Raw genomic sequence first — 72,089 nt, 5'->3', positions numbered from 1 at the left:
ATGAGTTTGCCTATTTGCAGAATATGCTCTTAAATGTCCACAACCATATTTCACTGGTTGTGATGATATCTTTTCAGCACCGGGCTCCTGTAGTGAGCAGACTTAAGTCACACTGGTAACAAGTAGCATGTGAGGGTGAACAGCCACTCAACCACATGCTGCTTTGGATTTCCATGGGAGCATTTAACACATTAAATGCATAATTAGAGTCCATTTGAAAACTGCTGCTCCTGATGAGGCTTGATGTCACTTGATCTTCAGCATCACCTTTAATGCTTTACACATCCTACAAACTGCACCAGTGGAGCCTATAGGCAGTCCATGGTCCTGGGACAGTCACTATCTCTTATGATGTATTGGTTCACTAGCTGATGTAAGCAGTAAAACTGCCCACTGAAAGCTTGTGTATGCTTGGATGAAGTTCAGCAGCTCTGAGTCCCTTTGTAATTCTCCATCTGTTTGAGTCACCATGTCAGATTTCCCAGGACGATATCTACATGTCCCTGTGTCTCTGCTAACCGGAGGAACAGATGGGAGCTCAGTGAAACTGACTCCCCCGACCCAGGAAGTGATGAAAAGACCAATTGGGTAAACTGTGGAACAGAATAATTTCAGTGGCGGTCATCTGCTATTTGGTGAGAGAGGTTCACCAGGGAGCTTTTACCATTGTGTTCTAACTTTATTTGCTCTTGAAACACCTAGACATTTGGCCACTATGCTTTAAATTTATATTAAGGACCTGTAACATGTAGCTTTACTTTCCACTGCAGCTTTCTTGTGTACTTTCATGGGTCAGGGCCTCTATTAGTGATGATTGATATAGAATCACAATTGGGACATGCTTTAAAATTCATGCGTCAGGTGAGGCTTGAGCTCACAACCACAGCACTTGTACTACTATATAAGTACTGGGCACTAACCATTTGCACCATTGGAGCAAGCTGCTTAGTAATCTCTCTGAATACATCAGTAAACCTCTGCATACATTTTCTGCATACATGTCCTGCTCTATAAATATAGACTAAATGGATCTGTCCAGTAGCTCATGCTTTGATTAACACTGAAAGAGTTCTTATGTTATTTCCCACAGCATTCACTCAAAAAAGAAATATATTCATTCCTGCAGTACGCTGATAAGATCCCAAAGTTGAGAGCTCTAGCTGTAGTGGTAGCAATGGGATTTATATTAATCACACTGAACTGAAATCTATAAGCTACACTTCTTTGCAGGAAAAGAAAGCTATCAGGAAGCCACTGTCCACACCATGTCATGTGATTAAAAGTAAAAACTGCCAACTTGATGTTTAATTTGATGAAGTGCCTCAGCTCTGAGTCCCTCTATAACCCATCTGCCTGTGTCATGGCGTCAGGTCATGCAGGATGACATCTGCAAGTACCCATGTCTCTGATGACCTGAGCAGCAGATGGGTACTCGGAGCAATGGACTCCTGTGACTCAGGAAGTGGATGAGAAGACAATGAGTCAGCTGCAATATGGAAGGGATGCTTGCAGCTTACCTTCTAAAATGACCCAGACCTGGTACTGACACTACCATACTGCCTACACTACTTAGATGAGATATCCATATTATGACTAATGCTCATACTGAGTGGCATAAAAACCCTGAGACTGCAGCCAAAGTATAAGATAATCAGGTTAAAATGTATCTTTATGCTGCCTAATGTGTTTGATAGGCAGAAAGGAAAGTTTTTACTACAGTGCCAATGCATGCATTCCCATACGTATCAGGAATATCTGTGATACCATTGCCTTATGCCTCAGCATAAGAGATGTAGTTATTCATTAATCCCCAAGGGGATTAATACAAGTTCTGTGCATAAAATGTAATAAAATTAATACAATTAGTGGCTGATGACTTTACACAATCAAACTACAAGAAAACTGTAATGTCAAGTGGTGTGTATTTATGTCAAAGGGCATTTTGTCACTAAAGAAGTACAATATGAGATTGATAAAAATCACTGACATTTTCAGAGATTCATTCTCTTAAAACATTTGGTTTATACTGATAAGATCCACAGTGCTTTCAATGCTAAAGGAAAGATAGGATAAGAAAGTATTAACAAATCAGTTTCAGTTTATGGGGAAACATCTCTGTACCCTCAGTAAAAGCACTCAAATCTAAGCAAGCATATGATCTTATACAATTGATTTTATGTTGGAGAAGTCTTATGAGCGACTTTCACTGATACTGAGACAACCTGATGGAACCCTCTCTGTCCTTGAGGGATGGACTGAGATTTTGGGAGACTGGAGTAACTGATGTGAGAGAAATCAATTACATTGGCCACTTGTCTCCAGAACTTAAGAGGAAAACCTACAATGTGTCAATAAAAATACAGTTTGCATTCTGGTTGTATTAACTGATGATAACCTTGTGGTTTCAACCAGTTATTGTCTTGGATTGGGAGCTTTGTCAGTAATTCAGTTAGCAAATCGATAATTCAAAGTCATTGTTGTCCTTGAATAGTTTACATATGGACCTTAGTGTTCCAATCTAATCTGTGAAGCACAAAAAGGTATATATGAGTCTAGTGTCACAGGTCTAAAGAATCACACAAATGTTATGAAGCCTCTCAAGAGCACAGTGGCAGTTCACAGGGGGTAGGGACCTTAGACATTGCAGCCAAGCAGCATGCTTGATTGATGTTGCCACTGCTCAATCACAAGTGACATCATCTTTTTATTACTAGCTCCTGAGCTCCTGAGTATTCCTATCAGCTTGATAACATTTCTAAAACAAGTTCCATTCTAATGTTTGTAGTGTTAGATGGCAGACACATGGCAATATAAAATACACATGGCAGTAGAAAATACTGACCACAGCTGTGGCTGAAACACATCTCAGTGACTGGCTATAGAAGTCAGTAGAGGATTTTGTGACTGAGGAAGTGGTATGGTATAGAAAAGTAAGATGAAGTGAAGGTGTGTGAAGGGTGGTGGGCTATAGACAGTTTTCTGTCTGCTAACTATGTCAAAGTTGAGATATTTTACTCCAAGAATGGAATAAAAATATCCATGACTTGATTTTGTAGTATGACAACATCAATGAATGGTAAAAAGGACATACATTTTGTGTCACATTAATCAATTATAAAAACAGCTCCCATTCTCATCTTCACTGACTCGCCTAGCATGTACTGAACTGTCACGGTGTTGCCATGGCAGCTTGATGTAATGTTTCTGGTAAAACTAATTTGATTTGATTGATGGAGCCAAAGATGTGTTTATTATGTGCACTGCATACATGCACTAATAAGAATGAGGACTGACCCATGCACAAACTGAAGCAATACACTGACTACGTATTTTCTCAGCACAAGTCATGAGCTCCAGCCACTGATAAAACAGCATGCATAAGTCTTTCCTTTAACCTTAACTCTTCACTCAGAAACAGTGAGACAGCAGCCTGACTGTACATCCCTCAGTGTTCCTAGTGAGAGATGCTGCCATCTTCACAGGCATCTAATAGCCAAGTTGTGTGCAGTAGTCCATTGTGGTTTCTGAGCTAGTGTTTCCCAGACACAGATTTTTGTGTGCCAACATAAAGTCTAATATTAAGCATATTTAGCAATATTTAGCATTTTAATGTAATTTTAATGTAAAACTGATTACACAAATAGGGGAAATGGCTGATGTTTGGTTTTACATTGCAATTCATGAGGCATGCCAGAGTGTGTGAAGAAGAGAGAGAACAGGGATATGCCATGCATTGAGAACCAAGAGTCTAAGCTTTCATTATTTGTATAATATCTTTAGATCATACATGTAAGATCTGTTTATCTGTTTACTCAGGGTGTACTCATTCATAGTTATAAACTGCTTTGGACAAAAGTGTCAGCTAAATGCTGTAAGTGAAGGAGTGACATAGCTGTCAATATACCAGAGCATTGTTTGTGCTAAGAATGCTCAAATGAGATAAAGAAGCATGTGTACAAATGCATGTCCTATTACATCTTTGGTAGCATCACAAGGCCCTTAAAACTCCAGCCCTAAATTTCACATCTTGAACTCCTAATCTCAGGATGGCTTCATTCACACCCTGCTCTATATGTGTCTTATACATATATGTATATATACTGGGCTATGACAAGCTGCATCACTGGAACTTCAATAAACCTGCCCTCAAGTAATTTATGCAATTTGCTGAGTGGCATCAGGTTTATCCGAACAGGGAAACCACCCTCTACAGAATTATGTGCCCAGGTCTGGGGCTGTAGAGCACTGCTGTAACCCAGAGTGGCTGCATGTGGTTCTCGCCATTCCTGATGTGTTCACTGCCCATTTCACCAATTACTGTTTTCACTGCAGTGATTTAACCCTATTGCCTGCTCTGTAGGAAATGGTAATTTCAGTAATTGGAGGCAGTAAGGATCTGCTTCACCAGAGAGTAGCTGCTAACAAAAACAACAATTCTATTACAGTCAGATAACCCAATTTTAAATTTATTACATTTATAAAAATGCTAAAATTTATAAAAATACCAAACTGGCAAGGTCATATACAAATATATTTAGCGAAAAACCCATGTAGATTTAGTTATGTTAATTAACAAGGTTTGATTGAACTTTACAAACTTCTGGTTTATTATAGTCTATAGTGCTCAATAATTTATACATGTAAATGAATTCATACATGTAAATTTATACATGTAATGAATTTATGTAAATGAAGCTGAAGGAGTGACATAGCTGTCAATATACCAGTGCATTGTTTGTACTAAGAATGCTCAAATAAGATAAAGATGGTTTCTTTTGGATAAATGTGTCAGCTAAATGCTATAAATGTAATTCAGTGGAAAGTTTATCATGCATTTCATCATAAAAAAGTCAAACATAGAACTCATTCTCCTTGGAGAGTTCAAGCTTCTATCAGACAAGTTACATTCAACCTGCATCCTTCTGTTATTGACAGTATTTGACCTCAACTGATCTTCACCTGGACCACCACAATATCAGACATTGCAACCACCCCCTCCACCTCTAAGACCATAACTTTCTATGCTTCTCTCTCTACCATCCTTCTCTTTCCATCCAGTCCTCCCAAACGTGTTCCTCCTCCTTCCATCGCAGTCGGCACTCCATAACTCCCTCTTCCCTTACTTCTACTATTTTGTCCAACCTTCCTCAGCCTGACTCTCTGTCTTCTCTCTCTTTGGATACAGTTACAAGTACTTTCATTTCTACACTCTCCTCATCAATGCATCTTCTTCTCCTCTAGACCTGCAAGGTCTTCCCCACCTGCCCCCTGGCTAACAGAAACACTCCGTTGCCACAGGACTGCAGAGATGCGATGGAGGATATCTCACCTAGATTCAGACATCAACTCATACTAGTCTCTCCTTTCCAAGTTCTCACTGGAAGTAACATCTGCAAAGTCATCCTACTATAGAGAAAATTCGAATCATCAGCATCTGACCACATAAGCTCCTCAATATTTTTTCTTTTCTCCTTAATCCTCCCCTCCCCCTCCTTCCTCATTGCTTACTCCTGAGGATTTCATCACCTTCTTTGAGGAGAAGGTTGCAGCAATCCACTAGTCCTTTTCCTCTGTTCCCACTATTCCAATCATTGTGCATTCCCCAACATCCAAGTCTCTGTCTTATTTTTCTCCTCTCTCCTCAGACAAAATTCTTCAATTCCTGACTTCCAACAATCTGACTACATGTCCGCTGGATCCAATTCCTTCTACTCTGTTCCAGACAATCTCAATAGATCTGCTTCCTTTCATCTCTGTCATCATCAATAACTCCTTATCTTCTGGTCATGTGCCAACTGCATTCAAAACCACCAGGGTGGTACCAATCCTCAGGAAGGCCACACTAGACAGCTCCAATGTTACCAATTACAGACCATTATCACATCACTCTTTCCTCTCAAAACCCCAGTTTACAATTGATTGTCTTTTTTTCCTCACTCAGAACCAGTTGCATGATCCCAATCAATCTGGCTACAAACAGGCGCATTCTACACAAATAGCCCTCATAGGAGTGACAGAGAAACTTCATGCTGCTAAAGCTGACAAACTGTCATCTGTTTTGATTCTTCTAGACCTTTTGACAGCCTTTGTCACAGTAAACCACAACATTTTCCTCTCTGTTCTCTCCAGGCTTGGTGTGACTGGCTGTGCATGGAAATTACTTCAGTCTTATCTGGAGGTACAGTCCTATCAGGTAACATGGAGAGGATCCACATCCAAACCATGTAGACTCTCCACCGTTGTTCCACAGGGCTCAGTATTAGGCCCTCTTCTCTTCTCTTTGTATACTTGTTCTGGTGATGCAATATCTTCTCATGGTTTCTCCTACCACTGCTATGCTGATGACACTCAATTAATTCTTTCTTTTCCTCCCTCTGACATGCAGCCTTTTCTCTTGCAGGAAGATACCCAGGTGCTTGAGCAGTCTCTTGTGATCTCAAAGCTAGACTACTGCAACTCACTACTTGCTGGTCTTCCTCTAAGAGCCATCAGACCTCTACAACTTGTCGAGAATGCAGCAGCACGACTGGTCTTCAATTTTCCAAAGTTCACACGTTACTCCACTGCTGTGCTCCCTTCATTGGCTTCCAGTAGCTGCATGCATCTGTTTTAAAACCTTGATGCTTGCCTACAAAGCCAGAAATGGAAAAACCCCTCCATACACAAGGTCAACGGTCAAAGCCTGATCCGAACCTCGAGTACCTCGAACCTCAAGTATGGCTTGGCTTGAAATACCATGCTTCAAGTCTCATGGAAGACAAGCATTGAGACTATTCTCTTTCCTGGCCCCCAGATGGTGGAATGATAGCAGAGTCCGGATTGCTGTCCGGATAGCAGACTCCCTTACAGTCTTCAAACTCAGACTGAAGACCCATGTATTTGTGGAATATTTAAATGACCTCTGACCCTGCTCCTATATTGACTATCTAAACTAATACTTATTGTAGGGTATTGTTTATTACACTGAAGTTGTCTAAAAAACTCTAGTATTTATTGTTTACTGCACTTATTATTGTCTAAGATAGACCTTATGTATTTTGTACTTCTAGGCATTAGCATTGATCCCTGTATTTCTACAGTATTCTAGATCATTAGTATATTGGACTCTAACCTACTCTACTGGCTAGGATGTATTCTATGAGTAAATAGCAAAACACTGGAGCTAAATAAATATTATATGCTTCACGCACATCTCTTATTTTTTATTTATTTATTTTTGCTTTGTGCTGGTCAGTGACACCTGAAAGTAATTTTTACAACAGTAGCTTATTATAAAGTGTATTAGGTGCAGTAAAGTCCAATAAACATTTCTTCTGCCTTCTATTGTTCACCATTTGTTCAACATGTTTGTTGCTCACACATTGGAAATGTATATTATTTTAGATTTGTATTAAATATTTTTTTCCAAAGTATTTTATTTAGAGTTTCTTTAGTAGCAGTCATGTAAACTACCAGAGTTTATGGGCCCTGTCTTTGTTTTCATGCAAATACTGTCCCTATCTCTTAAGCTGTAGTGCTGCATGTTATTTTCATAACCATGCAGGGTTCTTTATACTCATTTCACACCTTGTGCAATGCAAGGTGCTGCGCAACAGTGGGAGGTTAGCACACAGCTATGTAATGAGAAGGTATATGAGATGCAAAACTCAAAGTATAAAGTGTAAGTTACATATATTTGATTGGCTGTGAAGATACTATATCATCATCTCATGCTCATCTATATATTCCACTTCATCGTTTTGTACATAGCATTTCTGGACAAAAAAAAAAGAAAATTCTGAATGTTTTACAGACAGCCTTTATGGCTTTGCGATATGTAGTAAAGCTTGATGAATGACAAGGTGTCTCAGACCATAAAAACAGATTGTTAGCTGTTGTTAGAACTGCTAATGAAAAAAATGGATTAAAAAAGATTTTAAAAGGAACTGTTAAAAGTAAAAAAGAAAGTAATTACTACTTTAATAAGAAACGTACGGTAGCCTTTTTATTTTTCCACTAACCTAATTAATAGTATGAGTGGGTCAGTCATTTCATTATGATTATTACATAGGGAGAATACATTTGACAGGTTTTCTCAGAACAACGAATCAGTGAATCCCTTTCCTGCAAAGATACACTGTCTGCCTTGACTGGATAATGTACGTATTTGCAGTGTTTTCCCCTCATGTTCATATAGCTGCATGAAGGGCCTGCGATTCTAATGTGACCTTTGACAGCAGGAAGAAAAATGATGTTTCACAGAGCCTGGAGCAGGGTAGAGGACCCTGCCCCCCGCTGCCAAATCACACGCCATCTTTCCCCAGCTCCTCTGTAAGGCCTTTTTCACTGTTTGAATAATGGATTGTTTTCAGCAATAAAATGGCTATGTTTGCATTTTTCCCTCTTTTTTTGTTACTCCACTGCTCTTCCCATGTGCCTGGAAATGGAGTGCAGAAGAAGGTTGTTGCTATGGTGACACATCTACTGGCATTTTATGAGACATTTATAGCAATGAAATCCACAAGGGGATTTAGCTCCCAGTAACTTTTTTTAATTGTAAGTCTAATTATATCCCATCAGGGCTAGAGCAGTGCAGGTCTGAGGCGGGACTGTGGTTCCATCTCTGTCACGGTGGAGTAGTGTGGAGCCTTTGATGACCTCGGGGTTCCAGTATGAAATGTTTGTTTACATTAATGTAAAGATGATCATCATTATGCAAAAACATCTCTCAACTTGATGCTCTGTTAGGTTGCATTGGGTCAGGGGACAGATGGGCATCTCCCACGTTCATGCACTTCATACCCAAATTTAGAAAGTTGGGTAACTCTTTGCCTCTACCATAGCTTATAAGAATGCCCACTCCTGTCAGATTGGATGACAGAATGTCAACAAAATCTCAGCCCTAAAAGTGAGATGCACAATTCAGTCTGACAGCCTCTATAACCACTCTGGCTGTACTTTATCACTGTAATATTTTCTTTGATAATGAGGAGAGTGACACCAGTAATTCTGGCACCAGTTATTGACCATTGAAGAGAATGATACCAGTTAGTCATGATTAAACAGAAAGTGCTATATTCTGAGGTGTGTTTAGCTTTGACTAAGCGTGCAGAAGAAAGAAGTGTATCCTGTTATGTAACCTGATTTAAGAAGATGGATGGGCTTTTAACTAAACAACTAAACAAACAAACAAACAAACAAACAAACAAACAAACAAACAAACAAACAAAAAACATTTAAACCACAGAAGTATATTGGAGTGAGCTGGGGATTGCTCTTTTTGAACCTTTGCTGTGATGTTGCCAATTCTGACTACCAGAAGTGGAGGATATAAAGTGTTCTAGGTTTAATAGAATCCTGTGCTATTTCACAACAGAGTTTTGGGTGTTTATCACATTAAACTGTAGAGATGGGATTCAGACTCGAGTTCATATGGGCCTTTAGAAAGACAAACCTTACCAGTGAAGTTCATGCAGCTTTAACCAAATGGACAGACAGGCTCTGAGTGCTCCCTTTCACCATACACTGTGCTAAATGCACCACAGTATGTTTATGTTCTCCAGTATGCCACAATATTCTCTTGTTGAAATAGCAAAAGTGTGTTTAGCAATTAAAACTCTGCAGTGTGATTTTATGAAGCTTGGAGATGTTACCATGTATAGTGATATAGGGTTCCCATTTGCCTCCCGGGGGTAAACTCAACAAACATCTGTGTTCAGCTGGGCCTGAAGTGTGGTCTAAATGTTTGTAAAAGTGAGATTTACTCAGTTAAGTAAGAAAATGAACAATTCTAGAAAAACCATAATCCAATCCACAGCACATTTCTTGAATTTGCTGTGGTTTCTTCTGTTTTCTTCATTTTTGTTTCAGACAGCTTAAAAGTTACATTGCTGTCATCTTGCTGTCTCACCTTAATTAAACTGCTTCCATAAGAAACTGCTGCCTTCATTTTTAATTTTTTTATTATTATTTTTTTTTTTTACAATAGTCTTATTTTATATTCTAACTACTTCAGAAACCCATTCATTAACCAAATTGGGGTAAATTAAGTTTCATTTTAAAGCAGTTCATTATTCAAATTTAAAGTAGATTCATAATTTAAATTCTGAATAAAACTGTATCTCCCACCCTTGTGATTCAACAGATGTATATATTCAGTAAATCTGTAAATAACCTGATCCCTCTTGAATACCCACTGTCACCTTCAGTGTTAAAACAAGAAGATTCATACTGTTTATAAATGTTTATAAAAGAACAAATGGTGACAAACTAATAAATAAACAAACAGAAGATGATACTGAGTGTGTGATTACTCATTTGGGGCCAGATTGGTATGTTCATTATTCCTGCTGCTGTGCCCATATTTCCAGATGGAAGTCATCATTACAGAAGCTTCTGTCTGCTCATGAACCCTCTTTCTCACACACACACACACACACACACACACACACACACACACACACACACACACACACACACACACACTGCTCTCCTCCACTGTGTGAGCTGTCGGCTCTTTCCTACCTCATTGATTTTGTTTATTTTCTGTCTCCAGGCACTGGAAGGCCTTTTATATGCACATCGATGAAGTGATCCAAATTATTCTATTAAGTGGGTCATTGTTTCCTGTGGTCTTCTCAAAGACAAAAAGCCCTTGTGCATCACTCGTTGCCAGGTGATAGTCTCTTGCTGCTGTTCTCTTGCACACAGACTTGTGGGTGTTTTTTAAGCAGTATGGTATGATACATTGATTCAAAAACATATATATGACTCATAATGATGGATTTTATGATGAGTAGAGTTTAGGGAGGTTGCTGGATAAAGTCCAATTCTCAGTGATGAGACACGTCAGAAATGTAGTGTCTGTGTCACTTTGTCTGGAAGAATAAGGGGAATGGCTGCATGTGACTCTAAGGACTGTGCTTTTGAACTTCAGTCTCAATAAATAACTTAATGCCTGAGTCAATCCCTACTGAGTGGTGGGACTTGGAGTTCTTGAGCATGAGTAGAAGCTGTGAGGTTTCTTCTCCATAGAATGAAGAAGAACATTTCCAGTGCAGTTACTTATGCATGTCTGTGGATGCACATCTATTGAGATTAGACTAGGTATTACTTCACACACTGCAAAGACACTCTGCACTACTGCCCAGTTCATCATCAGAATCGTCAGAATGCCAAACCAAGAACACCTTAAAAACCTTCAACATCAGCACTACTGGTAAATCTATTAAGAGCTAACACCAGTGTCAAGTGATGCACGGTTTTGAGTGCCAAAAAATAGGATCATAACACGTTACATTACATTGTTACATCACTTTAAACATTATGAACCATTTAATGATAAACAAGCTGAAGAGGTCACAGCAAGGATAGATTTACATTTACCCCCAGTGCAGTCACAAGGGAGGAGGCTCAGAGGGTAGGAGAGGAGGCCTTTATGACATAACTTACAAGTCATGGGAAAATATAGTCATTCTCAGAATCTTAACCATGTAGCATGTGAGAGTCAGAAATTACACTTATTGTTCTCAAGCATTTTATTTTTTATTTTTTACTGAAGTAAAAATTTGATGGAATAAATTGACATTTTCCAGTTTAATGTAATGAAATGCCCTTTTTCATCTTAAATTCTAAATGGATCATACATGACTAGGACCCTTTGTAAGTGTGCTGAACTGATGAAGTGTGGGCCTGATGAGTTGTGTGCTTTAGTCCCAATTGGTTTATTGAGCAAAATTTAAATGCATCAGTTTGAGTCTATTTAAACATCTAAGGAAGACAGGATGGATGGTTCCAGCAGCAAGAAGTCACTGGTCCGTTATCAATTATTAATTCCTTACTTCACATAATTGCTTATCAAGTGGAGAAAGAGAGAAGGACTATACGAGAGAGACAGATAGACTATGAGTGTGTGTGAGTGTGCGTGCGTGCGTGTGTGTGTGTGTGTGTGTGTGCATGCGCGTGCACGTGTGTGTGTGTTTGTTGGCCAGAGATGTGGGCATTTGTTAACATTTAATCTAGATATTTTCTAGACAGATACCTCTGTTTGTGTATGCATGGTGGGGTGGTATGAAAGAGGCGGGAGATGTAGTGATGATATAACTGGAAACGTTTCTGGAAAAGGGATCCTCAAAAAAGTACTGAAAGAATATTCATTACTGGCATATAATTCAGGACAGGGGGAATCAAATGCATGTAACCATAAATAAAATTGTGTCTTTCACAGCTGTAAGGCTAAAATTTGATGTTCAGAGCATGAGCAGTTCTGCAGCAACTTTTGGTACCTTTGCTTATCTTTTCAAAACTTCTTGGAGCAATTGCTGATGGCAAACAGGTGTGAAGAGTGTGACAACATCAGAGCTGTCTCTCTAGTCATAATGTCCATTAAAATAATAAATATCCAATAATATAATTTAATAGTAAATAATATCCATCCACTGCCTTATGGAACTAAGCTTATTTGTGTCATGCTTTCCACTTGGACTCAGTTCAACACAGTACACACAAGCCACTAGTTTGTTCCAGGTCACCTGATAATTGAACTCACCTGTGTCTAGTTATCCCTCATGTGTTCTACTATATAAGCTCTGTTCATCCAGCTGTTCATTTTGAAATCTTGTCTGCCTGCCTTACGATTGTGAGCATTTGTAGTCTTTTTTTTGCTATCCTTGTAATTCTGCTATTCTCTAATGCCTCTTTTCAGATTTTTCTTTTGCCTGCTCCTTGTTGGATTTGCTCATAACCTGTTTGCTGGATATAACCTCTGCTTGTGTTTTTGAATACAGCTTTGGATTGCCCCTTTTCATTAGTAAATCTATTTACCTGGAAAATCTATTGACTCCATCTCTGCTCATGAAACCTGACAATGCAGTGCTTGAAATTCCTTTGTGAAATAAGACAGAAAACTACCAGCATATTTCTGACCTTATTCGGCAAGTGGCAAATGGAATGAACACATCTCAAGACAGGATTTAGCAGTGGAAAATGAGAATGACCCACCAGTGTGTGCAGGTACACAGTTATGACAAGACAAGTGCAATTCTTTTGACAGTGCATTCTAATTTTCTTATTAGCCATTACTAGGCAAGGCAGAGGGATCACTTCATCTGATGTATTTTTATACTTCTTCATTTAACAGCTACATCGGTCTGCGTATTCACTTTGAGTCTTTATCACTTTACAATGAAATCAAATAGAAAAAAAATTATCTTGTGTATGTGGGGTCATTTGATGTGTTATGTATAGGTTTAAGTATAGTGCAGTTTAGCTCAAATATTTTTATGGACAAAAATATTGCAAATATGTATTTGTCTTGTGCAGCACTGATCAAAGAAGGCCCAAGATCATGTCAAAATGTTAATAAATGTAATGCCCCAGTCAGCACCCAGCCAAGCACACCACATACTCATCACTGTTTGCTGAGTAAACATACTGCAACTTTACTGTATATTCACTATATTAATCATCACAAAAAATCTAACAAAAATGGTTCCTTTGAAAATAATCATTTTAAAAATGGGAACTTGACTTCACCTCTACAGATGAACAATAACGAACATAGACAATGGCATGCAATTTCAAGTGTCAGACACAAGTCCCTTATATAAGATTAAAATATATTTATATATCTTATATTTTAACAAAAATATTTTATAGAGAAGTTAGATTGCTTGCTGACTGGAACAGCGTTCTTTTTTTTATTGCTTTTATCTGTTTCAGTTGAGTTGATTGTTCAGTTGAGTCTAAATAAGACACTTGTCTTAACTTGCATGAAGTGCTAGGCAGCCTCTGATTTACTGATTCACAGGCCCAGTACTGTGAAAGTTTTTGCATTTCTCTCCTTTGCTGAGAGTGTACCAAATGAGCTGAGATTGGACTGTTAAGGCCAAGAAAGCACAGCAAAGTACAGGACAGATTTAAAAATAAACATTTAACAGAATACCTGGAAAACAAGATTTGGTATGATATGTCCGAAAGTTGAAAGTTGGAAGACATTATCATTACCTGGACAACTGCAGCATGGATTAATCATTCAGACATTAGAGCTTATGGGACAACCACTCCCAGTAGCAGTGTTGCAGTATGTGATGATGTGCTGTTAACGGCTCACCGCTATTTAGTACCCTTCCAGCTGCTCTGAAGTGGAATTTACAGCATACAGACCTGTAGATGGCTTGATGTCCTGTATTGATATTCGATGGACAGCTACTGATGCTAGATCTGGTCCCATCAAACACCTTGTCCAGTTGTAGGGTTCACCACAGATGCCACCAATAAACTATCATGAGAAACTGAATACAATCAGGTGTTTTTCCACATCCAATTAGACATAGAAAACTGAGTTTTCTCACCAGGGACTATGTAGTATGTACAAATATGATCTAAGCAGTGGCAAAATGCTCCTGATATATAAAATTCAAATAATATCTTAGATGGATGGATGGATTTTATTGATCCCAGAGAGGAAATATACAGGAGCAAATGTTGAAGGGAGACTTCATGCATAATAGATTATCACATAAATACCCATAATTATATATGGTGCAAAACAGCCTAGGGCAAAAACATTCCAGAAACTGCTTGAGACACCCCAGGTAAAAGCCACCAGAGTGAACACAGTATGAATTAAACATGCATGCATGATTATGTGCAGTGTGAATTAAATGTGCAAATGTGTTAACCTAAATAATGTAAACCAGATACTAGATTGTTTTATTTTCATTTAGTATTTTACATTCTCATTTACAGCATTTGGAATTTAGATGATGCCCTTTTCCAGAGTGACTTACAGAAATTGTCTCTATCAAATACATATCCTCATGTTATAATAAATAGATCAGTGTTAAGAATACTATTCAAGCTGAAGCCCTGGCCAGAGTGGAAGAAAGACAGTAAACAAGTAAAAGTAGGTTTTTGTTAAATACATAAGTACATATTTAAGTGCTTAGTGACTGTGAAGAGGTGATTCTTTAGTCTTCATTTGAAAATAGACAGTACAGGTAATGGAAGTTCATTCTTAAATACATATATCCTAACTGTAACTTAAAAACCATATTTGATAGAAATATTCTAAGAACAGACTCAATTCTCCCCTGTCACAGGGTGAGGGCTGTCATGGGTTTCCCTCAATTCACATGGAGCCAATCACCACATCTTTTCGAGCTGTAGGTCATGCAACATCAGGGGGAGTCATAACACACTTTGAGGATATCCACCCCTCCTGTGACATATGAGCTCACAGATGCACAGCTCAGTAGTTAACATACTTGACTTGTCATACTTGTCACTTTGGATAAAAGTGTCAGCTAAAAGCCATAAATGTAAACAATTGGTCAGTGTCACTGTAATTGACAAGGAGAGAAAGCCCCCCCTTCCTTGAGTGCATGGCCAATTTGTGCTCATACAGGCTCCAGGCTATAGATGGCTTTGACATCACTGGGATCATACTTGGAATCTCCTGATGATAGTATGAAAGCTTTTCTGATTCACTGAAATTCTAAGTACTAATAAGTTCTCCTGAAAATATCTGCCTTGAGATTAGCTCACTACTTCTGGATGCTAATTTTATTATAACATTATTCTCAATGCTAGACAGCCTCTCAGGCATTTTGTAGTTATCTACACCACTCTACATTGTCCTGGACATATCTGCATTTTTATTTATTTTTATTGCTTCCTATAAATGATTGGATATTTATAAAGGTGTATTGTTCTATTATAATATTACAATAATTTTAAAGTTGTACATTCAACAAAATGAATTTTCTATTATTGAAAATTTAGATTCTGAACCATTAAGTGGCAATTCCAGACCTATTGGGGGTTAAAACACACACATCTAATCTTCAAAGCTATGAAGGTGCAGAATATATAGCAGTGAAACGATTTAAAACAAAGACTAATAAGTTCAGTTTTTTTCTAGTAGCCTCCGTTATGCTGCGGCTTTACACATGGCACACATGACACAATTCACAACTGGGTGTCAACTGTGTTTTTTTCATGCTCATACTCAAAATTTGTTTGATTTGTTTTATGCCACAGATAGCATAGTACATGAACGTAAACATGCAACTCGTCCCTGTGTTTATTGGTGAATATACCTGCAAAAGAGAATGTGGCGATCTTCACTATCTGTTTAAACCTAACTGTTTAAACCTACTGATTGATTATTGGGGCATGGTCATCCCCCCCATGGTAGCAGACACAGTATGGAAAAATGGTTCTGAAGAAGTGTGACTACAGACAATGGTGTTCATTCAGTGAGGCGACTGGCACTAGGACCTGGCGGAGCCTTCTTTTCAGAGGTTGCAGCTGAGTCTAGGACAGCTGAGAGAAGGCAAACTGGAGAAAGAGGGAGTGAGAGAAAGAGAGTAAGAGAACGAGCGAGCGAGAGAGAGAGAGAGAGAGAGAGAGAGAGAGAGAGAGAGAGAGAGAGAGAGAGAGAGAGAGAGAGAGAGAGAAATCGAAGGAGACTAGAAGAACACAGCTGCTGCTGTGGTCTATGTAGGAACAGCCCTGTGCTGGAAATGGAGGGGTTTAGATGTGGGAACTAAGCGAGTAGAACTGTGAAGTGAACTACATGTGGAGGTGTTTGCCTAGCAAGGAGCAGGATTAAAAGGTGAGTTTAATAATGGTCCGTGGTTGTATGTAAGGGAGCTTTTCGTAGAGGAAGCAAAATGTGTTTCTGTGTATTCTGGTGACACCCAAATACTTCTCTAAAGGAATGTGGACATGTGTTATCACTAAACTTGAGGCAAATACTTCTCTCTTGCATGTGTGCAATACTTCTCACTTGTATGTGTGCGTGTGTGTGTGTCTTCCAGTTACTTCAAGGGTGTTTTCCTTTAGTCTGGGAGGAAGGTTTATCAGGGGAAAAGTAAGAGCCCTGAGGGAGTTTTCCTGGAAGAGGGCACGTTTTCAGAAATCTGTATTTGAACAGAGCACAGCATTTTGTGAATTTGGAAAGAAGTTTCTTTCTGAAGGAGGAGTTCCCTTTTTTAGGACAGCCTTGTACTGAACAGACATTCTACAGAGAACTGGCAATCTCAGCAGACGTAGATAGATAAGCATGTTGTGTTTGTGTGTGTGTGTGTGTGTGTGTGTGTGTGTGTGTGTGTGTGTTTGTTCTTAAAAGCAGTAATCTAATTTTGAGAGGCAGACAAAGCACACAGCAGCAGTGGAGAGAGAGGCTCAGTGTGGTGTGACAGCTGAGACTGTTTGTTTCCCAACATCTTCTGACTGTGCATACACTGGCACATGCGTGTCTGTGTGAGTGTCTGTGTTCGCCTCATCATGCAATGACTTTGGTGTGTATGTGCGTGTGTGTGCTTCGGTGCAAGCTCAAAGTATGATCACATATGTTTGCATGAGTTTAAAGATGATTTGAATTATATGTGCGCATGCCTGTAAGCATTAATTATTTGCAAGAGCAAATCTACTATTCAGGCGCTGGTGTTTGTATATATGTGTGTGTGTGTGTGTGTGTGTGAGCATGCATACATGCGAGTTCCTCTTCACTGCCTTCCGTTATGTCCTTGAACTTATTTGAGGAATGGAAGAATGTTGTGCTGAGGGAAGTAGTGTGAGTGAATGTATGTGTGCACACCAGTGTGTTTTGTGTACAGGTTTTGTGTTTGTGTGGCATGCCATCAGGAGTCTAGCCACTTTATGCTGGGATTGTTAGAAGGTATCTGCTGGGGCAGAGACTTATTACTTTCCAGCTCTGCCCAAGACCTTGGAGCTTACTACTGACCCACCAACCATTCAGTATTTATTCTTCATAGGGTCATCTTTCTTTAAGGTCTAGAGATGTTTGTTTTTGTCAAGATTTGTTGTGTGTTTGGGTTTGTGTGTGTGTAGATTTATGTTCTGGTTTTTACGGAGAGCTACCTATGTGATAGAAAGAAAAATCAAAACTTGGTATTGAAGCACTTGCTATTTCTGACAGGCTAATGATTCCCCCTACAAGGTACAACACTGTAACTAAACCCTGTGATGACATGTGAGATGGCTGAGTGATGATGTCATGCCTTTGTTTCTCAAATGTGTAGAGCTTTATGCAGTTATCACTGGGACAAGCCCATTATATAACTGACATTGAGGGAGATGATGTAAGCGCAATCTGTTTTTCTCTTGCTATTAAAAGTGAGGTCATATTTGGATATCATGCACAAGTGTAGAGTTTTGGGAAACATGAGCATTAATTAAAGCATGAGCTTTATAGTCATCTTAAGGATTTTCCCAGGAATTCACTTTTTAATATTGAGTTGAGTCATTTAAAATCAAATATCCTTGTATAACTATCTTCTTTATCACTATAGTCTCATCACCCAGACCAGTGTAAATGCTATACATCTACTAATTTTAAAGTATGCAGAAAACCAGGCCAAAGGAATCTCTGCCAGCGACTGCATAGGACTATTCCAGTTGGACCTGGATGCACTTATATGTCTCCTCTCACCTGTCGAATTGTGCTGTCCAGAGTCGCAGACCTTTAATATGCCTGAATCTGAAAGCTTGTTTTCAAGACTGCACTGTGAGATTGTGTTCTGCACCGCGGGACTTTAGGGAGTCAGGAGGCAGCTCACTCGCATGACTCTGGGGCTTTCCGCTGATCTCAGCTTACAGCTGTTTTATTGATGACGCCTTTGGTGGTCTTGACCAAGCTAAAGAGCTTCCAGTTAATATCACTGAAAGTTCTAAAGTAAACTAGTACAATTAATGTAATCAAAGATTTTATCTAACCCTCTGAGAGAGGAGCTAACCATGGCACCTTATTCCAAAGCAATAATAACATCCCATCTATTAAATCCAATGAACGTCTTGTCCTGTTTTCACACTTTCAACTTTCTGCTCACTCCACTGAAACACAGAATAGATTGCATCATCGTGTTCCAAAGAACCAGCAGTGGTCATTTACCAAATATGTACATATTTAAATAAACCTCTCTCACATATATTTAGCATTGCCCCCCCCCCCCCCCCCCCAGCTCCGTGTTGCTTGTGCAACTCAACGTTCACCCATCTAGCCACTCTGTTGCGTCCCATGCGTGGGTCCGCTCCTTGGCACATTGAAGGGAAAAAATACCTTTGTGTATGATGTCAGCATATCGGCAGGACCGGCGCTGACAGCAGCAACGCAGGGGCCTGTGAGGCCAACTGAGGAGGGGAGGGGAAGGGAAGGGAGGTCCCTGTATGTCATGCACTAGCCAGCAGCATGGACAGATGGGTGCGGGTGCCCCTTAACGTGACTCTCCACCACTTGGTCAAGTGCTTTGCATGTGCTGCACTGGGTCGAATGTTTGGATATGCTGTTTCCTGCATGGAGAGGTTTAGATGTTGCACAAACTTGTTAAGAGTGTAATGAGTATGTCATGGCTCAGATTTTTCTTCTGTGGTAAACACAGGCAAGCTTATACACACCCAGGAGTGAGGACAAAATACATATGTACGCGCACACACACAATACTTGCAGATCATAACAGTGGCAGCATCTGACTTCCTGCCCTCCCTCAACAGTTCAACTGAACTAAATAAGAACGCTAAGTGTGTTTCATCACATGCTGCTAGCCATTTTTTGTGTGTATTTGTCTGTATTTTACATCACAGTGTTTCTCTGTAACATGGCCTTCACTTTCACATGGGCATTTATTTTTGGGGATGGCCCCCCAAAACTGGAACAGCTGATCAGTGTGTTTAGCTGAAAGGAAGGTCACTTTCTCCTGGTTGTCTCTTCACGGTGAGATGGAGTTAAGTGTGCATGCTGCTGTTCTGAAATAATGGTAATAAAAGTTTGTAGCGGGACCACAGAGCAAATGAGACAGATAGAGAGAGAGACAGGCTGTTAGAAGGTCCGACTCACCTCCAGTTCAAGCTCCACACAGGATGAATGATGTCTTCACATGAGCTCAGCACTGCTGCTTTCCTGCTAGAGCATTATTGCTGTGCCCACTGCCTGCACCTTAACACTAAGCCTCCCAGCTGAGTTGCGCATGTGTTGGGTAGACTGAGGAGGGCTGAGTAATAGCCACCCCCCTTCAAAACAGCTCCCCATCAGTATCCTGTAATATTACCTGTCACATGAGAGGGGGATGCAGAGATTCCGAGGGCAGGAATCTGAGAGGACCTTATTGTTAAAGGAACAACACATTAGGACTGCAGGATTGTGGGAGATTTTGAACAAAGCACCAACCAGTGTATATGAAGGAACAAGATGGAGTTATGGAGCACAGAAGATGACATAACAGGATGAGCAAAGTGGGGTTACACAGGAATGAAAGTGGGGTTATGGAGGAAACCCCATCCTCCTGGCCTGTTTACAGGGGAGCAAGGTGGTTTTGGAGGTAGGGGGTACAGGGTTACTCGTCGAGCAAGGAGAAGTTATGAAGAAAGCAGGATGGGTTATGGAGGACAGGGCATGACCATATATCTGCTCTCTTTGGTTCTGCACATTGCTCCTCCCCTCTTGCACCTCCTGCACTCCATGCAGGATATGAGATTGCTAGGCTGCTTCTCTGAGCCTGTTTCATTGTGGCCTTATCGGTCCTCACTGCTGGACCTCTGACAAGACCTATCAAACTGCCCCTCCATCAGCATCCACTGCAGAACGACTCTCATGAGCAGGGCCCAGTCATCCACCATGACCACCCGCCAGATGATGGAGAGAGTGGCACCAAACTGGCACACTTCTAGCACGCAAACTGGTGTATTCTTACAAACTGCTCATCTTGTATGGCTCAGAGGCAAAATCTAAGGCAGATGTTCAACGCGTAGTTAAGAGTATAGAGTATAATGTCATATTGCAGTGTGAGAGTTGAAGACAGAGCAGGTGGAGGGAATAGCTGTTGCCATGGCATTCCCAGCAGGAGGGAGCTTGGGGGCTGAGGACAGGCTGGCTGTGTTGATGCCTACTAGAGGAGCCGTAGGACCCTCATTCATCAAAAAGATGATTGATCTATACACAGTTTGGGCCACTCGTTACCTCATAAATGCAAATATGTGGAAAAGAGGGGATTGATTTTTCATGAGCCCTACTGCACCCAGATTTATTAAAAAAAGAGGGCAGAGGAGATAACTGTTGCACATATATACGAACAATATACACATATTATATGATTATACCTATTATATATGCATATATAATACCTAACAAAGAGCATACTCAGTTTATGCATAAGTCTGTTGTTATACAGGCATATTCATGCATAAACAATACAGATGCATTTATTTATATCAATATTTATTTTTTAGTAGCATTTTTTTATTCTTAAATCAATACATTATTGATATTACCACCGCTAAGTAACACTTGGCTTCTGGGGCCAGGTCTATACCTGGTCAGTCATAAGAAAGGCCAGTAAAGGCCTCTACCACTTGCATGATCACAGAGTAACGGTCCCAATTGTGTGGTCTGCCATTTAAAATTGACTGTAAAAGCTTTGGCAACCTGTTAGATATGGCCATAGTGTAGGTGCACCCAGGAAAGTGGAGACTGAGTATCACATAAGAGTTTACATGCCAATACAGAGGGACTCCTTTACTACTTAAGCTGTTGCACTCCTGTACACCTGCACTTATACACTCCTGTACTCCTACACTTATATACTCCTGTACTCCTTGCACTTATACATTCTTGTACTCCTGATCTCCTGTACTTATACACTCCTGCTCATATACACTCCTGCACTTGTGAATTCCTGTACGTATACACTCCTGCACTCCTTCACTTCTGTAATTATATACTCGTGTACTCCTGCACATCTGTACTCTTGCACTTGTGCAACTGTGTGGCTCTGTACTCCTGCAGATATACACTTCTGAAATTCTCTACCTCCACACTTAGGTACACCCTATACTTGAATTTACACAGTCATATACATATGAAATTTGCTTATGCAGTCCTATACTTATGACCCTATTATGTCTTATATATATTTTACATCTTACATATTATTAAATAAATATTATGTAACTATAAGATGTATATTATATCCTATACTTATAAGGTATGTCATATTACATGCTATCTTGTAGTTTTGGAAAATAGCACAGAATCAGTTTATATTATGTTATACATGAAACCAAAATAGAACTTTCAGACAATAAGTAGGCTATGCAGGCTATATCATATGTATACAGTACAGTATACATATCTTGAAAATGTATATATACCGCATACTATCAGAGGCATTATTATTAGAAGAGACAGGCTACTCTATGGAATATGAATATACTTTTTATAGCTAAAGATGTGGCTATATTACAGGAATTCCTGCTTTTTAATTAAAATGAACCAAACTCCATGTTGCTCCATAACAAGGCCTATGCTATTCTTATGTTAGCTCTAACCCAGATTTGGTGTTCTGTCTTTACAACACAGCTGTTGACTAAAGTTGCATTGTAAGATCATACTCTTTATATTTTCGTTTTGTATTTCCAATTAGCTTGCAGTGTAACACTGCAAAACATTTTGGTCTTTGTGTAATTTTTTTTTAAAACTGTTGCGCATGAATTTTAAAAGCTTGTGGGTGCTTATCTCAATGCATTAATCTGAACATTTTTGTCATGAAGTTCAAAAGTCATGGGGCATCCAGCTGTAATGGTAAAGTGTGTCTGAAACATTCCACACTCATTTGGCTGTAGTACAATGCCTTGTGAATTAAATCATTTATGATATTATAAATAAGTGCATAGTGAATAGTGACTGATTTTGGACTTAGTATCATATAATGTAGTCTGGGAAACTGCAGTGTTGTTACAATGGCTAATTCCCTAAATTGTTTTTATAAGGAATAGTGATGAGTGAATGAGGGTGATCATATCCATTGTTGACCGCAGAAAACAGACGGCTGGTGTTTCTTCAGACTTTCACTCCTTGATATTGAGAAAGGCATAGATGTAACAATCTGAAAAATACCTTTTTTGCTCTTATTTGAGCCAGATGTTTTTACTTGAGCCAAAAGGTGTTTATGCTATTTTGTTGGATTTTACCAGTGATTTTAAACATCTTATTATAAATGTCAAGTCAAATTTATTTATATAGTGCTTTTTTCAACAGTTGTTGTCACAAAGCAGAGCCCAAGCCCCCAGTGAGCAAGCCAAGGGTGCCAGTATCAAGGAAAAATTTCCTAGAACATGAGGAAGAAACCTTGAGAGGAACCAAGACTCAAAGAGGAGGCCCATCCTCCTTTGGCCAAGTAATATGTTTGCTATTATTTTCATTTTTATAGATCTGCATTCAAGTCAGTAGGACCCTGATCTCGTATAACTGGAAATAACTGCTGGTATTGTAAAGATGTCCCCTGGGTGTACAGACTTGCCTATAAGGACTTTGGTATGATCCAGTTATTTTCTATGTAGGAGCAGAAGTGAAGGTACAATGCAGGGCTGAATTCTAAACATCCCTTTCGTGACTTACAGTATAGTACATGCCACAGAAAATGCTCTTATCCTGGGTGCAGTATAATGCACTTCATGGGGAGTAGGGAATCATTTGGGATTGAACCCATGTGGTGTGTGCAGCTAAAGGGAGTGAGCAGGGATTCTTTGCTCTGGAACTGGTGTGATTCTTAGCCAGGTCACCTTCACCAAGCTCAGGAGATGGAGCAGAATAGCCAGAGAATCAGCCAAATGAGTGTAGTCAGCCTCCAATAGCAGTGACTGTAGTGGATGAGGAGAGATGGCCAGTGTTAGTGTTGATCTTATTAACCTAGCATTATTTGTGTGCATGTTTGTGTGTTTGTGTGTCTGTGTTTTGAGTAGCGGCAAGGGTATGGTGTTGGGGGCAGTGTGAAATAAAGAGAATCAATCGATTAAATGACCTGATGGCTGTTCTGCACTTGTGATCGTCAAGTGCACTTTGTGACATTAACAGCTAGTGACAAGCACTCTGAGCAGCACAGAAAAAAGAAAAACATATTACACTGGAGGTAAGAAAGATGTTTACTGAGCTTTAATCCTAACCCAAACCTAACATGGGGAGGGTGATATTGTCAAAAGCCCATTAGAAAATGACCCTGCACCTTCCTGTCATTGCTCATACAACACCCTGACACTGTTGGCTGCACGAATGGGTCACATACTTTGATGCAGAGATGTGATGCCTGATTGGTTGGCCGAATGTGTATGCCCTAGTGTGCCCTAACACTGTTGTCATGGGAACACAGGAAATGGAAACTAAACAAGACTATATTTCAGGGCCCGAGTAGGGGGTGAGTATATCCGTTTCCTTACCATGGCCGACATTCAGAGAGAATTCTCTTATTTGTTTTCTCTTGTATAGTTTTAATATTTCATTTTACAGATAAGCTCAGTAAGAAATTACCTGTCCAACACAATTCAGTAGTTTTGCTTAGTGAAGCTCTTAAACTGGATGTTTTAATTTTTCTTATGTAATGTTAATTTGTTTTTTAACTTTATGCAACTGAACCACTTCAGTCTCATTTTCACTATTTTGACATGACTTAATAAACATTTTGTACTTTGGAGTATAAACAAATGAATCAAAAATTGGTTTAAATGTGTATATTAACATGAGTTCAGAAAACATCAGTAAGAGAACACTGAAAATGTACTCGTGACCGCTCTGAGAGACTGCGTTGAAATAGTACTCACACACACTAAGACTTTCAATAATCGTCTAACCTTTTTTTAAGTCCATACATACCCTTAATCTTTTAATACACTGCACATAAATAAGAACACAAAATCTGACACTGCTCAAAAATATATCACTTGCCAACAGGCTTAATTCACAAAATCTCTAGGGTTAACTCTTGAAGTGTGTGAATGAAAGCATCCAACTTGCCTCTTTCAAATGAACACTTCAAAAGTACACTTCAGATTTATTTAACCCTATTGATTTTCTTGCACGATTACCTGCAAACCTAATTCAAGATTAGTAAAAGACTCTGTCATGTTGAAGGGCAGGTTGCAACTTGACTGGCCCTTGTTTCTCCAAGTGTATGTTCCCTCATTTAGGAGTCAAATGGCTGTGTGGTTTGTTTAACAGTTGTGCACTCTAAAATCATCTTACACCCTGTTCTAACTTCTAGCCCATCATCTATTAACTTCATTACTTTCTTGACATTAAACTTTATTAACACAATGTAAATGTTTTTGGCTTCAAATATTGGAAATTGCAATTCTTCTTGCCCGAGCATGTATTGTCACAGAGGACATCGTATAACGTGCCTGTTAAAGGATCGATACATAATGGCATGTAGCTAACAGGGCAATGTCAGGGCAGCAAAATCTGGGGTTTTTAGATGTTTTAATACCAGCAGCAGGTCACTGTGCATGCACTTCAGACTTATGGTTAACACCCTTCAACAGAGAGATGGTTGTCTTAGAAAGAGATGCACCTTGTCTGTCTGTAGAATCACAATGCAAACTGATCGTTATCAATCAGATTTCATATAAAAAAGATAGCGGTGTCATAATAAATGAAAATAGCATGAATGAAGATGAGAGTAATATAGAAACATTCCTTCAGACTCCCTGCTCAGACAGTCCAGTTTGGGAACGGCATGTAGAGCAGATGCACTGTGTTGGCCCAGGCCAACAAGCAACATGTTTGCTCTTCTCCACATCGATCCCAGTACTGGTAAGATTAGGCCACATTTGTTCAGCCCAGCAAGTGTCATTATTTATTACATGGCTTCATTACAAATAAATATTCATTGAGATGGTTGGGAAATTAATCAGTCTGGAAACACTGGGCCAGATGTGTAATTATGCATCTTGATGCCATGCTATAAAAACTGTCTGGCTCAACCACTGAAGCGCAGCTTGTTATGAACTCCTGCTGAATCCCTAAGATTGTGCCTTCAGGTAAAATAAGTCTGAGACTAAAGTTGGTGTGGGAGAAGGAAAGAGCAGTGTGGAGTGAGAGGGGTAGATAAGTAGAGTGAGAGAGGGGAAGAGCAGTGTGGAGTGAGAGAGGGGAGATAAGTGTGGAGTGGGGGGGAGTGTGAAGTGAGTGGGAAGAGTGGAATGAGTGGGGAAAGGAGTGTGGAGTGAAAGAAGGGGGAGATAAATGTGGAGTGAGAGAGGCAGAGCAGTGTGGAGTGAGTGGGGAGAGGAGTGTGTAGTGGGGGGAGAATGGAGTGAAGGGGAAATGACAGAAGGGGAGAGGATTGCGGAGTGAGGGGGAGAGGGGAGGAGTGTGGAGTTAGAGAGGGGGAGATAAATGAGAGGGGGAGATAAATGTGGAGTGAAACAGGGGGAGATAAATGTGGAGTGAGAGGGGGAGAGGAGTGTGGAGTGAGGGGGAAGAGCAGTAAAGGATTAATCCACAGCCTTCGGAGAACTTCACTGCCAGCTCCGATGGGCTTTTGCTGGAGTAGTTTGTCGTCATAGCAACGGTAAAATTAGATGGCCCTTTTCTGTCATATATAATGTTTTGTGGCAGTAGCGCCATGGAAACCCAAGCAGTAAAGCTCAGCACCATATGTGTGTCTGTTCTCTGAGCTGCTGCATGAGCAGTATGGGCATGCAGCCTCCTCAGTGACTCTGTATTTAGCTGGGTTCATATAACATCAAACCTGGGTGCTGAAGGGTCATAGCACTTAAATAGAGCTTAGATTTTTTCTTTCAGTTTGACTTGTGGAAGGCCTGTGAAGCAACTAATGAGATAAATAAGGTGTGTTTAATCAGGGAAAGTAATGTAGTCTATTACTAGAGTCCAACATCCTGCAACAGTGATAAACAGGATGTTAGAGTAAAATCAAGGTGTTGGAGTTTGACCATTTACATAAAGTCGTTGTCAGGCTATTAGAGTATGACCATCATCAGGCTTATCAGTGTGCTATAGACACTGGGAATTTCCATGACTAGAGTCCAGCTGCCATCTTACATACACAGTATATTACCATTTTATTATCTTTTCTTTCCAATAAATAAAGACAAGGAAATAGATTTAGAGAGAAATTCCCAGTACATGACCTCAAATCTTCTATTATTTCCTCTGAAAGCTGTAATCAGTCATTTTATAGAGTTTTACGTGATCATGTTTGGTGATTAATAAGTGAGACCTTAAATTACTCATTTACCAAGACCTTCTATCACTGCATATCATGGGACTAAACAGAATGGTCTGGTTGGTGCTGTTTATAAACAATAAATCATAATGACAGTATCTGCTATCAGAAAGACCCTTAGAATCTCCAAGAACCCTGAACATCTTAACAAACAGCCAACTCCCCATCTGTTGTGCATACATGGCTACACAATATTCCAGCCCCTACCACTGACATCCTCAAAGCACACTTATTCTCACAAACCTCACTTCAACTGTGTGGCATGGGTACCATGATGATCTGTGTTTTGTGTAAATATGTTTCTTCGTCCTAAATGATTGAAGATGTCGTCCTTCTGTTGCCTTGGATATAGATGCTGTGAGGATGAGCCATACCACTGATCTCTGTGAGTCAAGCTGCTCTGAAGCTGGCAGCTGTCAGTCACTCACATTATATACATTTATTGCTGAGTGACATCTGACAGTGAGTGTCTTAAGTCCTTAGGCATGCTTGATCAAGTGCAGCAATTATAAAGGCAAGTAACATTAGATTTGATGGAATTGCGTTTACTTTAACCTGAACTTGAAACTTGAACTTTAGGAATATTAGTGTTTTTTTTTCTTCCAAGAAATAACCTAACAGAGCAAACCATTTATTTTCCCTGACAAGTGATTATAAGTAGGCTTTATACAACATCATTGCTGTTTAGTTAAGACTTTATATTATAGTAATACACAAACCTCTGTGTGTGTGTGTGTGTGTGTGTGTGGGCGGGCATTCATGTTCCTTCTGTTAGAGTGTGAGTTACACCTGATTATAGCTGGGGTGAAGGTAAGGGCTCTGGGAGGAGATTACCCATGCTGGCTTGCGCACTGTGTGATACGTTCTTATTTAGATAAGTATCTGTGGATAGGTCAGGTTGATTTCCACTATAATCCTATCCTCAGACAAGCCAACCCCATAGCCCTTATATTCTCTCTCTCTCTCACACACACACACACACACACACACACACACACACACACACACACACACTCATATACTCACACATGCACACACTTTTAGAGGTATTTCTGTAGAATGTAGTGATGCAATTAGCTGACAATCAGTGAACTATGTTTAGCAAAAAACTATTTAAAGATAAATATTTAGGATGACCACAGGCTGACCTAATCTCCTGGAAATGGAATGGTGACATTGCCTGATTCAACGGAAACATCTGGAGTCACATGGATGATTGCGCATTCCAGAATAAGCATTTATGCATTGAAGCCTGAATTGAGCACCCCACAGCGACCTAAGGCCTGCAGTATAAAGCACGCTGCTCAATCTCAAATGGGCAGTGTAAAAAGGGATCTGAATGTGGTATTTCTACTGTTTTGCCACAGAAAATAAATATGGGATACAAAGTATGAAAATATAACCTAAGACTGATTTGAGTGCCAAGTTTGGTTTGACTAATATATATATATATATATATATATATATATATATATATATATATATATATATATATATATATATATATATATATATACTTTTAAATGAAAATTTATTAGATGAACATAGTTATACAGTATGTATATATCTAGGTTATTTGCTCCGAACTGTAACACTCTTTTTTCCTCTCACTCTCTTCACATGTAGGAGTGGCAAGCTGTGTGGGCGTGGCAGGCTGCGTGAGAGTAGCCGGCTGTGTGGGTTTGGCCACCATGCCTCCCGGTAAGAGAGCGGAGGGTCCAAGCAGCGGCAGCGTGGCGCAGGGTCTGAGTCAGCTTTACCAGGACTCAGCAGCAGGGGACCTGTCCCTTTCCCTGTCTGCCTCACTCTCCCGGGCTGAGGATGAGGAGCTGACTAGCCTCAGCTGGCTACATGAGAGCACAGACCTTCTAACTAGCTTGGGCCACCCGGGCCTCCGAAGTGTGAGCCCCCTACAGGATACCGAACGCTACTGTGAACCTTCCTTGCCCTCCTCCTCCTTGCAGAAGCCTAGTGAGCCCTGTGGGGTGATGATGGGGCCCAGCTGCAAGCCACCCTACTCCTTCAGTTGCCTCATTTTCATGGCTATCGAGGATGCCCCATCCAAGCGGCTTCCTGTTAAAGACATTTATGGCTGGATCCTGGAACACTTCCCCTACTTTGCTAGTGCCCCTACTGGCTGGAAGAATTCAGTGCGTCACAACTTGTCACTCAACAAGTGCTTTAAGAAGGTCGATAAGGATCGTAGTCAGGTGGGGACAACATGTACTTTAGCACTTTTGTAATTCTCTCAAAAGAGTCACATCAATATTTCATCACTCCATGTTTCAGTTTCATGTTTGTCTTCAGGGTTGTGTGTGTGTGTGTGTGTGTGTGTGTGTGTGTGTGTGTGTGTGTGTGTGTGTATGTATGTGTGTGATTTTTAACTTTATTTGGTTTGAATATGGTGTATGCTGATTTTTTAAAATACTATTTGCTACTTTCATGAGGTACTGTTTCATGTACAGCTACACTGTAGCTCCTCTCTGGCTCTGCATACATAACTATGTACAGTTTAGAGAGAAAGATGGAAGTATGAAAGCATTCAGGCTGTGTTTGTTTCTGTGGTGTAGTGATGTGGAAATGACCCAACAGAAATCTGCACAGAATGAGTGGAGTGGCTAAGAGCTATAAGAGACAGGCAGTAAACATTGCAGTGGGAGAGAGATCTATGTGAGACATGTAGTAAACATTGCAGTGAGGGAGAGCTGTATGTGAGACAGGCAGTAAATATGCAGAATGATTATGGGACAGGGGAGGTGAAAGGATAGGGACTCTAATACTGCCTTTTATTGTCTTGAAGCTAATCAGACATTAAAGTCATGTCATGTAAATAGTTCAGAGAAAAGTCAGTGTCAATGGTGTTAAAAAAAACACTGGGCAACACAATGTAAAAGTTTTGGCTCCACAAATAGTACTTAAAAATTGCACTTTTTACATTATTTTAGAATTATTTTAGAAGCTTTCTATCAGTCATGTTTTTTTAAGTGACAGAGCAATTACATTTTACAATAAATATATATTAGGCTACTTATTCATAAATAAGGCTGCTATTGCAATTAAAATATGTACAAACTTTTTACTTAAAAAGTATCTATTTTTGGACTCAAACATCTCTCTTCAGTGTCCAGTAATAGTCTGCCAGCAAAGAGGAGCTCCACTTTCCTTGGTACTGCTTTTCCATACTATACATAATATACAAGTAAGGGAGGGGCGGGGGATGCATGTAAGTATGTATTTTTATAAGTGTGTATGACTGTGTGTGTGTGTGTGTGTGTGTGTGCCCCTTCACTCTCACATTCCACCCTGTCATCTGGTCTCTTATTGTGCTGAGAGTTTACTGTGTATACCTATTCCCATGGCAACCAGGCTGCCGTTGACTTGAAAAGTAATCTGTTACTCCAGCAACAGCAAGACTGATTTCATAGAGGTGTTTTTGTTGTTGGTGGTTGTGGTGTAAGTGGTGTAAGGTGAGTGTACGCATGCATTATGGAAATGCTCCAAGTGAGATTTGTCCGATGTTCTGTATGATGGGTAACCTCAAACCTTAAAGCTTGCTTGCTACTGATTTATATTATAGATCAGTGCTGCCTGCTCAGAATATCAGGTATCATAATCAAAATTACTAGCATGGATGTGCATTTGTGGGCTAATTCACTGGTCTGGTCATTCTTGTAAAGATGTTATGGACTGTAACTGAATTAAATGGTTAGATGTTAAGTAAATACAATAATTACATAATACATAAAACAAATAATTTATCTGTATATTTTGAAAACAATAACATAATTCATGACATAATTAATTGAATATATTCATTAATGTATAATGATACTTTTAATGTAATGGATCAATTCAACACAGCGTAGTGTACACTAGTGAGCACTATTATATATTTCACATTAAGACTATGAATGAATTTAAATATATTTAATAAATATCATAAGACCCCAAGCCTATGGTACTCAAAAGATGTCTATATCACATTCATTATTGTTCACTATGCCTTGTGGAAAACTGTTAAAGAACATATCCTGATCTGAATTTATATTAAGTATGCAGAATTAGTTAATGATACAACACTGAGCATATTTTTATAGGTTGCACTAACATGAATTATTGTATTCTATATGATATGTATTGATGACTTTATATTAAGTACATGAAATCAATACATGAAGGTTTATTTTATATTTTAAAAAGCCTTGTGAAATGGCCAGTTAAATGTTTTTCAGGTCCTATGGTAAACTAACAAGCACATGACACTTTTAGACACTAAGACCAGTTTTGTTTTTAGATCTAATATTTGAAGAGAACATAAGTTTATATTGTTTATACAGAAACATATTAGGGTATATTAAGTATTATATTAACCAAAATATTTGGTTAAATCTGTAGTCTTTAAGACTAAAGTGTAACAGTGAGTGGTAAGGAGGCGGACACGTGCGGAGAAGAGGGAGATTTATTCAGGGCAAATGCAGAATCAGAGTCGTTAAGGCAGTCCAGGGTCAAAGAGCCGACACGGAGAGTACGTGCATACATGATAACAAAACACACAAAGGCAAACAGGGAAATCAGGCTATAACAAGATGGTAGGCAAAGCTCAGATAAACACAAAGGCACGGCGTACAAAGGAACATGACCATACAAAATAAACATTCAATGAACAGCCAAGACCAGGGCACACGACAGGGTTTAAATACATGAACTTAACAAGGTAGAAATAAGGGACAGGTGTAAGCAATGAAACGAGGGGCGGAGAAAACGAAACTAAGGCATGGAACTAAAAAAACAAACAAACACAAGCCAGGGAAAACATGGAACACGGAACATGGGAGGGACTGATGACATAAAGAGAGTTGTTACTTAGCTACAACTACCATGTCCCTATTTATTTGAAGAGAACATATGTTGTTTCTATTTCATGGAGAGATAGAAATTGCTTGTTTGTAGTGATTGCCTCTAAAGGTTGTGCAACAAAATATTAGGTTAATGTAGTCTGTAAGACTGAAGGGAATGGACTTAGCTACAACTACCAGGATGTTTTGAACAGAGTTCCTTCATCAGCTGTACCAGCAAAGTGCTTCTGAATTTGTAGGAGGAGGACCTAGGTTATATTTGAAAAAGTAGATGTTTCATGAATCATAACATTCATTCCAGGGGGTTCTAAAGTTCCAAGAGTGTAGAGCATATCTTTTTCTTTGAGTTTCCTAATTTCATTGCTGCCATAGCAACAACTGGCAATGAAAACAGATATGCCATTAATGTCCATTAGTATTAAAATGCCTTGCCACTGGAAATGACAAACCCTTAACTCTGATGTTCAACAAATTGCTCAGAAAGCCTTCTCCAGTGTAAAGCTGTACATTGCAGTAATACATGATGAGGAAATCATCCATCACTTTTTGAGCAATAGTGGGCTTCATGGAAGAAGTTCCAGGAGGACTCCACCATTGGGGGGGAAAAAAAGCCAGAGTTGAATTTGATAAAACACATACTGACAAGTCAAAATGCTTCTGATAGAATGTCCTCTGAACAGATCAGTTTTTGAGGATGCTTTGCTGCATCTTGAACAGGGTGCCTTGAATCAAGGCACAATGAAGTCTCAACACAGTCAAAGCACTCTTGAATAAGTCATACTGCCGAGTGTCAGAAAGGTCTGTCTTTGTCGCAGGTCATGGGTCCTCTAACAGGATAACGATCCAAAACAACACACAGATAAAAACACCCAAGAATGTCTAAGAACAAAACATTGTGCTATTCTAAAGTGGCCTTCTATGAGGCCTGATCTGAATCCTATCGAACAACTATGGCAAGACCTGAAACATACAGTCTGGACAAGGCCCCCATCAATCCAGCTGGATCAGTTTGCTCAGTGGGTCAAACTATGTATTGATGGGTGCAATGTATTGTTAAGTCTCATGGAGAAATAGAAATTGCTTGTATTTGGCACCTTTTTCATTGATGGTGGTTGTTTATCCGCTATTACTTTCGCAAAGATTGTGCTTAACTGAGTGAGAGCATGATTGAAGAGTGGAAAGGTGGTTGGTTCAGATGACATACCTGTGGAGGCATAGAGATGTTTAGGAGAGATGGTAGTAGAGTTCTTAACCATATTGTTTAACATAATCTTAGAAAGAGAGGATGCCTGAAGAGTGGAGAAGTCGTTTCGTGGTATACATTTGCAAGAATAAGGGTAATGTGCAAAGCTGTTGTAACTACAGTGACATAAAGTTGATCAGTTACAGCATAAAGCTATGGGAAAGGGTGGAGAGGAGATCTGAAGATTAGTGAGCAGATTAAATGGAGAGGTGAGGATTAGTGAGCATATTAAGAAAGGAGGTGAGGATTAGTGAGCAGCGGTATGGTTTCATGCCATGTAAGAGCACTATAGATGTGATGTTTGCTCTGAGAATTTTGGTGAAGAAGTATAAAGATGGGCAGAAGGAGTTCAAGCATATAACAGGGTGCCAAGAGAGGAGGTGTGGTATTGTATGAGAAAATCTGCAGTAGCAGCGAAGTATGTAAGAGTGGTGCAGGATATGTATGAAAGCAGTGTGACAATGGTAAGACACACAGGAGTGATGGGTGGTTTCAAGGTAGAGGTGGGATTACATCAAGAATTGGCGCTGAGCCCTTTCTTGTTTGCAGTGGTGATGTACTGTTTAACCGATTAGCTCAGGCAGGACTCCCTATGGACTATAATGTGTGCAGACGACATTGTGATCTTTAGTGAGAGCAGGGAGCAGATTGAACAGATTCTGGAGAGGTATATTATTGTGTGTGTGTGTGTGTGTGTGTGTGTGTGTGTGTGTGTGTGTGTGTGTGTGTGTGTGTGTGTATATATATATATATATATATATATATATATATATTTAATCAACAGCAGATGAGGGCTGAAGTTATAGATGTAGAAATCCCAACTGACAGCAACATCAGGAACAAGGAACACGAAAAGCTTGAGAAATACCAAGACAGGAAAGAAGAGCTAGAAAACATGTGGAAGGTGGAACACTTGCAACACTAAGGGCTGTGATCTCCTGATATATATATATATATATATATATATATATATATATATATATATTTATTTCTTTTGTGTGTGTGTGTGTGTGTGTGTGTGTGTGTGTGTGTGTGTGTGTGTGTATATATATATATATATTTAATCAACAGCAGATGAGGGCTGAAGTTATAGATGTAGAAATCCCAACTGACAGCAACATCAGGAACAAGGAACACGAAAAGCTTGAGAAATACCAAGACAGGAAAGAAGAGCTAGAAAACATGTGGAAGGTGGAACACTTGCAACACTAAGGGCTGTGATCTCCTGATATATATATATATATATATATATATATATATATATATATATATATATATATATTTATTTCTTTTGTGTGTGTGTGTGTGTGTGTGTGTGTGTGTGTGTGTGTGTGTGTGTGTGAGTGATGACATTTTACAACATACAATTAGTTCTTTTGTTCTTTCTATGCCTTTGCTATCTATTCCAGTGACTTGAGGTCTGACTCTACTGTTGCTCTATTGAAAATGCTTGCAGCCAAGCATCAACTTAAATAGTTCTCTTGCAATTTTTACACAGTTTTGCTCAGTTTCATTCAGTGATTTAGGTGTACAAGAAATTGGCTTGTTACACTGAATCTATGGATGCTACGTAGCTATTCTTGGAAGCATCAACTTGGGAGCCCTAGAATATTTTGTTTGGCCTTAGTGTGTATGGACAAAACCTGGCTCTTGTGTGATAATCTTGTGTAATTTGAGTCCCATACAATCTCAATGCTTGTTAGCATAAACTGTGAGAGCAGAACAATCATTTCAGATAGTCCAAGAATGAATCTGGAAATGTATGTCAATAATATGGTCTTCACCAATTTGTTGGCTCAGTGACCTTTTGGATTATATCTCTTTCATCTAGCTCATCTGAGTTGGCTGCAGAGTGTAAGGGATATGTCATGGAGAGTATGCCACTGGTATGACTGAGGGTTTGGGGCAAGTGCTACCCAAGTCTTGGAATATATCAGCAAACTCATCTATAATGCTGCAAGATGTTTGGAGTTGTACATTAATGACAGGTACCAGTTTGATCAAGTTCAAGTCCAGGCATGCTCTCATGCTCAGTACTGGGGGAGCATTTGTGGAATTTGTGGAAACAACATCAAAGTCCAATAGTGCTGTATCTGGACCTGCGTGTCATCTTACATGAACCATTCATGGAAACTGCATGCCCACCATAACCTGAGATCTTATTAGATGGCAGATCAAGGACTGCACTTTCAAACATCTGGTAGAATGTGCTGGTGGGTATTGCATTGGCTTGAGTACCTGTGTCTATTTTGAATCTGAATTTGTTCCTCTTTTGACCTACTTCCAGCTCTACAAATGCTTGCTCTCTGGATGTGTTTGCATTCTGTTTTATGATGGAATCAATGAATAGCTTGTCAACATTCCCTCAACAACTGTCCTTGGTGTCTGTGTGTGTGTTTTTTTTCTCAGGGTTGTTGCTGTCTCTCCATTCTGCACACTTTGGCAAAATGGTTAAATTTCTTGCATTTTTTTTTTTTTTTTTTTTTGGCACCAGCATCTCCAAGTTGGGCATTCCTTGCCACTACTATGCTCTCTCCCACTGGAGCTGTATCCTTCATTTGGCCTAGCCATACCAGTCTTTTTACTGCATGTACACCATGCTGGATCTGCATTGGTGTGATTCCCCCCCCCCCCCCCCCTCCCTCAAGGAAATAATGGAATTAGTCATTCTGTTATCACCACTGCAGTTGGGCATCTCCTTTACATTTATGGAATTCAGCTGATGGCTTTATCCAAAGCAACTTATAATTGTGACTGAGTACAACTTGAGCAATTGAGAGTTATGGACTTTGCCTATAGGCCCAACTGTGGCAACTTGGCAGTGGTGGGGCTTGAACCAGCAACCTTCTGATTACAAATAAACCATCGGGGAGATTGTGGCAAAACAATTCTATCTCTGACCAACTCATTGCTATTTGAGTAGTTACAGTCTTTCATAAGTAATATAAGTTCAGTAACAAACTGCGCTCTACATTTTCTCATTTCACTTGCTCTCTGCGTTTTCTCATGGAGCAAAAATGGGGTTTGCTTTAGGCATGATATAAGCTTCAGTATGGTCATAGTAAGTCTTTAAAACCTCCATTTGGTCTGCTGTTACTGCCAATGTATTGAAGAGGTCCTTGCCTTTCTCCTCTATTCACAGCATGATATAGGTGCTTTTCTCAGCCTCAGATTTCATGTAATGGATGGGTGAACTTGAGTTCCACATTTTGGCAGACTTTTCACCAAACATTAGGTAAGCTGGACAAATTCTTATCCATCCTGGGTGTGAGGAGTCCCAGTGACTCTATCTCTTCAATTGGACTTGAGTATTTCCTTATTTCTGTGTCACTCTGTATAGTGTCTATAAATGAATACTTGCCTAGTTATGGTAAGGTTGAAGTCATCTGTTTTTTTTTTTAGTTAGCAGCTTCCTTTTACACATTCTGTACTCACAACACAGTGCAGATCATGATGATATATATATATATATATATATATATATATATATATATATATATATATATATATATTAAATCATGAATATCCACTGACTGTGGACTCAAGATGACCCAGAATATAACAGGAGTGTGCATGTTTCTTAGTGAACTCTCCGCTTATATATATTATAATGGCCAAAGTATACATTAAAGAGCCTCTTAAGGGCAGTTTCTAAATGCAATGGATTTATATAATGCATTGCATTTAGAAAGCTTCATTATGATAGAGATAATATAATTATGTCCTTGGTCTCAAACTTAATGCTCTTCGTATAGCTGTCAAACATATGAAAAAGTTAACCTAGCAAGCACAAAGTTAAAGGTAGTTAGTTAGTTACCCATAGCATAAACTGCAAATTGAACAAAATTATTTTTAATGTTAGCTACCTAATTACTTCACAAATTAAACATTTAATTTATATTTTTCACTTATGTGTTATTGAAATGGCCTGTTTTGGACACTTGGCTTTTAAGCTAGCTATGAAAAACTAAAAAGAACAATTAGCTAGCTAGCTAGTTATGTTTTTTTTTCTTTCTAAAAATACATCTAAATAACAGTAATGTTAGTTAAATTTCCAAGCTATATTATTAGTATAAAACAACATAAGGAATCAAGTTGAGCAAACCTCTATATTTGGAAATCAATTTCCTTTTCCTTTGTGAATATTAATCATATTGATAATGAGTGAATAAATGGGATAACATGAAACCCAGTCATGTGGCAAGAGTTATTCACATTGCCACAAGATAAACTTTATTGCGTTGTGTTGAAAGCATTTCGGTCAACTTATATTGAGCCATGTGTAAGAAATAAATTGATAAACAGCTAAACTTAAGATAAGTGCCACAGACATTCAAACACAGGTGAAATGTCATTTATCTAGAGGTGAAATATTCAATAATGCTTCATGAATCTATGTACTTGAGCAACATGAAAAGTACATAGTTTAATATGGATATTTATTACATATCAATATTTATTCATTCATCCCTATTTAATCCCTATAATGTGGAATTTAAAATTATTCAGGAGTGTTACTATACCATTCATGCCTGCATCATCCACAATCCATGTATTTATCCTTAAGTATTTCTAAATAAAGTTCTGTTAAGTGCCAGGTTTCATGACTGTTGGCATATGTGGTTGGACTACTCCTGTATGATCTGGAGGCTGCTTGCACCCTAGTTCATCCTCCTCCTGCATGATGTCCACCAAAACATCCCCATGCCCCATGTCAGTACCGCTACTTCCATCCACCCCGACTCCTGGCCTGTTACCCTGGAGACCAGAACAGCCCAGCTGTAGCTCTTCTTCCTTCCTCCCCTACAGAATGAGAGGGCTATAGTGATGTTTAGTAACAGGGGTCTTTCCATGGTGATCAATGAGAGGCTGTTGCCTTGAGGATTAGCAAGTGGGGTGTTGTCATGGTGATTAGCGAAGGAGGTGTTAGTGTTGTCATTATCAAGGGGGTGCTGTCCTACTGCAGGCTGTGGGCACATGCCAACATGCTGCAGAAGCAGGCTGTAGGGACGGGATTTGTTGGCATTGGTGCCCAGGCACGGTGGGTCTCACTGAGGGCATATGGGGCCTGGCAGGGGAGCGACTGTGCTCAGTGGGAATGTGAATGAAGACCTCATGAGCGTCAGTATCGGCACACACCCACAGTAGACAACACTACGCTGACACTGGGTTTCTTACGCACTCTGTCTTCCAGTCTTTGTGCTTTTTTCTCTTTTCCTCTTTCTCTTTGTCCCCTATATATGCACACAAACAAAATACACACCATCATTCAGTAGAGTTTTTCACTCTACAACTTATCTTAAACTAATAAAATACAAGTCTCTAATTACTATCTGTGTTATTAAAGCTCACTGTTGCACCATCATGGCCCTTATTTTATCATGCACATGACCGTTAAAATCAAAAGAGTAGGATATCGAATTACATGCCTTGTTTGAGAAGCTTTTTCTGGGGGCCTCCTGAAATCTCTTCATGGATTGTCAGTAGAATAATTATATGAGGAGGAGCTTCTTTGATCTAAATATACACCCAAGTGTTGCCCCATAGAGACAAAAAGTTAAAAAGGCTCCATTGTCTTTGACCGACAGCACCGATCACAGTGGCAAATATTAGATCAGTAGTGGAAAGATATGACCGTTCTAATCCTCTTCAATTTCATTTAATTTCCTGTCAGCTTTAGTGAGAGTCTGGCTGGGCCTGAGGAAACATTTAGGGAATGCTAGTGGAATGTTCTGGAATGTACTGTTTACCATGGACTGGAGTGAACTGCAACTCTAGTGATTTTTTTTAAATTGTTATGCTGAATGGAGGAATGAGGCCTCAAATTTTGCATGCTTCTCCATCCCAGTGCTGGCAAAACCAGGCATGACACATTTTTGTCTTTTCACTATTCTGATACCGTGCTTGTGATGACGTGGTGGAGACTGTGATTCTACAAAATCAAGTTATCACAACTTTACCCTCTGTGCAGGACCCTGAGGGTTTGATCTCTCTCTCTCTTTGTGTGTCTCTCTCTGTCCCCTCACAGAGCATAGGTAAAGGTTCTCTGTGGTCTATAGATCCTGAATACAGGCACAATTTGATCCAGGCTTTGAAGAAGACCCCATATCAGCCATATGCTCAGTGGCCCATCTCCACCCGCTCCTGCCCCCAGCAATACAGCAGGTAATTGCCTTCATTGGGATTAATGAATTATTGCCTTTACAACAGTCAGAAAGCTAATAGTAAATGAGCAATTTAAAAATAAAACCTGATTTTGATTGCATCACTTACACTGCTATGATACATTGATACAGCTCAGTTTTCAATGCATGACACAGAAAGAAAAACTAAAAAAGCAAATAACGAGAGCTGTCGATCTGTAAAGTGTCAGTTTTCATGGTCCATCCTGTTCCATGTCTGCTCAGGGTGAGATTTAGCTCAGGAATGAGGTGCGAATTTTCACTTCTACAGAACTTGGTTTTGGGTCAGCTTCTACACATTCCTTCACACTCCAGATTCCAGGAGCAGATTAACCTGACTCTGTGTGTGTGTGTTGGGCATAAGACTAGAGAAAATGCACTTTGCCTTCCATAAACCATTCATTCTCTCACACTTCTGTTGTCTTGGTGACCAGAATGCTTCCATGGCAACACAAGGGCTGAGCCAGGTGCTGAGGAGCACAAAGCTGTTTGTCTGGCCAGTGTAAAAAAAACAAAAACAAGACAGGACAGACAGTTTGTGATAAAACACACTATTGCCTTAGCAACATTAAACTCCATAGCAACAGCAGGTGGCTGTGGGCCTTCTCGCATCTTCTGCAAAGTGATTTTTTTAAAGCAGAGGGAACTAAAATATATCTAATCTCTGGCTTGTGTGTGTGTGTGTGTGTGTGTGTGTGTGTGTGTGTGTGTGTGTTTATAAACAACTCACTCATCTTTGTCTTTTTTGTGAGGGTGTGAAGGGAGGGTTGAGGATAGCTCACCTGCCCAATACACCACTGTGTTCCAAATCACTCCCTCACTACTGGCTGACATCACAGTTCACAAACACACAAGTGGGTGTTCTACGGTTTCCATCCATCCGTGTACTCATTTAACTGCTGATTTGCATGTTCATCTTGTCTTAAGTATTCATTAACTTTGCTCCTGAATAGAGCTTCTTGCCTCTTCTATAATGTGAGACTAATGGGTGGACAAAGATGATGGAGTGCCAGATGTGCTGTGTCAGGATGTGAGAGAGTGCTAGGCACTGCCAAGGGTGTGGTTGTAACAGTTAAAAATAGCAATTTCAGACCCAGAGGAGTTATGACGACAATAATTAGTAATCATTGTGGAATGTCCACACTCACGGACTCAGACTGTATCTTATGTCTCTCTGTGTCTCTCTCTCTCTTTCATTCGTCCTCTCCAGTCGTCCTTTATGGCCAGGAAGTCAACTATTCCGGAAAAATGTCGGAGTGATTCTGCAAGGTAATCCCTGTCTCTTACCATGCGTAAACTCTGTTTCTGCTTTCGTCTTTTTTTTTGTTTTGTTTCTTGTTTTTGCTTTTAATGACTTTGGAATCAAAATACCCAAATAAGGAAACCTGGCTGAGATTGGAGGAAAACCTCAGTGGCTTTCATATACACTTTTGAAATGATTATTTCACTGCAATGAATCTGCATGGCCTTCTTTATTGCATTTATTGCTTGGGCAACATTACCTTTGCTTTCTGCTTTCTCCCTTCACCTTTTGTTTCTCTCTCTGTTTTTGCTTCTCTCTCTCTCCCTCCTTGGTGGTCCAGCCGCTAAAATGGCCATTCAGTACCAATCATGGTGCTCTCTCCTACCACACAGATCTGCTCAGTGGGAGAAATGAGACACATTAGTGGTCTGAGAGCTTCCTTTCTCCCATTACTCCTGCTAATGGAGTAATGGCCATAGAAGAGCTTAAGAAGATTGCCTGAAAAAGACTCCACTCAGTCTATTTGGCTTGTAAGTGTGAGTGGGTGTCTACATGAAATGAGAGCTATGTGTGTGTGGGAGTGCTGTAGAGACTTATCTATTCAAGCAGTGATCATTATGGCAAACATCAATCAAGATACTCGGTCCTACAAAAGAGCTCAAAGATGTATCAATATTTACCACATTGTAATCCAAGAGTTGGACTGCTGACTTCCTTATACTGCTGTCAACGAACAATTAAAATTGATTATATAGTCGAATTGTAAAAATAAAATTAAAATAAAATAAAAAAAATTACTATTCCATGGTGACGGGAAAGTAGCTCTACCTTGGCTGTCTGCCTCGTGAGTTCTCGCCTGGGCCTGGGTCACGGCACTGAATGCACTACCGTACAGGAGTCACACCATGTCACTTATTGACTGAACATGAAGTGTAGGTCAAGATGAAACAAATGACTAATTCTACAACAGCAATGTGGTAACGATATCAGAGAGTTCATAACTTGGCTGCAGAGAGTGATTTGCATTCGTGCAATTTTGGTCAATAGACTCCAAAATTGTGAAACATCGCCATAAAGCTGTATGCAAGCTGCATAAGCTATAGTTAACCCACCATTGCAGCACGAGGAACCTTAGGGCACGTCTGGAAAATATGCAACCAAATGTTATGGTCTAATGTCTCCTAGCATTATGTTAACTCAGTGTTTTGGGAGTTCTAGCATCAAGAATGTAAGTAGCCTAATTTTCTGTTTTTAATAGCACATTATTGGAAAGTGTCCCTGAGGGTAAAAGTCTTTGTTGTCACATTTCTTATGATTGATTTGATATCACTGGATTATAATTTTAATATTCCATGTCAAGGAAACATTAAAAATAAGTTTATGTTGAATTAAATATATCTGTACAAGTGGTTATGTCTCTGGCGGTACTGGTTTGTGCTCTTATGGATATAGTGCGCAAAAACAGATATTCGAAGAGTTTGAATCTATTTGTTTTAGAAGGAATAATTGAATGTCATTTTTGGCCCGTTTGGGTACTTCGTTACTTCCTATTTGCATAATATTGATGGTTGTTTGAAGAGGAACATTTGTAAAATCACCTAACGCAAAAAAGGGGAACAGAGTCACTCCCCTGAGTTGTCTCTGGGCAGATGCGTGTGCATGCAGATGTGTTCATTGGATGAACAACAGCAGAATGTTGTGCTCTGCATGTTGGGTACATGAGGCCTTTTACTCTTTTCTGGAGACCATGATGCAGTTTTTTTCTAAATAATGCTGTACAAACATGCACAAATTGATTGATTGATTTCATTAAATACAGTATCCACACTATGGATATTCACTGTGATGTAGCAGAGATCATGGTGATATGATGTAGCTGATGGTGCAGCAGTTTAGGTGGTGGTGTTGAGACATAGCTGATGGTGCTCTGGTATAGCTCATGGCTCTGTGATGTAGCTGATGGTGGTGTGATGGAGCTCATAGTTCTGTGATGTAGCTGATGGTGGTGTGATGGAGCTGATGGAGCATGCCTTTGTTGTGTGTAGTCCCACAGAGAGTGATCCAGCATAGCTCCCTACTGACCGGTCAGGGGCTTTCCTCAGTTATCAGACCTCTACCTATGAATCTTCTGGGGAAGACCACATCAGCAAGGTTAGTCTAATGTGACTGAAATGATAATTCACAGACAGTAAACACACAGACTCATGCGCATACACACAGAGATACACGTATAAACGCATCAAATAACACCTAATTTTCTGTTTCCAGTTCAAAACTTTCTCCACACAAAATACTATAGTCCAGCATTAATAATTATATGTGAAAATTTGCTAATGTTCATTAAACACAGATGTAACCAAATTTTATTCAAAAACAGCTTAAATATGGTGGGAGACAAGCTTTCTTGTCTGTTTTTGTCCACATTTACTTTCAAACAAATGTTTTTGCTTCAAATGGAGACTACTTCAAACATCTCTGATATTTTTAACATTTTATGTAATATCTTATACTAAACCAAGACAACACTGCAGTAGATCAGTCACTTTATAGTGAGGTAAGTGTAGCTCTTGGTAAAGATCCTGAAGTCTGCATTCACTACACTTCAGTCCTGACACAGTAATGTCATGTGAGATGTCTCTTGAGCATTAACACACATGTGAGTTAGATGACACATATGTGAATCATGTCTTAAAGTGGAATAACCCACATATGTCCTTAGAGTGTGTGTGTGTATTATCAGATCAGCTCTGGATGATGCCCAAGGGAGAGACAGCTCACCTGGCGATGACCCTCAGGAGGAGACCAGTTTCTTCAATTTCCAACGAGACCCTTCTTCCCGTTCCCTTCATATAGACAGTCCTGCCTGTAGCCAAGGGTTGAAGGTCAGCTACAGGATCACAGAGGTCAAAGAGGAGCCTAGAGACTTCCCCCTGGATGCCACCATACCCCCTTCCCAGCTTCATGGAAGAAGAACCAACTGCACTAAAGGCCTTCTGCTAAAACCCGGAGACATGCTCCCTCTGAAGAAGAGACGCGCTGAGAAGCTTCTGGCCAGCGGTGATGAGGACGAGGAGATGAAGGAGGCAGCAGGATCTCTACTTCACCTAGCCGGTGTACAAGCCTCTCAGAGCAAAACCAGTCAGCACACATCCAGAGTCCAGAGGGAGGGAGGGAAGGACTAACATAGAAGCGGCTTGACAATACGTCCCACTCTTTCTTTTTTTGGAATTTCAGGTGAATTCATATGTGGCAATATCGATTTAAAAAAAATCTTTGTTTTCCATAAATTCAGGCGCTGTTTTCTAACAGATGATTCTCACTCTTCGGTTCATTTCTCGTGTGCATGTTAAAGGGATACAAGCCATAATGAGAATCATTAACATGTGAGGATTACATTTTTCAATACATCATGTAGGTAATGGGGATGTCAAAAAATCTTCCAGTAGTAACAAGGAATGCTGAACTAAGGGTCTTTTCACACTTGTTGCAAACATAAGTTTTATTTCAGAAATTTGGTTCAGCCTAGTGATTCCCAGTACCTGCACTAGGGACTTCATGTTTTGCATTTGCACTTGCGCAAATCTGACACACTGGTCCGACTCCTCAGTGATTATCAACTCCTTCTTGACCTGGCTGAGGAGTGTGAATGCAGTGTTTCCAAATGCCAGTCGATATTTTTTTTTAACTTCCTGCACACCTGTATTCATGTATTCTCTTTTCCTGATTTCTTGGTTCAGGTGTGATTCTTGGGTATTTTTTAAGAACCCAGTAGCCTAATTACCAACAGAGTATTGACGTCGAAAGTGGAAGGGTGAATTACAAGAGGACAATCTGAAAAGGTTTGACCTTACAACATGGTACAATATGAGCTGACTGGACTATAATCACCTATGAGAGACACTTGATGTTGCTCTCTCAAATTGCTTTTCCAGAATGACATTGAGATCAGGTGTCTATAATAGAGACTCATTTAACATGTTCTTTACACTTTGACATGACGGGCATATGCAGTGTCACATGGTTCCTCCTCTGCAAACAGGGCAGCATGAAAGTTTACTTTTTTTTCTTCCAGAAATAGATGCTGTTTTGAAGCTTGTGTGAAAACATCCTAAGATGTTCTTCCTGCTGCTCATACTCTGGGGAGTGCCAAAGACGATTCTTATCAATACGAGTGCAGCTAATCCATACGTGTTTAGTTAGTACAGTTACTCTCAAAACAGATGACCTACCCACTTTACAACATACCTGTGTATGTTGTCTTCATGCCCGTCTAAACTCTGAATGACAAAATGGCCTCCATGCTCCTTTAAAGCTGCGGTGGTGGCATGTATTTGCATTAGCGGTGCTCCTTGGTGGTGATGGTTTAGTGCCTGTCTGAGTGTCAATCTGTTTCCTCATATGAAGCAGTAAGCTTGTGGCACTAGTTTCATGAACCATCAGCATGTGCCCCAAGTCACAGAAATAATTATTTTAACAGCCAAGTTCAACAAACATCTGAGCAGTGTCAAAACTGTGAGGTCCACTCTGCACTAGTATTGCATCCAAGGTGCCATTACTTGGATCTATTTTTTCTTCAGGGGTGCACAGCCACTTGTGAGAGCCAGTATGTTTTATATATATAAGATGCTAAGTAGGAGCCTCAAGCTCCTAGGCCTCTGGTAGAGGACCTGACCTTGAGGGATAAAGACCTCCCAGAGGAGAGCGAGTGGGGAATTCTTTTTTTTAAATATCTATATAAACCAACCCCTCTGCTCAGAGTCTATCATGTTTGTGTATTTATAATGTAAAAATTACTGCAATTGTAGAGACTGGGCTAATCTGTCCTCCTTATGAGCTGTACCTGGTACTCAGAGGCCATGCTGTGTACTCCTGAAATGTCTTGTTTTCTCATTTTTCTTAACATGAAAATAAAAAAAGAACACATGCTCAGAACTCAGAAACATTTAGTTAGTAAGCAGGTAATGTTTTCTTAATGTCTGTAAAAAATATTCTATGTCCAATAGTTGACAAAAATGTAAAATCAAATGCAATATACTGATTCTTTCTGTCAAGCCAAATGTATATGTCTGCAGCAAATTGATGACTAAAGCACACTTAACCTACATTGTATGGAGCAATGGTACAAAAACCTGCCTGATGTATAACAATATCAAAAAGTACAAGTACATTTTTTTACTTGATTTATTTTTTGTGTTGTTTTCTAAAGTAAGATTACGTCCTAAACAATTTTGTTCTATTATGACAACACTGTAAAAAAGAATTTAAATGTATTATTACTATTTTATTTTATTATTATTTTTAAATAAAGGTGGTTGAGCCTTACAGGTTTTCTCAGTTATAATGCATGGGCACTTGTAAATAAGAAAACAGTATTTTTCCCCTTCTTCTTGAAAGATAGTGTATAACGATGTATTTAGCATGAAGCATGACATATTTTCATATGAGAGTCAAACGTAAAGAGACACTTGTTGTTTACAGCATACATCTGACAAATTAGATTTTGTAAAATATAGTTCTTTACTTTTAATTTAGGTCATATCATTTCCTGGCAGACAACTCTTCAAAGGGAAGATACTTATGGATATTTCACTTAGAAACTTAGGCTTTTTGGAGTTTCAGGTGACACTAATATTATCAAAAGTTTGAAAGTATGACTGTGTTTGTTGTGGTTTCTTAGTTCATTAGTGTAATTGTCAAAATGTCAGGAATCAGTGTTGAGTGACTGATCACTGTACACCCTTTAACCTTCAGTCTGCATTGGATATGTGCGTGGATATCTTTCTTATTATTAATAATAATTTTTTATCAACTCCTTTTTGTAGTGATGAATTCCCAACATGAGCTCCAATGGTTTGAAAAACAGTAAAATTACATTTATTGTATCTGAGTCTATTCATTGTTTTTCAGAGAAATGTTATCCTACCTATGTCTAATTTTATCCTATTTTATTCTGTTCACATTTTCATTGTGTTTGTGGTTTTCCTGAAGAGTGTGGTCATTTTTGAAAGGGCTTGCTTAAAGAAGACACCTGGTAGTTTGCTTTGAGCCTTAGTTCAGTTTTGAGCTTGCAATGCTAATGCTAATGTTGAGCTTGTAATGCTACTGGCTGTGTGCCATTCTCATCTGCAGTACAGCTTTCATTTATTTCTGCTTCTGTTACATGTGCATTATGCAACATTTTTAAGTATGGTTCCACTCTGGCAGTGCTCTGTGTTCATGGTCCACTTTGATGTACCTAAATCTGTGAGTGTTGCCTCTGTCTCAGAGCGCAGGTGCATTTTAGCTGTATTACACCCATTAAACATTCACACAGACTTTTTTTTCCCTGTTTGCTTATACTCACACTCTAAAGATGATAAGTGCTGGTATGACTCAATGCATAAGTGACATCATGTGGAAGAGATCTGGAGCTGGGCACCATTGACTACTGTGAGGCTGGATTATTAGTTAGCCTGCTGTTGCAGGTAATTTAAGATTGTCTGAGCTAAACTAATATAACTTTGTTCATGTCAACTCAGAGCTACCTTTTAACTGTGCCCCAAGAAAAGGTAGCCATCACACAAATCCAGCTTGGCAATATACTATCCAGGCAAACTGTGATGTAATACTGATGGTCCAATAAAGTGACCATGCCTTACAGCTTGATCTCCTTTAGGAATTGATTTACTGATAGAGTTTAGTTATGTTATGTCCCTTTATTTCCACAGGAACTGAAACCTCTTTCATCCTGACTCAGTACCCAGTGCATTATATTGTTCTTTGTGCTTATGTGCTGAAGTATGAAACATGCTGCACGTGTCAGTAAAAGTGGAACATAAATCATACAAATGTGTATCGAGCAGAGCAGAAATAACGAGGTTTGGGAAGCCTGTACTGTCAGCTGCCTTTCTACTTTGTTCATGCTTTTCGTTTTGAATGTCACTGCCAGTCAGATGCATTTATCAAGTTACTGTCAAAGAAGAAGCAATTGCTTTTGAGATGTCAAACACTTGTTTTGACATGGCTTGCAATTTCAGACACTTGGAAGAAATCCCATACAGAAAAACATTATACTGCCTCATTCCTTAATGTACCATCATTTTGCCAAAGAACACTTATAACTGTTTCACTTGTATGTGTATATAATCTCACTATTCTGTGACAAAAAATATGTCCTTGTATTTTTTTCTTTCTGAGACTTACAATAATGTTTATTTAATGTATTGTCTTCCAGTTACAATCATTAAAAATACCAGTTTTGAAAGTGAGAAAATTGGCTTATTCAGAATTATGTCATCTGCTGTAATATACCCGAGGCCTGACAAATAGATTCTCCAGATTATCCAACAGTTTATATGAAGTTAGACAGATGCTTGCAACACTCTGCTGCTTGCAGTAAAGATCCTGCTCAGTAAGTATGATGGTACCTAAACCAAGCACTCCCCACTCCTGTGTGTGCTTATTTCAACAAATAAATAAAAATAAAGATGTTCACCTACCTACAGGCCACATTTGATCTTTATTTTAAAAAGAATAAAATGCATCCTTAATCTGCGGCACCCCCTATAGATAACTCCAAACATGTGACATCAGGCATATGTGGGAAAGGCTTTAAAAATACAAACAGAACAAAACAAAACGACAATCTCTGAGAATGTCCAGCCCAATGTGATTCATTTGTACACTGAAAGGTCTGCCACTAGTTCTAAGAAAGAACTTTTTTCTTAGTGGGGCCTACACTAGATTTACATATAGGATAAACCAGCAAGCCTAATCCAAACTGCCAATAAAATGATCTATTATTTTTGCAGCTAAAGCAACTTGGCCACATGCAGCTGCAATATGCCAGTGATGACATGTTTCAGAAAATGATTATAGATTAAAAGAGACTATTGCAAAATGTCAGGCCTTTGATTAGTCATCTGCGACTAAAGTGTAATGATTAAAGGCATAAAAAGGAACATGTCATTCTATTTGTGAAGAAGTAGGGTAAACTGGAGTTTCCTCACACAGAAGTCACTCCACAGTGGAGGGATTGCAGAGAGTCACCCATTAAACTGCCAGCCCTAATGATGCTCCCACCTGCCTGTACACACTCTTGTGCAACTGAAGCCGGCTCTGTTGCTATGCAACTACGGGAGGGATAAGCACATTTATGTGTTTCCTCCATATTGTGTACTTCACTTTTTCTGTGGCAATACTGACTCCAATTTTAGAGTCGGTTTTCATTTCCAGGAACCTGGGAATATGTATGTACAATCTGGGCATTCAATACACACACTACCGTGGGACCCAGAACTGTACTGTTAAAACCAAATCAATAAAAAATTGAACTGAGCATAACATCGCATAACAAACAAACTCTGTCTACTGTAAATAACCATGCAAGGAAATTGTGATTAAGAGATTAAATAGTTAAAGTATATCAAATAAAGAATCCCAAAGAATAAACCTAGTTTTATTGTATGTCAGACTAAAAGCTGTAGGAGATTCAAATGTGAATAAAACCAGTGCAGTTAAAAAGTGAGATTAAATTGTTTAATAAATGCATATGATTGGACACATTGAACACAAACTCAAGTGATTGAATATTTTTCCTGTATTGCTATTATTTTCTATATCTACTGTCATAATGGAGATGAGGTTGGCTGGCATAATAAGAGAAGTGAGGAATACAAGTAACATGGGAGCAGGTGCTACAGGGATATTAAAGAAAAAGAACAGCTAATGTAGCTTAGCATTATGACATGCATTTGTGTGTTAATGTATAATGGGAAATGGTCACTTTAAGTATGATAATGCCCCCAAATCAGCTCCGGCAAGAAAGGAAAGCTACTTTAGAGCAAAATATATTCGCAGATATTAACAAATGCATATTCCAGTTCAGACTGAATACCCCAGTACATACAGTTTGCCCCAAATACTCATTCCTTTCTCCTCTCAGTTCCAAATATCTTATAGTATGCCCAATATATCCCAGGGATCTCCTGTGTACAGTCTGGAAGCTGGCTCTATGTTCATATGACATGTAATAATTATGTTACTGCTATTCAGGAGGAAAGCCCTTTATCTTATTTTTTTCCGAACTATTCTTTGGTCTATTACAATTGTAAGTAGTTTCGGTTTATTGCTCATTTTCTGTTACCCTCCCTGCCATCATGCCTTTCATGAGCTGATACCTGGAAATGTTTAAATTATAGTTTAATACATTCTAATTTAGACTTCAAGCAGTCTCCTTCCACATCGAACAAAATGTTATTTATTTACACTAAACTATAGATGATAAGATACAAGCAATTTGTATGCGTTCGGGATTTAAGCACTGCTGCAGAGATCGGGCGGACATGCTGTTATCGAGCGGTATAGCGGCTGCCCTCACGAGGTGGATCGCAGTTACTACGAATAAACGTGTGTTAGGATTTAGATTGTACATTGGTTATTAATCATAATTCCTGCTCAGTATTTTACGCTCTTTTAATACACTTGCTGTTGTTCATAGGATAATATTCTACCTAGTCATCCTAAGAATTTAACCCTAGATAAAACTTACTTTATAAAAACTACATTAAGCCTGATTTTAAAACTTGTCTGCCTCATAATACATGACCTACAAACAGTGCAAATGTTAAGAGCTTTAAATGCAACGGTCACCCTCCGCTTTGGTTTTTGCAATGATTGCGCACACTGTGTATTTTAGAACTACATGAGCCGGGGCTTAAGGACATTCGGTAACAGAGCTACCACTTTGTTCAGTGACTTTTGCTCACAAGATAAACGTTACCTGATCAAAATATTCAGCTCTGGCCATACTGATCCCAGACCTGCTGGTACAGCATACCGTAGAATAGCATGTTTGTGTAGACCAGCGTCCTCTTAAACTCACGCGATATTTCCCGTAAAGCCCGGCTGACCCTGCCCTATGTCTCGCGCATTCGCAGCTCCATCACTCGGTATATAAAGGAGGACGACGACGGGAGAAGGACGGCTGGGAAGGTGCAGCCCGGGGACTGTGATATAGACCGTAAACAGCTGTGTTTTATTTCCGAACCTATGCCGGCGACTTTTAAATAACCGTGTATTATATTTTAGATATTTTTTATTTTAATTATTTTTTTTTCCCGCTTGATTTTCGTGTGGTTTCACACTACGCTAATAATGGCGAGCTCGGCTAACTCGAATATAGTGGTAAGGACCAATCTCAGACAAGACTGTAGTGAGACTAACTCAGCAACAAAGAGCCAGAGGGCAGATATTGAAAATAAATTATCAAAACATTACAGATAGCCGGAAGCAGTATTTTAAAATCAAACCCTTTCTTGGCGTTCCCATTAATAAAATGCTGGCCATACGAAATCGGCCATTTTAACTTCTTTCTGCAAGCAGGTATGCTTGTATTCTAGCTAACCTATCAGTTGAGAAAGTGAACGGCTCATATCCTTCGTTGAACTAACCAGAATCTGGTAAAAGCTCTAGCTGTCTAATCTCGTGGTCGCTAGAGTGGATTATGGCTAATGTAGCTGTTACTAGCTAGCTATATGTTATGGAGGTTGTAATTGAGTTGAATTTAGTGTCGAACGGCATATCGCGCTGTGTCATTGTTCTAGCTAGATAGAGGAAATAAAATATCAGAATGCTAACGCTTTTTAAATTTGTCTGAGTCGATGTTACAGTTGTCGCTGAAGCACCTTCATCCAAAACGCACTTCTGACATCTTACAGTTAACCAAAACAAGAGAACAGAGACTTTTTGTGATTTGTTGCAAGTTACAGAACTGAAGTTTGCGCCATATTAGGCAGGCAGGCAGGCACCTTCTCCGTTTGGCTAGCAGTGTAGCTAGCCGTATCTTTTTTCCTTTTTACTGCAGTGCCATCACGTTATACACATTTACCCATATTTAAAGCGTTAACGCACAGGTTACATGCACAAATGTGATATGACGATCCATTCTCACGAAAAACAAATGTCCGAATTGGAAGTTTGCTAGCTTGCGTGACGGCTGAAGCTGTTTCGTAACGATTCCAATCACTCCTTTCTGCGTTTCTGACCCTCCTCCTTTCCGACGGCTGGTTTTATACAGCCATATCGACTCTCTAATATAGACTTCCCGGGATGGGAAGGTGTTACTCAACGCTACGTCATTGGCTCTACATATAAACACCAGACTGTGCTTTAAATAGTGCGCGCCTGGGCCCAGAGAGGGAGGTCCACACTACGGACAGCCTGGACAGTGGCCTCGGTCGCTATGTGGGGCGACCATTTTTGTGTTATTACAAAACAGATGGATGCTATTCGCAGTGCGGTCATGCGAGATATTTGACTGCCTTCCGGAACGAGAGTATGCTTTAACGCATTCAGTGGTTTTGTGTGCAGCTGGATGCGAAACTTGTGCATGGTCTATTTATAGCTAGAACGTCTTTTGGTCAGGTCGCTGCTGATGTATCTTAATGTAGGCTTCTGCTAAGATCACCGATGGCGCCAGCCATTTTAAAAAAGAACCCTAGCAGTGCAAATCTCCAGTTCCCCATAATGTAACTTTCCTAAATGTTGCAGTAGTTTCCTTTGCTTATTCAGAAGTGTCTGTTGCAGTGCAAGTTAAACACTTTTTTTTATTTTTCCAGTCATAGACCATACTTGTTTTATTCACTTTGTAAATATAGCCTCTAACATTAGAACTAATGAATTTATGCTCATGGAAGGTTGCAAACTAAATGGTAGAGTTCAATCATTTAGTTTGCAACTTTCCATTGGCATAAACTTATTTAGCTCTTTTGTGTTGCCTCCTTTATAGCCTAAACTCTATAGAAATGTAATGGAAGATGTGATCAACGAAGTTCGAGAGCTCTTCCTGGATGAGGGCGTGGACGAGCAGGTTCTCATGGAGCTTAAAACGGTAAATGAGTGAAATTTCCTCCTGTTTTGTAAACCCTGTTCAGTTATGTGAGCATACATCTGCCTGTCAGCCTCTAAAGCCCCTAACCTGCCCTGGGTGGTGTGATGCAGCTCTGGGAGAGTAAGCTCATGCAGTCGAAGGCAGTGGATGGCTTCCACACGGAGGAGCAGCAGGCCCTGCAGGTGCAACAGACCCAGCAGGTGACACAGACGCAGCAACCCAGTCAGTCTCAGCAGGTCCTCATGCCCCCAGCGCAGCAAGGTCAGCCCAGCCAGCTCACACGTCCCCTCATCTGCTCCCCTGCAAACACACGACGACGTGTCTTGAATAAAGAATTGAGCATAGATGTCCTATAGACTTTTTTAGTAATTTTGAGCAAGGTCAAATGGGCATATTAATATCAGTTAGTGATTTAGTATCATTTAACTTAAAAAGAATATACAGAAATAAAAAATGTAATTAACCCATAATGCTTTAAATCTCTTTTTGATGCATGTCTGACACATTTACAACTTGTCAGATGTCATCTATTGTATGTAAAAAAAAAAAAAAAAAAAAAAAGTGTAACCATTTATTTTGTAATCATTGGTTTCCTTTCACTCTCAGTAACTGGGCTCAGATGCAGCCCAGTCTGATCAGCTCTTTGATCTAAGTATGTAAGTATGTTTAATTTGATCTTTATTGTTTCAGCCCCACAGCAGCAGGTGATTGTGCAGGATCCCAAAATCTTGCAGCACATGAGTGCTACAGGCATGGTGAGTATGTCATTACCACATCGCTCTAAGGAGGCCTCTAACTCAAGCAACAGTAGAACAGTAGTGAGTTCTCAAAGGGCTCTGAGCACAGAGAACATGGTGCAGTGCTGGTGCATTGAGCTTTTCTAATGTGTAATGTGGTGATGATGCTCTGGAGCTTCTAACAAGGTGACATTGGATTGTTTTTCAGGCTGAGCTGAAAGCTGTGGTGTTTTTGTATTTGACTCATCAGAACTTATGTAGCTCCAAATATCACTTTGAGGGCTAGCATTAGCGAGATGTGTTGCTGTACTCTTCAGCGTGATGCGTCGTCTTCCGCTTTTCATTTGAAAACTGCAGAGCGAGTTTTTGCTTCTCTGCTTGTAGCCAATGTGCATTGTGTTGTACACCTTCCTTTGTATGTAATGTTTTAAGAGTGCAGCAGCCACCGCGGCGACCTTGGCACTGCCCACTGGCATGGCAGGAGTGGGACCCTACCCGCAGCTCATCACCTCACAGGGTGAGCGCCTGTGTTGATACACTTCCTTAAATGTACATAATGCTTCTATAACTCACCTGGTATAGCAAGGCAGGAACTGCACCAAAATCATGGTTTTGATTCCCAAGTTAGCACACTTACTGTCATTACTGATGTAAATTTCTTTATGTAAGACCACCTGCCCAGTGCTGTGAATTTACAGCTGTGCTGTGGTGATGTGCATGTGCTTTATTGCAGTGGTGTGCAGTCTCGTCTGCTTGTCCTTTTAAAGATCCTGCTTTGTGTAACATGGCAGATCTAAAAATAAGCTTTCAGGTACCTTAGTGTGGGGTAATTGCTTGTAAGGTATGGTAGGCAGCTTCTGGTGCGTGACATGCTAAATGTGGCTGGTTGGCATTCAGGTCAGATCCTGCAAGTGGTCCGAGCGGCTAATGGAGCTCAGTACATCATCCAACCCCAGCAACCAATCATGGTGCAGCAGCAGGTTCTACCCCAGATGCAGCCAGGTGGAGTGCAGGCCCCAGTTATTCAGCAGGTACACCAAACAGCACCTCAAGTTCCATTTATTCAGCAGCTATATACACACACACACACACACACACACACCGTGTCCACTGGTCCTGGTACTTAAGTAGGTACACAAACACACATTTATTTGGAATTCATTTATTCTGGGCCTTCATTTTACCTATATTGCATGCTTGTGTAGCAAGACCTACAACAGACAGTACTGAGTTACACAAGGAAACACTGCTTGGATTGTGTGTTTGTAACTGAATAGAGACCATCACCCTTAGGTCCTCTCTTTAGGCAAAACTGATGGCACAGTCTATACTTCTATTTAATGGTTATTGTATTCCTGCGGAGACTCTAGCTTTGCATATATTTTGCAGTGTTTGTACTTTAAATGCCTTTGTGCACTGAATCAATTATCTACGACCATGCAAGTTACTGCAGCTAAAGTAGTTGTAACCAAGCTTAATAAAGCGTGATTTGTTGGCAATAAAATGCAGTTGGTGACAACTGCCGGTGACACACACTTCTACTCTACACAGCTCAGTCAACTGATCCAGACCCCCAGGAAACACAGCAAATGAGTGTATACACTGCTTGGACAGTACTTTTTATCCTGCCTCTTTGTAAGAGACTGGATGGTTTCTGCTGGGGAAATTTCTTTCCCACATGTCCTGTTTTAGAAGGGCTTTTAATGTGTTGCTGTTGCAGAATGGTATAGGAGTGGCAGGCCTGTGAGAATGTGCTGTGGTTTGCTGCATGTAGGTGCTGACTCCTCTCCAGGGAGCACTTCCTCAGCAGACTGGGGTGATCATCCAGCCGCAGCAGATTGTCCTCACAGGGAACAAAGTGCAGCAGAACCCTCAGGTCAGCAACACCCACCCTGCACACCGCATATCCAGTGTGCGGGTCTCTGCTCACCACCAGCTCGAACCCTAGTTTACTGTGTGTAGCATAAGAAATGGACACGGCTGCAGATTTTCCCTTTTGGGTTTTAAGTTGGCTCTCTGAAACGTGCACGTACATGCTTTAAGTCGTGTGTGTGTGTGTGTGTGTGTGTGTGAAGGTTCCAGTGCTTTGGGAATGTGTATGAGTAAGATACATTTGCTTTGAGACCTGTGGTATAATCTATTCTATAAACAGAAAAGTATCATTTTCTGTGCCTGAGAGGGTATGCACGTTTTCTCGCTAGTGTTTCTGGTAAAACAGAAACCTGGAATAAACCGAACCTGGCACATCTATCCTCATGGCTACAACTGTACTGAGGCCTATTTTTGGTGCAGGTAATGCAGGCAGCCATGGCGGCACAGACGCAGGCTGGTCCGGGAGGGGCACAGGTGCAGGCCCAGGCTCAAGCCCACTCGCAGGCCCAAGGCCAGGTGCCGGCGCAGGTGCAGGGCCAGACGCAGGCCCCGGCCCAGCAGCCTGTGCAGCAGCAGCAGCCTCCCGTGATGCTGCAGGTGGATGGAGCCGGAGACACGTCCACAGAGGAAGATGACGAAGACGAGGATGAGTATGATGAGGATGAAGATGAAGACAAAGACAAAGACGGCGGGGAGGATGGCCAGGTGGAGGAGGTGTGTGTTGCACCGTGTGTAGATGTGGGATGCAGCTGCTCTTTTGTAATGGGCCGTGGAGGTTTGGGAAGCTACTACAGTGACTTGTCCCCAGGAATCAACAGGCTTATGGTGTTTTAAACAAGACCAGATGAGTGCCATATCTTGAAATGTTATCACTAGGCAATTCATTGACCTGTTATGACTAAAAATCTTCATAGGCATGCAAGAGGGGAAGTTCATATTTCTTTTTGATGGTGTCTCTACTTACAGGAGCCCCTGAACAGTGGAGATGATGTGAGTGATGAGGAGGACCAGGAGCTGTTTGACACAGAAAATGTGGTGGTGTGTCAGTATGATAAGGTACGTGACTTTGTGCTGAAACTTTATAGTCTTCATTCAGCTTTGTCAGTGAGTCTGGTCTTCAGTTAGTTTGGCCCATTTGAGGATATGGACTCTGCTAGAAACCATTATGCAGAATTTATGGGGATTCAGTTGTTTTTAAGTACTACTTTTGGAGATTGTCTGTGTAATCTCTGATTTGACACCATTGTTCATCAGAGGATGCAAACTAGGCTAGGTAAAAAGGTCTGACAGGAAATGTCTCCTGCTGGAGAATTCTGAAACCAAGTGAATCACATTTGAAAACTTTCCAGATAGTTCTTTAAAGCTAGTTGTCTTCATTTGTAAAGATGATGTGTTCTTCCTGATCATTTCTGTAAGGTTAAATTTTTCTCATTTATCATGAGGGATTTGAACTCATGTTCCAGTGTAGTTTTCTCATGAATGTTTTTACTTCAGATTCACAGAAGTAAGAACAAGTGGAAATTCCATCTGAAGGATGGGATTATGAACCTGAATGGACGTGACTATGTCTTTTCCAAAGCCATTGGGGATGCAGAATGGTAAAGAAACAGACCCCAAAACAAACTGTCCAATCTCCATGCAAGACACTTCAAGACCCTGGACTGTATGCGCTTTAGGAAAAGCACATGGTTAGCGATGAGGAGAGATGTCCCACTACTGTCGCGTGATGCCTTGAGCTGTGTGGAAACTCCAGGCCCCACCCCCCTGTACAGTGATAGCGAGTGCCACCTGTTTGACCAGCAGAATGGTGACTGCCCGTTTGGTCTGGTTCATCTCGGGACAGAAGTCCCTAATTCCTCGTAACAGTGAACCGTTTAAAACAGAATGCCCAACTTGAACAAAAAAAATATCAAGTAGAGGCTGTACCGAGCATATCTGTAGTGCCTCGAACTAGCTGTGAAGTCCTCAGACCCCAGCGTGTACTCTGTAGATTCCTGTGTGCTGCACCTGTGTGCATTGTTGGTTGTAATCTCATTAGTTCTGAGACTAGATCTGGGTTTCTAAGCCAATCCTGCGATGCAGGGATTAGTTAACCATGTTGTTTGTTCTGGAATCCCCCCCACTGTTCTACAGCACCGTTGCCATCATGAGTTAGCCTATGGTTCTTCATCAAAAATGGAATAAAAATGAAACACTAAACAGCAGACAACAGGAGCAACAACTGTGCTAGTGCACCAGCACTACCATTTTGTGTCCCTTCCATCTGATTAAAGCAAACCTATTTAAATTTTTCAATATGTTCCTTTTAAGTCAGTGAATAGATTTAGACAAGTGTAACATTTTCAAGTTTTTGTGTGTGTTTGTCTAATACAGTATTTTTCAGCTGGTTAAAGGTTTGCACTGTTGGCGTGATGTAGTTACTATAGCATGCTTAGTTCCAGTGGCTTTAACTCACGTGTGTGTGCGCACATGTGTGTTCGTGCACCATGGAGTCAGACCATGTCTGTCAAGTACCCGGACAACCGTGCTGCTTATATTGCATTGCAGTTGAGGTTGTTTTTGGTTTTTTTGAGGATTTCGTTATTTGTATTTATTCCCGAATGCTCAGGCACCATCATACATCGGGGATAAAGCTGCATCACACTGTGCTCTTATGGAAAAAGAAGTGGTCCTTTTCTTTCCACAGTCTGCTTTAGAAGGTTTATGTTTTGTCCCATTATGACTCTTCTCTATGAGCACACCGACATTTGTTTGGATCTTTTTTTTTTCTCTCCCCTTTTAAAATCTGTCCTCGTGTCACACGTGCCGTATTGCAATCAGAGATATTCCTGTCTTTCATCTGAAGCTGCCATCTTCTGTTGGCTAGTGCTGAGGATACTGGAAAGTCTCAAGACCATTCTAAATGTACATTATAATCAGATTGTGGTCCGATGGATGGAACAGCTTGTCACTTTCAGGTGAGGGTTTGTTTGTTTTTTGTTTTTTTTGTGTGTCGCATTTTAGTATAATTATTTCCTGCTTGTCATTTTATTGTTTGTGCCTTTCAATATAATTTCTGCTATCAGGTATTTGCAAAAATGGTAGCCTTTTTAGAGTAAATTCTAAAGACTGTATGCTTGGCTTTGTTTTTATGATTGTTAATAAATCATGAGCAGGAACTGGTGTCTGGGGCAACAATTTGAGAACTGTATTTATCTACTACTGTTTTAGCGATCATCTTGCTCTTCATAAATCACTACTGTGAGTTGGAAGATGTGTTGGAATACCAGAGATCTTTTAGTATTTGTTGATCAGATTCATGGCTACTTTTTTTCCTTTGTATATGACTTTTAATTAAAGGATTATGAAAACTATTGGATTTTAAACAGTTTGGATAATCTTGAAAAATAATCCAGGAAACTGTCATCTAGAAGCAGCCTCAAGGAGGATCCTGCAATAATTGAAGGATACTCCAAAAGCAAAACAAAATCCAAACTTAAAAAGGAACTAGGTAAACAATATTTTCCACAGTCTCGTGGGGTTCAGGAACCTGGTAATTCTTGGACATATTGGGCATTTAATTTTGCTTGAGCACTTGTCCTCTGAAGAAATTACATTTTTACAGCATCTTGGTGATCAGAATAATGTTCTTTTTTGCAAAACTGTTCTTTACACAAAAGCACGTCATAAAATGAAAATATGCTCAACACTAAATGGCATCCAAAAACAAACCCTGCAATTTGCCTCTATTCAGCCTATTAGTGCTTGAAAGTTTGTGAACCCTTTTAGAAGTTTCTATCTGTCTGCATAAATGTGACCTAAAACTTCACCAGTTTGTCACACAAGCCCTAATAGTAGATGCTAAACTAATGAGAGAAAAATGGCTTCAACTTAGTTATGTTGGTGGGCTTCCTCCCATGAACTGCTTGCTTTAGGTCCTTTCACAACATTTCTATTAGGATTAAGATCAGGACTTTGACTTGGCCATTCCAAAACCTTAACCTTAGTCTTTAACCATTCTTTGGTAGAACAAATTGTTTGCTTAGGGTCATTGTCTTTGGTGCATGACCCATGTTCTTTTGAGGTTCAGCTCACGGACAGATGGCCTGACCTTTCCTTTAAAATTTGTTGGTATAATTCAGAATTCATTGTTCCATCAAAGATGGCAAGATGGGCCTGTTTTACTGTATCGGGGCCAGGACAACATATGCTACCAACACCATGTTTCACAGAAGGAGAGGTTTTTATGCTGGAATGCAACATTTTCCTTTCTCTAAACACTTCTCATTTAAACCAAAAATATTTATTTTGGTCTCATCTGTCCACAAAACATTGTTCAAATAGTCTTCTGGCTTATCCATCTTTAGCAGACTACAGAGGGGCAGGAATTTTCCTATTTGGAGAGCAGCATCTTTCATCTTTCCTTGCAGCTCTGCCATGAACACCACTGTTGTTCAGTGATTTCCTGTTGGTGAACCCAAGAACATTAACTGTAGCCAATGTGGAAAAAGGCCTTTAATTGCTTAGAAGTTACTTTGGGTTCCTTTGTGACCTCATGGACTATTACACATCTTGCTTTTGGCTTGATCTTTGTTGGTTGACCATTCCTGAGGAGGGTAATAATGGTTATCAAATTCCTCAATGTGTATAATTTGAATGTGGATTGGTGACTCTTTAAGATACGTTTTTGTAACCATTTTCCAGACTGATGAGCATCAACAATGCTGTTTCTGAGGGCCACAGAAATATCCTTTGTTCTTGCCATACACTTTCACAAATGTGTCATGATCAGACTTTGTTAGAGCCTTGTTCTTTAAGTAAAAGGGTGCTCACTCACACCTGATTGTCATCCCATTGACTGACGACACCTGACTCAAATTTCATTTTCAAATTATCTGCTAATCCTAATGTTTTATAGTCTTAATATTTTTCTCTCATTTGATTTGGTTCTCTTCACCTACTTTTAGTACTTGTGTGCCAAACTGATCAAATCTTAGGTTAAATTTATGCAGAAATATAGAAACTTCTAAAGGGTTCACAAATGTTCAAGCAACACTATATATGCTTTTGATGTACAGATCACAGATGTTGTGGTTTTCCTCCTAAAGTAATTTTACCAGTGGTAACTAACCACACTTTTGCTTTTTCCAACTTGTAATGCTTGTTGGAAATCCATTAAAAAAAAAAGATATTACTGAAAGGAAATTCAGACATTTTTGGATTGAGAACTGTGCTTTTTGTGACATACTGAAAGCTGATTACTGATTTCAGTCATGCACAGGAGGTTTCACATGGTTGTAAATGGTATTTCTTTTTATGAGGAAACTTTCAGTAGCTTTCCCTTAGTGTTTCTAGTGTTCAAACAGGTATCCAATAGAGCTTTGTTATTTTCTGTGAGGACTGCTCTGAAGGACTGTGTGACAAGTAAGTAGAGAAAGCAATGGCATGTGTACACAAGGCTTATGCTAATGGAGATGAAGTGTTTTAATTTCAGGATTATTCACAGTAGCTTCAGTTGTCTTCTAATTTTGTACCCATCAATTCTTCCACAGGTTTAATCTTGCTGAAAAAATATACTACCCAATGAACAGTAATCAGTGCATCTGCTGTATGATATCCATGCTGCTAACAACTGCAGTTTAAATTAAAGATCAACTCTGGCCCTAGCAGAGCTGATGATGCTTTGATAGTGGGAGCCACTTGTGAGCTTGCCCAGTCTGAATCCTAGAAGTACTTTGCTGTCGCATTTGCTTCTTGAATTTCTGTTAATGGCTACTCTTCAGATGTCTGTCTTTTAGATCATAAGTATGTTTCTTTTCTTTTACAACTTTTTTTTCCCCAATGCTTAATTTATTTGCTGTGATTGCAAATGAAGCCAGCTGCATGCTCATCTTCACTTTGTGATGGTCGTGGAGGGGGAACTGCAGCTGAGTTCCCTAAAATTAGATTCGTCCTCCCCTTTGTTAGTGTGTCAGGTTGTTTTATGCTCACTTGAGATGGTATTTTAAAATTCTCTTCTTTCCCTTTTGTCCTTAGGTTTGTTTTTTAAAATTATTTATAATGGATATATATTTTAGGATAAGTATTGTAAAAAGTATGTGGAAAAAAAACAAGTCTGTTGAAGTCTATCAACACTGAATAGCCATAAGAATATTGGGCAGTGCATTTTTTGTCTGCACACAATGTGAAAAGTGGCCAACAGCAGAAACACAACACAAATTAGAACTTATAAATATTAAACTTGCTGAGACACACTGCCCATCCATCTGTGTGAAATGTTAATTTGCCAAAACTAATTGCAGTCTATTTCACTTAATTTGTTGCAAATTATATTTAGATTGTAGTGAATCTGGATTGAGGGGGTTTTGTGTTTGGCAGGTTAATGTTTATATGTTAATAAACTCCACTCACCTGTTCTTGGTCCTGGAATGCCCTCTTTTCATGTGGTTTTGGACCTCTTCACTGATCAGTGTAGTGTCTTGAGTTTGTTTCATGGGCAGCTAATCACCAGTATTGTACATGTCTTGACTGAACCAGTTCTCTGACTCTGAGATCACTTAAGATGCTTGACTCTTATCCTGTGTGACATTATTGAGTCCTCATGAGCTAAAAGATACCATTCTGAATCACCAGTGCTCCTGTAGCTAACATGGTAGAGCAAGGTTCTAGCAATACCTAGCAAGGTCACAGGATTCAATTCCCAGGGAGCACAAGTACAGTCATACATAAATATGTGTGACTCGCTCTGGATAAGAATGTCTGCTACTGCTGTAAGTGTATTTTCATTTTGATGGTTTGGGCCAAAGTAAAACCCTAAACGGCTTTGGTTGGCTTGATTTGATGACTCTTGCATAATACAGTGCCTAAATGAAGCAACATGTTGAAAAACATAAACGCCTACTTTACTCCCCCACACCACAATATTTTAGGACACCTGTAGCCCAACACACCACCACGCTAGCCAACTACTTCTCCGTTGCCCTAAATGGACGTTGCCTTGCAGAATGGGTCATACACACCTCGGGACAAGACTAGGACCTCTAGAAATTTGGACTAGACATTTAATTGCTTATTTTTTCATTTTTTTTTAAATGTATTTTTCTCCTAAAATTGTCATTATTGTGGTGGCCATTGTCGGCCAGAGGAGGACGGGCCCCCTTCTTGGTTCCTCTCAAGGTTTCTTCCTCGTGCTCTAGGGAGTTTTTCCTTGGCACTGTCACCCTTGTCTTACTCACTGGGGGCTTGGACTTGGACATTTATAAAGCTTTCTGACATCTGTTGTAAAAAGTGCTATATAAATACATTTTGATTTGTTTTTGATTGACACCAGTCGTAATTGGACAAATGAACCACATTAAACAAAATTGAAATGTTTGGTGCTTTGCTGTTAAATACTTTGCAGCAGATCACTGCCTGAATGCCCAAACTTCACCCATTGTTGGGTATGCTACACCTGGCAATATTTTGTTTTTAAATAACATTTACATTTTTCTGAGTGAAACTGTATTATCAGTACCTAAAATGGCAAAAATCTTAATCAGTAATCATATTGAACCTGAAAATATGTGCATAGTTACACCCAGTTTAAGGACTCTTCCATTCTCACCACTCACGTTTAGACTAGAGAATGTGTACCCTAGCTATATGGACCTTTAATTCTTAATGTTCTTAAGTAACATTATTAAAAGATAGATCAATATGAATTGGGTATCAAGCCCTTTTCTGTTCTTTGAAGCTTTTGTAGGAAGACTTCCTTGTAGTGACTTGGTGCTGTACCTTTTGTGTGTGTGTGTGTGTGTGTGTGTGTGTGTGTGTGTGTGTGTGTGTGTGTGTGTTTACTCAGTATAACCATTATAATGAAAATCAGGAAAACCTAACTAGACTGTTCATAAAAATCCAACAAATTAAGCACATGGGAAAAAAGTAGAAATCAGACTGTAGTAATGGCAACTGAAAATGGTTTTAATTACAGTAAGCCACCATTAGGTGGCTCCAAGGACTGTCGGAGCGAGAATAGATATGAGTTTACTAGTTGCCTCTAATAGTTAATAATCTTTATTTATTAATTTTTTAAGTACATGAAAAATTTATATATCTATTAGCACTGGCATAGATGTGTGTGTGTGTGTGTGTGTGTGTATACCTGATTTTGAAGGCTACATTCAGATAGCATTGACAAATTACTTATTCATGTGTTGTCTTGATTCAGGAGCAAGATGACCTTTTTGGCATTGGGCAGGCAGGGAGAGGTGAGATGAAACAGAACGCTGTTCTGTTCTGGCTCTGTTCCCACCCTCCTCCTCCCATGTCCCCCAGGCCAGGTCTGGTTGAGTGCTTTCTCAAATCGTGGCAGAGGATAATTATGTTGCCAATAAACTTTCAAAAGACAGGTGCGATGAGAGATGGAGAGCTCGCTGTGTCCTCTGTGTAGTGCTCATAGGAAGATGGCTGTTCTGACTGCTGGACCAATGGCATTGTCTTTGGTGCAGTGAATACAAACTGCAATGGTGTATGAAGGTATAATTGAAGCCACTTGGATTGTGTGATGTGTTGTGGGTGAGTGAGTGAGTTGGATCTGTTTATACTCTTCCATATTGTTGGAAGTACAGCATTTTTAGAGACGTGGGGTGGCAAGATGAAGGAATTTGGGGTTTCCTCCACAACTTATAATGCAAGTGGTGGGACTTAAATATTAGTGTCAATAATATACAAATAATGAACACAAAATTAGAATCCCTGCATACAGTTCACACACACACACACACACCATAGTGGCAGTGACTCAACAAAGGCTTGTATAGGGTCTGGTTTTAAACCTGATCAAGCAGAACAATTGCTAAAGGTGAAGAGTGGATGCTTCTCTCTACAGGCACTGCATTTGAGTTAATTCTAATGGTGGTCAGTGAGATTGATCTCAGGGATAGTGGTGGCCAGGTTACCGGTATTGTTTCACTTTGAATAGTTCCTGGCTGATACTTGTAGCTTGACAGTGATCATACCCTTGGTGGTACATAGTAGCCTGATTTCAGTATTAACCTAAAGTAACATTCTTCTAGAAACTAACTGTATTAGGTACACAAAACACAGCAAATCCTTGTCAATGTTGATATTTGGCTGCAAATGTAATAAATGTGATATTAATCTAGCAAATATAGCTCATTCTTGCCCTCTAGTGCTGCAGTTTTGCTATTGCAAATCTTGCAGAATATTTTCATTGTGTGATCTGAAGATTACTTATAAAACCAGCAGAGGTGACAAAGCCCCTTTATGCTGATATGAGATCAAATTTGGAATTTCTCTTTGAATAATTGACATCTGGGTTTTAATATGGAATCTAACAGCTGGAAAAATATAAAGTAGAGGTAAGAGTCAGGGTATGATTTCCACACTACTTTATTCTCTCATACCTTTCATACCCTGAATATGAAAAGGCAGAGAGCATCTGAACCTTTAGGTGAAAAAAATGCATACTGAATATTCTATAGTATCTGCCTCATGTCTAGGATATTATCTTTTTGGATAAGTTTTTCATACAGGTTTGAACTATGTATTAATGCAGCTAGCTGGAGGGAGAAAATTCACTCGTTTGGCACCGAAGAAAAAACTTATCTCTTTAGAATAAAGTTTTGTGTTTGACAGCTTAAATGTCAAGTGTGCATTTGGCTTGTCTAATAGAGCTTTAGTACATGAGCTCGGAGTCTTTGGGTTCCCTCCAGGCTGGTAATGAACACCCTTTTCTGCGCAGAAAAGCTGTGACATACTGCTGAATTTGAACATCGCTCTGAGATGAACACAGCACTGAATAGCTGAAGCAGATGGGCTGTGGAGATCCACATATGCATGAACTACCCCTGCACAGCAAACAGCATGTGCCACCTAATTGTAGCCTGAGCCACAGTAACCTTAAGATAGTTCATCAGTGCTGGTATTTCCTCATTATGGCCATCTGAGTTCTCATACTTACAAGTCTATGCACTGTCAGTCTCTAGCCCCAAGATTACCTCGAACAGTTCTCTGTATCTTCATTTCAGTGGATAAGCGAAGGAAATGTTCCTTTAAAGCTTTAAAGGCTTTTCTCTTGCCTGCTAAAATCACACTGAGCCATCTACTTTCTTCTTGCTTCATGGATTCAGTGTGGTATTACCCCAGCTGGGAGCTCCAGCAGTTATTTTTTCCCAGCCTGTGATACCCGATGAGCTGCAGGGATGAGTAGACATGAGTATACATGTGTGAGTAGAGGCTATGAAGATCGATGGAGAATCTGTAATCGTGTTCAAAGCTTGAAAGATTGGCAGTCATGCTGCAACCTCGTACACAAATGCTTTGAACTTGAGGGAATACCTCATGGAAAGTATATTGTCCTCTGGTTTGAAAAATAGAAAAGAAAATCGTTATTTCTACTGACAGGTTTAGTAGGAAAGCATCTTTGAATTGGCATGTATTTTGATCATCACATTCTGCTTGAAGGTGGACCACACGGGATGGGTCTTTTTTGACCCCTTTTGACCCTGAAATGTTTTTCTGATTAGTCAGAACATCAGATTTCCTTTAAACCTGATTGTAAGTTCTACCCCAGATACTAATCCTGTACACTATTATCAGACAGGGTTTTTCCCTCAATGTTCCATGTTGTTGGCCAATGATACCAGACTGCATAAAATGGATATGCATTCCTTTTAGTAAGATAAGGTATTTCACGTTGTGACCAAAATGACTGAAGACCAGAACACATATAAGAATCCAATTACTATAGGAATTGGCAAGAAGATTTTTCAGGTTTTGTGCACTTCGCTGTCAGTGTCCTGGTCTCCTATCACAGCTAGTCTCCCCTCCCACACTGACACACCTCTCTTTGAAGAACTGCTAACAACAGTGACCAATGTTTATGCCACTCTTTTAGTTCCCTGTTTCATCGAGGCACTGTGTATGCAAACACCTCTGCTTTGCAGTTGTTCCTCATGCCCGCTACTCATGACATCATGTTTTTGTTTTGGCAAATGTGCACAGGTGGATGATTTCAGTGCAGAGGGGTGTTCAGAGAGATGAGGGGTGTGGGCTGCTTTTAGATATGAATGAATGAATGAAAACTGTCAAGCTAAAATGATCAGAGCTGACCCCCCCCCCCCTCCAAAAAAAAAAAAAAAAAAGTGAGCTGTAAAGCCAGTAATGTGAAAGTGGCCTGAGTTGTACTGCTGATTTGTTGTTTAGCCTGGGCAGGAGTGTAGCAAACACGGCCATGCTGCTGTTACATAGGCCCAATGGTCATGGTGGAAAACATTCAGACCTGTCGATATTCTTGTAATAAATGCATTTTTCTTTTCTTTTTCTTTTTTTTTTTTGGGGGGGGGGTCACTTTAAAATAGGTTGTAGACTAAAACACTTCTTACTTTCAAAATAGTATCAAATTGGTTGTGAATGTCATTAGTTTGCTACATGTCAGTCCAGATCTATTTTAGATGTCCAGTTCACTCAGAACTGAATGTATTTTTGTATTCTGTATGTACTGTGATGTTTATCATTTGCTTTTTTTAAAGCCTAAGTATCTTGGCATATTTTTGTTATTTTTATGTTGCCCCAACTTATGGTCTGCACTCAGTTGAATTGAACTCATTAAATAGGAAAAAAAAAAAAAAGGGAAATTTAAAGAAAAGTTTATAGAATAGGATGACTTGCTACTAGTATTTTTATTGGATTACATTTCACAGATCAAATGCATTTATAATGGATATTGAGCACTGAAGTTTAATCTTATTTATGAAATAAAGGCAAGCCCATACCAACCCTCTCGCCTTTCCGAAATATTAAACCCACTCTGACTCAGGAAATCAATGAGCACCATTCTGTTGGTCTTCTGCAGTCTGACAACAACACACACTGATCATGACAGCAAACAAGTCTATAAACGTGGAGTCCTGCTCAAACGTTGTGCACATGGGGCTGTTTGTGGAACTATGTTTGATCTTCGTGACTTCTTCTGAGCAGTTGGAGCAGCACCACACCTGCGATGCCGTGCTCACCCCTGCTTATCACTACTTAATTAGAGCCAAAACACACACATACACATACTCTTTCACTCTCTCTCCCTTGCTGTCTTTGCTCTTTTGCCTTCTCTCTCTCTCGTTTTTACATCCTTCTCTCGATCTTGCCCTCAGTTGCAGCGACTCTTTCATTTACCCCACTTTTGATTTCACTACTGCCACAAAGTACTACCTATTACCTGGGTTAAGATGAAATATTACATTATGAACGACATGAGCAGCCAGGGCTTTGAGGATTAAAACTTGGAGAGATTTCATTTACCATAGAGGGCAGTCACAGCTGCACTCATTATCTCACCAGAGGAGTCCAGGGCAACTCCAGGGCAAACATCCTTGTAGAGTGTGAACTTAATCCTCATAAAGCTCCTGTAACCCTTAACATAATGCTGGCAACAGGATGACAGGCACATCCAAGGGGCTCCCACATTCCTGTAGTGAGTGTATTCCAGCAGTGAAGAGTGCACAAAGAAGGACTATGAGAGGGGGAATTCACACCTAGCAGCCTAAATCCAACTAACACCCCAAACTCATTATGTACTCAAAGAACCTCTTGGCAAGTGTACTGCCTATTTTTTTTTATTGTTTAGTAACACAGTTGGATTGGAATTTCATTAGACAGGTGTTAAAACATCAAAAACCTGCTTTGCAAAAAATGCCTAAAATACTAGAAATATGCACACAGAGATTTTAAAAAGAAAGGTAAGTTAAAAATACAGATTTTGTCAAATTAGTAGCTTGCTTTAAGGAAGGAATACAGATTGGCTTCAGAGTGCGTCTTGAATGATGCAGTGAGGGAAATATGGAGTGAGCATGTCTTATTTCACCCTGATCAACAGAGCTGGATTTCCCAAAGGCATTGTAGACCAAAGATGATCTTTAAATGGTAGAGCGAGTAATACACTGAACACACCCTCTCATTTCCAATGATCTTAACTGGTCAATTCTCAGAGCCTCTTATCCACACGCAGCTGGCAGCCGTGGCATGTGTTAGAGGGCCTCCATCTGTCATGGGCCACCATGCAAATGAGAAATGGAGCAAATACCTTTTAACAACCTTAAGTGAGAGCATAGACCATCACCCATGTCTCTGTGACCGAGGGGATGCTGACGGCCTTAGCTTGTAACACAGAGGGTTGCACCAGCATATTTATACACCGCACACCTCTCAGAACGCACCTGAGGCATACTGGCAGCTCATTAACAAATCTTTGATATGTTTAAATGGATCTGGTAGAGTAGGGACAGTACAGTGCAGGGTTCCAGGATTGGTAAAAAGGTAAATAAAAACCATATAGGAATCACAGGTTCCATATGCCAGTCATAGGAGGTCTTATCTAAAAGGGTTAGCTGTCCAACCAAGCAGGAGTCCATCTGTTCCCACTAGTCCCAGCTTCAGACATTCGATTAGTGGTATCAGGTGGGCAACTGCTTGACTGAATTGAAAATCTGCAGTCACCCTTGTCTTGTGTGGATAAGATGTACAATATTGCCATATACAATCAAAAATAAATGTGTGTCATATGCATGGAATATGCATAACAGGCACGAACCATTTATACTAAAATTGCAATAACATACATGACATAAAAATGATAATTGTGTCAAAGGGAGGGTATATGAAAATGTAAAGGGTCATAGTCATTTAAAAAGGAATCTATAATTTATACTTGTATGGTATACAGTATATAGTATACTTCATACTATATTTTATACCAACATGTACAGACTCATGATCAAGTGTGATTTTACAGACCTTTTGGATCTATAGTACTATAGATTAGCAGCTAGTTGAGGTAGTTGAAAAAAGGTGTTATTTTCTTTATTGTTTTGAACCCCATGAGTTTAGCATTAGTATCCATCATTGATGATTCAGATTATAAAGTGCTTTACAATTAACTGTTGAGCCAAATCAAATCAGTTATGTTATATTTGTACATGTTATACAGTTAACACTTTACATTAGACCTCCACTGTTCCAAAGCAACTATACCATAATATACTCAGTAAAAAAATGTAACAAGACACTGATACTCTGTACTTCAAGTTGAAGTTCGGTTTATTTGTCACATACATAGTCATACATGGTATAACTCGCAGTGAAATGGTTTTCTCTTACATAAGAGAAAAATAGTATCTATGTTAAATACAGATTAAGTATAGTATCATTATGCAGTTATGTACCATTACTCAGTATATTATAAAGGAGTCAATTGTATAATTATACTGCAATAGTGGTTACACAATATAAAGTTTCACCATTTTATTTTTATTGTATATTTTTATATTCCAAATAATTCTTAAAAAGAATGTCCAAACTGTGTCAGTAAGTATTTGTTGGTTAAAGGAAAACTAATCTGTGATGAGAAACTGAAATGGGTCAAAGAGGCATGAGTAAAAAACTGGGCTATCAACAGTATCCTGGGGAAAGAAGTGAACCCTGGAAAGGAAGTCAAGAATTCCACCTTCCTGTCACTTGTCTCCTAAAACTCTGGTTAGTGCTTCTTGGTCATCACTCACATGGAGTAAATACTTCCAATGTCTAATGTAGGAATATTTGTTTTAGAGATGTGGTCAAATGTTTAAAAGACCTTCATTCTGAAGGAGGGATTAACCATATTATACAACACAGCCTTTTCTGTTATAGTTGAATTAATCTTAGGGAAGATGTCAGTGGGCATCTTAAGAACTTAGATGTAACTAATCACACAGATGTCTATTATTTCCAGGGTTGACATGGCTTAAAAAATGCCAAGGTTCACACTGCTGAGATACATTTGAAAAAAAAAAAGGAAAAGGAGAAGATAAGAAAAGGGTTTTATAGTGAGTAGCCCAACAGGGAAATAGGGACACCTACTAAAGTTCACAATGAAAGACAGAAAGAAAGAAAGAAAGAAAGAAAGAAAGTAAAACAAATGGTACAGAGACAGAACAGAGTTCTGGCATGCGTGATTAAGAATCATACTCCACATATGAAACACAGTGTACTCCAACTCTACCTTTATGGTAATCTCACAAAATAATTCTCCAAAAGATGTTCAGGACAGGTGAAGAGGCTAATAAAACTGAAGCTTCATGTAACACACCCTGTTACAGCTGTAAAATTATTTCTTACAATCTAGATCTTATTTTGCTTATGCATTTCCTGTAATTAAATGTTAGCTTTCTTTCATCCCCCCCAGAAGAGAGGATTATTCTTCAGGACCCAGATAAGTGATCCAAAGAAGAGCCAAGTGAGTAATTAATCTGTCTCACTAGCCATTTCCAAAAATGTGCTTCCCCAACCAAGTGTTGCCCATCTTGTTTCATTGATTTAGCAGATAAGCACAGAATGAGCCTTCAGCTGAACCCATACTGATCATTTTACCACACAGTTATCAGGAGCAGGTCATCCCCAGTTTGTTCTAGAGATGGACGGATGTTGTAACTGGAGTGACATCCAAGGGCCATTATTACCATAGCAACTGCAAGGGACTACGTTCTGGTGCTGCTCTCTACTCCACTCTGTTAATGAGGAAATGTGTGAGCATGTGAATGTTCACTAAGCATTATCCAAATGATGCAGTCAGCAAACACTTATGAACATCACAGAATCTATTTTATGAACATAATTTGTAATCACTTTTAATAATATTATTTGTTATTTCACTTAATATCCACACAACCTCTGCTGTGAAATATGATGCATGGAGTGAACTGAAAAAAAGGTGTGTGAAATATCCAAGAATATCCAGTGTGGTTGTTAGCATGGAGTGAAACAAGCAGTCAGAAATGTTAGCACCACTGCTGGTATCTGCAGTCGTGCGACGTGAGTCAGAGGAGCCCCCAGACCTTCGCTCCCATCCAAGATGATGCAATCATCTGCAAAGTGAGGACATGGCATGCCTCAGCGCTGCTGGAAGGAGTCTGGAAGGGTAAGTGGAAGACTTCCAACCACATCCACCATGATTAGGTGCAGACCATCTTCAAAGCTCAAGTTTGTCGAACAGTTAGGAAACACAATGCAGTTCACAAAATCATCTTCTTAAAACCAATGAAATTGCAGATTGGCTGAGCATCACAGATAGAATAGATAGGAGGATGGAAGAATGGAATGAGAGCATGTGTGGGGAGCATCATTACAGCCTCCCCTTGAGCTGTGGCATTCTTTGCCGTGCACAGGACACAGTAAGAGGAAACGCTGGGGGAAGCGCTCATCCAGAGACCTGAGAAGCATCACTCAGATTAATGCCTTGTTGTGCGGAAGAAGCCTGATGACACAAGATGACACTTTTTTTTCATAATAAATCAGCCTAGTTTCAAGCTTTCCTGACAAAAGGTTAAAGAGGGTTGTGTGTGTATGTGTGTGCATAGATAAAAACACAGTCGAGGAACAAACAGGACTTTAGGGTTCAGATGTAGAAAAGTCCCATCAAAAATGAGCACTCCTGAGAGAGATAAGAAGTCATAATGAAGCTAATAATAAGATTATTTTGACAAGTACCTGGTAATGCTCAATATGTCAGTTATATTGTTAGTGAATAAAACAGTCACCTGAAGTCCCACATTCTCTGTAACCAATTTAAAGGCTTTAAACTGAAACAATTTTCATCTTTTAAATTGTCAGGTGATGACACAAAATCAGCACAGTAGCCTATGAGGTTTCTTTATGTAATTTGTTAGAATCCATGTCATTATCCAGATATAAAGTGTGCAACCTCTATAGATATGTGGTGATAGATCTTACCATCAAACAAAACACTGCTGAAACACCAGCTGGGAGAACTGGCATCCCTGATCAAAGACATACAGACATAAACTTAAAAAAAATTATGGAATATTTGGCCCAAGGTCAAATATACCATAGAAAGTTACATATACATATCTGTTATTTCATCTAAAAGAGTGGAATAAATGTGATTCTAAGGTTATGCTGACAGTAGAAGTCTTAGTGAGGGCCCAAGACAAAAACAGCCATGCTTATTTCACGCGTTTGATAGGGTCCTCTTTACAGGGCTGATGTACACTTCACTAGCACATTATTAATATCACACCAGCTACCACAACAATCAATCAT

At 39.6% G+C, this 72,089-nt stretch overlaps 2 protein-coding genes and 1 long non-coding RNA gene across 13 annotated transcripts; all 3 read left to right on the top strand.

Annotated features, from left to right (window-relative positions):
• The first annotated feature begins 16,329 nt into the window (after nucleotides 1-16,329).
• ches1 (checkpoint suppressor 1) lies at nucleotides 16,330-47,793 on the top strand. Of its 10 annotated transcripts, XM_035524196.2 has the most exons (10): nucleotides 16,330-16,597; nucleotides 23,036-23,174; nucleotides 23,740-23,906; nucleotides 24,070-24,188; nucleotides 27,370-27,531; nucleotides 28,644-29,227; nucleotides 39,145-39,281; nucleotides 40,509-40,567; nucleotides 42,587-42,692; nucleotides 43,261-47,793. In XM_035524196.2, exons 6-10 carry the CDS (start codon nucleotides 28,709-28,711, stop codon nucleotides 43,721-43,723), a joined length of 1,284 nt encoding a protein of 427 aa, XP_035380089.1. In that variant the 5' UTR covers nucleotides 16,330-16,597; nucleotides 23,036-23,174; nucleotides 23,740-23,906; nucleotides 24,070-24,188; nucleotides 27,370-27,531; nucleotides 28,644-28,708; the 3' UTR covers nucleotides 43,724-47,793. The 10 variants fall into 10 exon arrangements, 9 of the variants coding, with proteins under 9 accessions (XP_035380089.1, XP_035380090.1, XP_081573500.1 ...); XM_035524197.2 differs by lacking the exon at nucleotides 24,070-24,188; XM_081717374.1 differs by lacking the exon at nucleotides 24,070-24,188 and having other exon boundaries at nucleotides 23,737-23,906.
• On the top strand, nucleotides 34,186-35,653 carry LOC145658711 (uncharacterized). Its single transcript, XR_014124498.1, has 3 exons — nucleotides 34,186-34,307; nucleotides 34,948-35,104; nucleotides 35,526-35,653. It is a non-coding gene; the product is annotated as an uncharacterized LOC145658711 (long non-coding RNA).
• Nucleotides 47,794-50,470: 2,677 nt separating the features above from the next.
• gtf2a1 (general transcription factor IIA, 1) lies at nucleotides 50,471-58,372 on the top strand. 2 transcript variants are annotated; one of them, XM_027000803.3, is made up of 10 exons: nucleotides 50,471-50,705; nucleotides 52,309-52,410; nucleotides 52,521-52,671; nucleotides 53,101-53,165; nucleotides 53,580-53,664; nucleotides 54,045-54,178; nucleotides 54,922-55,023; nucleotides 55,440-55,733; nucleotides 55,986-56,075; nucleotides 56,514-58,372. In XM_027000803.3, exons 1-10 carry the CDS (start codon nucleotides 50,676-50,678, stop codon nucleotides 56,619-56,621), a joined length of 1,161 nt encoding a protein of 386 aa, XP_026856604.2. In that variant the 5' UTR covers nucleotides 50,471-50,675; the 3' UTR covers nucleotides 56,622-58,372. The 2 variants fall into 2 exon arrangements, with proteins under 2 accessions (XP_026856604.2, XP_026856605.2); XM_027000804.3 differs by lacking the exon at nucleotides 50,471-50,705 and adding an exon at nucleotides 51,692-51,855.
• The last annotated feature ends 13,717 nt before the right edge of the window (nucleotides 58,373-72,089 follow it).

Source organism: Electrophorus electricus, chromosome 7 (genome assembly GCF_041902795.1).
Source record: "Electrophorus electricus isolate QZ-2024a chromosome 7, ASM4190279v1, whole genome shotgun sequence".
NCBI classification, from domain to species: domain Eukaryota; kingdom Metazoa; phylum Chordata; class Actinopteri; order Gymnotiformes; family Gymnotidae; genus Electrophorus; species Electrophorus electricus.
This window is presented reverse-complemented; position numbering and strand designations above follow the sequence as displayed.

Bases quoted from the DNA above. Each gene is read 5' to 3' on its own strand.
- ches1 (XM_035524198.2), top strand. From the start codon at position 28,709: ATGCCTCCCGGTAAGAGAGCGGAGGGTCCAAGCAGCGGCAGCGTGGCG. The intron at 39,282-40,508 runs GTAATTGCCTTC...CGTCCTCTCCAG, and splicing joins TGCCCCCAGCAATACAGCAG to TCGTCCTTTATGGCCAGGAA. The intron at 42,693-43,260 runs GTTAGTCTAATG...ATATGTCCTTAG, and splicing joins GGGAAGACCACATCAGCAAG to AGTGTGTGTGTGTATTATCA.
- gtf2a1 (XM_027000803.3), top strand. From the start codon at position 50,676: ATGGCGAGCTCGGCTAACTCGAATATAGTG. The intron at 52,411-52,520 runs GTAAATGAGTGA...GGTGTGATGCAG, and splicing joins TTCTCATGGAGCTTAAAACG to CTCTGGGAGAGTAAGCTCAT. The intron at 53,665-54,044 runs GTGAGCGCCTGT...GTTGGCATTCAG, and splicing joins GCAGCTCATCACCTCACAGG to GTCAGATCCTGCAAGTGGTC.